This window comes from Lolium perenne, chromosome 6, assembly GCF_019359855.2.
Source record: "Lolium perenne isolate Kyuss_39 chromosome 6, Kyuss_2.0, whole genome shotgun sequence".
In the NCBI taxonomy this organism is placed as follows: Eukaryota; Viridiplantae; Streptophyta; class Magnoliopsida; order Poales; family Poaceae; genus Lolium; species Lolium perenne.
This window is the reverse complement of record NC_067249.2, coordinates 161,757,456-161,817,151: the sequence shown is the minus strand read 5'-3', so window position 1 is coordinate 161,817,151 and position 59,696 is coordinate 161,757,456. Positions and strand designations below refer to the sequence as shown.

The 59,696-nt window shown below is 45.0% G+C and overlaps 3 protein-coding genes and 1 pseudogene across 4 annotated transcripts; 1 reads left to right on the top strand and 3 right to left on the bottom strand.

Moving 5' to 3' along the window:
* The first annotated feature begins 14,249 nt into the window (after positions 1-14,249).
* Positions 14,250-31,733, top strand: LOC127307042 (senescence/dehydration-associated protein At4g35985, chloroplastic-like; annotated as a pseudogene).
* Positions 31,734-38,263: 6,530 nt separating this feature from the next.
* LOC127307043 (pentatricopeptide repeat-containing protein At5g15300-like) lies at positions 38,264-40,003 on the bottom strand. Its single transcript, XM_051337735.2, has one exon. The coding sequence runs from the start codon at positions 39,927-39,929 to the stop codon at positions 38,466-38,468; it is 1,464 nt and encodes a 487-aa protein (XP_051193695.1). The 5' UTR covers positions 39,930-40,003; the 3' UTR covers positions 38,264-38,465.
* Positions 40,004-40,299: 296 nt separating this feature from the next.
* On the bottom strand, positions 40,300-45,938 carry LOC127307044 (cryptochrome-1). 2 transcript variants are annotated; one of them, XM_051337737.2, is made up of 5 exons: positions 45,190-45,938; positions 44,210-44,431; positions 43,050-43,765; positions 41,649-42,285; positions 40,300-40,784 (listed from the first exon to the last, which is right to left on the bottom strand). In XM_051337737.2, exons 1-5 carry the CDS (start codon positions 45,503-45,505, stop codon positions 40,774-40,776), a joined length of 1,902 nt encoding a protein of 633 aa, XP_051193697.1. In that variant the 5' UTR covers positions 45,506-45,938; the 3' UTR covers positions 40,300-40,773. The 2 variants fall into 2 exon arrangements, with proteins under 2 accessions (XP_051193697.1, XP_051193696.1); XM_051337736.2 differs by having other exon boundaries at positions 41,644-42,285; positions 45,190-45,935.
* A 2,920-nt stretch (positions 45,939-48,858) lies between these two features.
* LOC139832546 (uncharacterized) lies at positions 48,859-49,386 on the bottom strand. The gene is made up of 2 exons (XM_071822328.1): positions 49,150-49,386; positions 48,859-49,107 (listed from the first exon to the last, which is right to left on the bottom strand). Exons 1-2 carry the CDS (start codon positions 49,384-49,386, stop codon positions 48,859-48,861), a joined length of 486 nt encoding a protein of 161 aa, XP_071678429.1.
* Positions 49,387-59,696: the final 10,310 nt, after the last annotated feature.

Below are 59,696 nucleotides of genomic sequence, written 5' to 3'. Positions count from 1 at the left end.
GTATTTCTGAAGGAGTGCAATCTGGTCTTCTCAATGTCATTGTCAAGTACTTCGTTAAACCTTCAACCATTGGGCTTGCACTTGAAGTTATCCCTACAGACTTTGAATTCAAGTATGCCATTGACCAGAATGGATCTTTTTACATGAAGTTCAAAAAGCCCGAGCAAGCTGAAGCTATTGCTAGGAGGCATTACTTCATTGGAGGCAAAATGATCAAGTTTTACTATGTGAAGACTGTCGAACAGTTGGATGAACAAGATGACACGGGCAAACTGTCTTTCCACAAGAAGCATCATACTGATGATTTCTATGTGCTTTTCTAGTCAATCTATGACTGTGTAGTCGTGCTTTTGTGTCGTTAGTCACCTGGTGCCTTTTGTTTTGTTTCTAAAAACTTGTCATGTAATAAGTAGGTAGTAAGGACTTTACATGTTTTTTACTCTTTCAGTGATGTATTTTGCTTTATCATATCTGCCAGTCAGTATGTTTTTTTTTTCTCTTGGACACTATGATGTAATAAGTCTGTAGCAAGATATGCTATGTTATTTTTTTAACCTTTTTTTTTCACTGTTTTTTTTGTCTCTCTTTTTTGTATGAGTGGTTTTATTGTTCTTCATTTGTATCCTTTTTCATCTGTCTTTTTTTTGTCATTTTTCCCCTGATTTGTATTCAAATCTTCTATTTTTTTTACTGGATGTCCAAAATATTGTCTAGCTTGCCGTCATTTTTTACAAGCAGTTATGAATATATTATAATTGTTCATGACGCCGGCATCTAGTCTATATTTTTTATTCTTTTAAAATTTTACAGTGGTTTTCTTTTAAATGGTTTTTCCATAGGTGGACACATAAAATGGTTCTCTTTTTTGTAATGCATCGGTACTCATACTCTTAGTTTGTAATAGCTACCGAGCGTGACTGTATGTAGTTACCAACGCTGGTCGAATGTATTTACCGACACTTGGCATTACAGACATTTCTTTTTTGCACGTCCTCTTTTTTATTTTTTATTAGATTATAAAATAAAAATGTTGGATATTTTTTCACTTTACTTATGCATAGCTCACTCCTTTTTATAGTGGTTGTTTATTCTCTTTTTTTTTCGGCTCAACTCAAGGAGCCCGTTAGACGCTTTTTTGTTCACTGCAAATTTTTTAATGCTACAGTTGGTGGAAGGTGAGACGACTACGCCTCAATAAATAGAGACCCCTTATCACTTCTGCATCTCTTCTCACCCTTGGCTATTCCATTCTCTCTCTTTCTAGGTCAACACATCCACATCGAGCCATTGCTCTTAGTGCTTCTTCTCCCTCAGTCCAGGCGGAAGGAATCCTCTTCTATCTATCTTTTTTTTTGTGGATCTTTTCCAAAGCTGCATCTGGACGGTAAGGCTTTTGTTTGCTCTCTTTTTTCTTTTTTTGATGTTTCTGAAACCCCGCACCTCCATGTGTTTATTTATTACGAACTCGTTTGATTCCCTTTTTTGCCCCCCGCGCCCCCCTCTGTCTGTTGACCTTTTTTGCTAAATCTAGAAAGTACCTGGACAACAACTTTTTAAATATATAACCAGATTCTGAAGATTTAACTCTATTTTTAGCAGATCTACAACAATATTCCTGTAGATCTAGTTTACTTTTTTGTAATCTATGAGAGCTCGTCTTCTATTTCCCTATAGTTTTACTCACAGATGTCCCTTTTTTTCATTGCACAGGGTTTTCCTTTTGCTCTTTTCAAGATGGTCTGCAATGTATGTGGTAATCCAGATGGACCATGCAGGGCCAAAACGAGGGATTGCTCTTTTTTCATATCAGAGTTATTGGTTACCTCTGAAGATTGGATGGTACATTTTAATTTTTTATTCTTCGTTTTTATACTTTGTTTTTGTGAGATTTATTTGCTGATTTCCTTTTTATCACTGCACCAATGTATTTTTTTTGTTCTACATATTTTTTGTTTTGCATGTTGTTCACTATACTTTTTTACTTTTTGGCAGAATGTTCCATGCTATGTTAGGAACCAGATAAACATGATATGTGCTGGCAGAACTGATATCCCTGTCTCTGATGAGTCTGGAACCACTCACACTTTCAATGTAGCTATGAATGAGTCGGTAACAAGTTTTTATGGTTGGGGGTGGAAGGAATTTCTGATCACGTCCAATTCCAAACCTGGTGATTTCCTTATGTTTCAAATGACCAATAACCCTGAGATACCAATTAAAGTAGGATGTTGCAAGTCAGCAACAATGTCTCAGTTCAGTAAGGTGCAATCTGGTACGTTGAATGATTCTGATAGTGAATCAAGTGATGAAGAACCAGATCAAAGTGATTCAAGTGATGGAGAACCAGATCAAGGTTGTACGATTTTTGTTTTACCTTTTTTTTGCACATTTCTTTTACAGATGATGCAAAATGCTTAGACCTTAAACAACATTAACTTATTCATTCCTTTCTTTTGTTTTTTGATTTTCTTTGTTATCAGTGTATGATCGACATAGTGTTGTTGTCATGACAAGGCCACTTGATTGGACTATGAATCTCTTGGGTAGCTGGAGAGCAATTGTTAACAGGAGAGGCATTGGTTTGGGACCATTGTTTCTGCACAAACTCACTGCCACAAACATTAACAATTCGCTGATGGTATGTATGTAATTTGTGTCTCTTTTTATATGTGTCCCTTTTTAAAATGTTTAATTTTTTTGCACTCAAGATCATGATATGAACATGCATGTTTATATATACTCAGGGTTGTTTCTTTTTTGTTGTTTGTACTGTGCAGAAAATCCCAAGCATGGTTGTCCAGGGTCTTAATCTCGAACCATCAGGTTCCGTGGTTCTATCAGCGGACAACACACCAGATGTCCTTGGACAGTTCCATCCCTCCACTGATGGTAGGATGATAATAAGTGTTCAAGCATGGGGAGAGTTTGCTGAAAAGAAGGGATTAGCAGCTGGTCAAGTGGTGATGTTTCTCTTCCATCAATATGGTGGTATCATCACACGCAGGCAGGGTGTTGTTATTACTGTCGATGTTATTTGAATATGTAACGAATCTGTGTATGTTGGAACATCGATCAAGTCCTTTTTGTATCGTTTTGAAACACCTTTGTTATCCATTTTCTATGTAACTGAACTATGTTTTGTAACTCAACTTTGTTTTGAGATCAATGTTTCTTATGTGTTTTTCAAGTGATCTGTATGTATGTGATCCACTTTTTTTATCACAAGCTATGATTGCAACATATTTTTTGCTATCTGCCAATACGAATCACTCATCGCATATCTTTTTTGCCATGTAATGTGTTTTTGTTACCACCTTTTTTTCTGTGTTTTTGTTACCTACCCCGATATTGAATTGTACTAATATTTTCCAAAATCCTAGATTGAAACTATTCAGCTTTGTAATTTGATTTCTTTTTTTCTTGTTTTGATGTTTTTTTGGAATTCAGGGGTCGAATAAATTTTTGGTCGCCTGAGGTGCTCGCCGAAGCAGTGTCGTCTGAGCGGGACTCGCTGATGCAGGGCCTTATGAGGTTCTCACCAGAGTTGGGCCGGACGAGGGGTGTGTATGGGAGAAAGGCACCGAGTCGAGTTGGCTAGGAGGTTGTGGGGGGTGTGCGCAAGGCATGCGGCGACGGGCGTAGGGGCGAGTCGGTGGTGGCCGAGAGAAGGGATACGGGAGAGTTCCGGAGTGCGAGGAGGACAGAAGGGAGCTGCAGGCCGCGAGAATGGAGACGGTGGCGGTTGTGAGAAGGACATGATGGAGGATGGGTGGGGGCAGTCGTGCAGCGAGGGAGATGTGCGGGGCAGACGCAAGTTTCCGAGTTTTTCTAAGGGTGAGACTATTTATCAACCCACTTATTTTTATCAACCCTCTTATTCAGTTTTCACCAATACGTTATTCAATGTTTTTTTGTCAACTTTGTTTTTCATGTCTAGCGTGTCTTACTCTCTTTTTTGGGCCGTCCCTTTGTTTTTTAGGCCCAGTCCAGTACAAACACTACAAAGCATGCGTCTTCTCGAATCGACGGAGACCCCACGCGTGCAGTTTCTCCCATTTACAGTTCTGGTCGCTTGAGAAGTGGGAGAGGCGGTTGAGACCAGGCGGATAGGACGTTGTTGCAGGTTAAATCTCAAATCTTTGCCCATCCAATCTCTTTTCGATCTTTATTTCCTTCTTAATCTCTTTTCGCATTTCCTGTTTTAGTTGATTTTCCTAGCGTTTTTGCAAGTTCTTAGGGCTTTTTGCTGGAGGAACTAATCTATGTCTCTCTGTTCCTTTTTCTGTCGAATCTGAGTTGCCACTCAAGTAATTTCTTTATCTCTTGTTGTTCGAATCTTATCCTAATCGACTATTCTCTTCTGCTCATCCATTTTTATACTATGAATCGACTTTTTTTCATGTCGGAGTGTTTTTACATTTTTGCAGGTGAACAGTAAGTACGAACAGAAGGGTTTTTTTTCTCTCTGTAGATTTTGTTGCTGTTCATCTTTTCTTTGTCGGGAGATCTGCTTCTGTCTCTAGGCGGTGAGTACTTATCCTTCTTTTTATGTATTTTTCATTAGCTTTTATCTAGATTTTAACTTTGCAATCTTCATGTTTTTTTAGTATGCATTGTTCTTATTTCTAGGGGTAAGCCAAGAAATGAAACCCAATACTTTTTTTTTGGTAATCTAATTGTCTCAAATCCATGTTATTTTTACCAAATAAAGAAATTACATATAATGATAATTATCAACATTCATTCATTGTATTCACCAAGGTACTTTTTCTTTAATAATCTGATCATTGATGTTCTTCCCCGTCAGTTATTTGGGGTTATTTTTTAGATAAACAACAGTTATACTTGGTTATGTATGACATTTTTTTTGCAGAGTAAATATCTTTTTATGTTCATGTTTTTTATTACACATTACTTTGCCTAGCAGCAAGCCAACAAAATGTGATCCTATATATTCTTTTTCTCCAGGGGCACTCCGCAGCAAGTTATCTCCCTTTTGCTGTTCCTTCTCATCTTTTTTTCTTTTTTCCAGTGACCTCTTCGTGTCCCTCTCATAATGGATGAGGAAGGCAAGTTTAGCAATCCCAGCAGTGACAAGGATCAGGAAGAAGAGGTTAGCAATCAAATCAGTGATACGGATGAGGAGGTGTATGTTAGGACTGACATCACTGAAACCCGTAAGATGTTTGCACACACGGCTGAGATTGATGTTGTCTATACTGATGACACCCATAAAGCAGCCGAGATTATCGACATGTATGAGCAATGGCTTATGAAGGAGAAAGACAAGTTCGTGGGTCTTGACTTTGAGTATTGTGACCCAGAATATAAAGATGACTATCGTATTGCGGTTGTTCAACTGTCGATGAACAATCATGTATTGGTATACCAATGGTCTAGGTATGATATTTCAACTTCCATTTATTTTTTGTTGTGTGTTTTAATCAGTGTTGAAAGCAGATTTTTTCATATCTTATATCCTTCTGTTTTTATGTTTTTGCAGTAGCCTGAAGTGGTGTCCGAAACTTATGGATTTCTTACGCAGCGGCGTACATTTTGCTAGTGTTGACATAAGGAATGACAAAATAGCAATCAAGCAAAGTTGGAATATTGAGATACCAGCTGAGTGCCACATTGATCTTCAAGACTTGTTCAAGCTCGATCGTGACAGGACTGGTATGGCTGACATGGCAGCCAGCCTCATAGACAGTAGCTACAAAGTAATGAAGAAGAAGTTCCCATCTATTCAGCACAAGTTCTGGGAGAAGAGTCCGCTTGATGATATTAATATTGAGTATGCAGCCAGAGATGGTTATGTTGCGTATCAACTGTATCGTACAATTCTTGCCTGCAACTATGGACAGCGGCACCTGCTACCTCCGCAAGCAACACCAACAGCATTGCAACCCAGTTCAACGGGTGGCACAGAGGCTTCTTCATCGAGCATCTCCAAAGTAAAAAAAAGTATTGGTTGGCACGAAGCGACCAAGTGGGGATGAAGGGTGGACACAAATTCGCATGACTGATGGGCATGAATATTGGAGTGCCGCGTCCTGGAAATTTCCCATGTATTATGAAACAAGCCCTCCTCATTATCTTGCGGGCCAGTGGGATGATTGGCCAGAGGACAAGAAGCCGAAGATAGATTGGAGTGATGATGCCCCCGCCGACACACCCGTGTTCTATGCTCCGTGAAGTGTGTATGTTCATACTAGGCTTTTGTAAATGGGTTGAACTACTTGTCTAAAATGCAAAGTGTGTGTTTTGCACTTGAAAACATCTTCAAGGAATTTGCTGTGTGTACGTCGAAAATTCAAATGTGTGAGTGTGTAGCTGAATAAGGGCTACTATGTTTTTGGCGTGTGATCCTTGTTACAAATGCAAAGCCTGTCTCTACACCTGAACAAATCTTAAACGAAATAATACCCGTGTTCATACTGTGTTTTTATGTATGTATCTGAGATGTTACTCTTCATCATGAAAACATGATCAACAAATATGTACCAACCCTCACATGTACTTTTTATCAACAATTGACTCAATGTTTTACCAACCCATCTACTTTTTTGTTACCTCCTTCTTTTATTTTCTCTTTTATTTTGTTGTAGACAAAAGGTGGTCCTTTTTGTTTTTTAAGGGACCAAGGGAAACAATAATTATCTACCCATACATTCAGTATTCATCAACACATGAGTCCACGTGTTACCGACACATTTCCATTATTTTTAGCTGCATCTTTTTTTCTTATATATGAACTTTTTGGTTTCTTTTTTGTTTCTTACGTGAATAGGGGGAACCTAGTAATCAACCCTCCCATGCACTCTTCATTAAGAGTTGACTCAATGTTTTACCAACCCATGTCATCTTTTGTTACCTCCTTCTTTTTATTTCTCTTTTTGTGTAGACAAAGGTGGTCCTTTTTGTTTTTTAAGGGAACAAGGGAACCTACTTATCAACCCTCCCATGCACTCTTCATCAACAGGTGACTCAATGTTTTACCAACCCATCTACTCTCTTGTTACCATCTTCTTTCTTTCTTTTTCTATAGACAAAGGTGGTCCTTTTTGGTTTTTTAAGGGAATAAGGGAACCTACTTATCAACCCTCCCATGCACTCTTCATCAATAGGTGGCTCAATGTTTTACCAACTCATCTACTCTTTTGTTACCTCCTTCTTTTTTTCTTTTTCTGTACACAAAGGTGGTCCTTTTTGTTTTTTAAGGGAACAAGGGAACCTACTTATCAACCCTCACATGCACTCTTCATCAACAGGGTGACTCAATGTTTTATCAACCCATCTACTCTCTTGTTACCATCTTCTTTTCTTTCTTTTTATGTAGACAAAGGTGGTCCTTTTTGTTTTTAAGGGAACAAGGGAACCTACTTATCAACCCTCCCATGCACTCTTCATCAACAGGTGACTCAATGTTTTATCAACCCATCTACTCTTTTGTTACCTCCTTCTTTTTATTTCTCTTTTTTTGTAGACAAAGGTGGTCCTTTTTGTTTTTTAAGGGAACAAGGGAACCTACTTATCAACCCTCCCATTCACTCTTCATCAACAGGTGACTCAATATTTTATCAACCAATCTACTCTCTTGTTACCATCTTCTTTCTTTCTTTTTCTGTAGACAAAGGTGGTCCTTTTTGTTTCTTAAGGGAACAAGGGAACCTACTTATCAACCATCTCATGCACTATTCATCAACAGGTGACTCAATGTTTTATCAACCCATTTACTCTCTTGTTACCATATTCTTTCTTTCTTTTTCTGTAGACAAAGGTGGTCCTTTTTGATTTTTTAAGGGAACAAGGGAACCTACTTATCAACCTCCCATGCACTCTTCATCAATAGATGACTCAATGTTTTTACCAACCCATCTACTCTTTTGTTACCTCCTTTTTTTTCTTTTTCTCTACACAAAGGTGGTCCTTTTTGTTTTTTAAGGGAACAAGGGAACCAACTTATCAACCCTCCCATGCACTCTTTCATCAACAGGTGACTCAATATTTTTTACCAAACCCATCTACTCTCTTGTTACCATCTTTCTTTCTTTTTTCTGTAGACAAACGTGGTCCTTTTTGTTTTTTAAGGCAACAAGGGAACCTACTTATCAACCCTCCCATTTACTCTTCATCAATAGGAGACTCAATGTTTTACCAACCCATCTACTCTCTTGTTACCATCTTCTTTCTTTCTTTTTCTGTAGACAAAGGTGGTCCTTTTTGGTTTTTTAAGGGAATAAGGGAACCTACTTATCAACCCTCCCATGCACTCTTCATCAATAGGTGGCTCAATGTTTTACCAACCCATCTACTCTTTTGTTACCTCCTTCTTTTTTTCTTTTTCTGTACACAAAGGTGGTCCTTTTTGTTTTTTAAGGGAACAAGGGAACCTACTTATCAACCATCCCATGCACTCTTCATCAATAGGTGGCTCAATGTTTTACCAACCCATCTACTCTTTTGTTACCTCCTTCTTTTTTTCTTTTTCTGTACACAAAGGTGGTCCTTTTTGTTTTTTAAGGCAACAAGGGAACCTACTTATCAACCCTCCCATGCACTCTTCATCAACAGGTGACTCAATGTTTTATCAACCCATCTACTCTCTTGTTACCATCTTCTTTTCTTTCTTTTGCTGTAGACAAAGGTGGTCCTTTTTGTTTTTAAGGGAACAAGGGAACCTACTTATCAACCCTCCCATGCACTCTTCATCAACAGGTGACTCAATGTTTTATCAACCCATCTACTCTTTTGTTACCTCCTTCTTTTTATTTCTCTTTTTTTGTAGACAAAGGTGGTCCTTTTTGTTTTTTAAGGGAACAAGGGAACCTACTTATCAACCCTCCCATGCACTCTTAATCAACAGGTGACTCAATGTTTTATCAACACATCTACTCTCTTGTTACCATCTTCTTTCTTTCTTTTTCTGTAGACAAAGGTGGTCCTTTTTGTTATTTCAGGGAACAAGGGAACCTACTTATCAACCCTCCCATGCACTCTTCATCAATAGGTGGCTCAATGTTTTACCAACCCATCTACTCTCTTGTTACCTCCTTCTTTTTATTTCTCTTTTTTTGTAGACAAAGGGGGTCCTTTTTGTTTTTTAAGGGAACAAGGGAACCTACTTATCAACCCTCCCATGCACTCTTCATCAACAGGTGACTCAATGTTTTATCAACCCATCTACTCTCTTGTTACCATCTTCTTTCTTTCTTTTTCTGTAGACAAAGGTGGTCCTTTTTGTTTCTTAAGGGAACAAGGGAACCTACTTATCAACCATCTCATGCACTATTCATCAACACGTGACTCAATGTTTTATCAACCCATTTACTCTCTTGTTACCATCTTCTTTCTTTCTTTTTCTGTAGACAAAGGTGGTCCTTTTTGGTTTTTTAAGGGAACAAGGGAACCTACTTATCAACCTCCCATGCACTCTTCATCAATAGATGACTCAATGTTTTTACCAACCCATCTACTCTTTTGTTACCTCCTTTTTTTTCTTTTTCTCTACACAAAGGTGGTTCTTTTTGTTTTTTAAGGGAACAAGGGAACCTACTTATCAACCCTCCCATGCACTCTTTCATCAACAGGTGACTCAATATTTTTTACCAAACCCATCTACTCTCTTGTTACCATCTTTCTTTCTTTTTTTTCTGTATACAAACATGGTCCTTTTTGCTTTTTAAGGCAACAAGGGAACCTACTTATCAACCCTCCCATGCACTCTTCATCAATAGGTGACTCAATGTTTTACCAACCCATCTACTCTCTTGTTACCATCTTCTTTCTTTCTTTTTCTGTAGACAAAGGTGGTCCTTTTTGGTATTTTAAGGGAATAAGGGAACCTACTTATCAACCCTCCCATGCACTCTTCATCAATAGGTGGCTCAATGTTTTACCAACCCATCTACTCTTTTGTTACCTCCTTCTTTTTTTCTTTTTTTGTACACAAAAGTGGTCCTTTTTGTTTTTTAAGGGAACAAGGGAACCTACTTATCAACCATCCCATGCACTCTTCATCAATAGGTGGCTCAATGTTTTACCAACCCATCTACTCTTTTGTTACCTCCTTCTTTTTTTCTTTTTCTGTACACAAAGGTGGTCCTTTTTGTTTTTTAAGGCAACAAGGGAACCTACTTATCAACCCTCCCATGCACTCTTCATCAACAGGTTACTCAATGTTTTATCAACCCATCTACTCTCTTGTTACCATCTTCTTTTCTTTCTTTTTCTGTAGACAAAGGTGGTCCTTTTTGTTTTTAAGGGAACAAGGGAACCTACTTATCAACCCTCCCATGCACTATTCATCAACAGGTGACTCAATGTTTTATCAACCCATCTACTCTCTTGTTACCATCTTCTTTCTTTCTTTTTCTGTAGACAAAGGTGGTCCTTTTTGTTTTTTAAGGCAACAAGGGAACCTACTTATCAACCCTCCCATGCACTCTTCATCAATAGGTGACTCAATGTTTTACCAACCCATCTACTCTCTTGTTACCATCTTCTTTCTTTCTTTTTCTGTAGACAAAGGTGGTCCTTTTTGGTATTTTAAGGGAATAAGGGAACCTACTTATCAACCCTCCCATGCACTCTTCATCAATAGGTGGCTCAATGTTTTACCAATCCATCTACTCTTTTGTTACCTCCTTCTTTTTTTCTTTTTCTGTACACAAAAGTGGTCCTTTTTGTTTTTAAGGGAACAAGGGAACCTACTTATCAACCCTCTCATGCACTCTTCATCAACAGGTGACTCAATGTTTTATCAACCCATCTACTCTCTTGTTACCATCTTCTTTCTTTCTTTTTCTGTAGACAAAGGTGGTCCTTTTTGTTTTTTTAAGGGAACAAGGGAACCTACTTATCAACCCTCCCATGCAGTCTTCATCAATAGGTGGCTCAATGTTTTACCAACCCATCTACTCTTTTGTTACCTCCTTCTTTTTATTTCTCTTTTTTTGTAGACAAAGGTGGTCCTTTTTGTTTTTTAAGGGAACAAGGGAACCTACTTATCAACCCTCCCATGCACTCTTCATCAACAGGTGACTCAATGTTTTATCAACCCATCTACTCTCTTGTTACCATCTTCTTTCTTTCTTTTTCTGTAGACAAAGGTGGTCCTTTTTGTTTCTTAAGGGAACAAGGGAACCTACTTATCAACCATCTCATGCACTCTTCATCAACAGGTGACTCAATGTTTTATCAACCCATCTACTCTCTTGTTACCATCTTCTTTTCTTTCTTTTTCTGTAGACAAAGATGGTCCTTTTTGATTTTTTAAGGGAACAAGGGAACCTACTTATCAACCTCCCATGCACTCTTCATCAATAGATGACTCAATGTTTTACCAACTCATCTACTCTTTTGTTACCTCCTTTTTTTTCTCTACACAAAGGTGGTCCTTTTTGTTTTTTAAGGGAACAAGGGAACCTACTTATCAACCCTCCCATGCACTCTTTCATCAACAGGTGACTCAATGTTTTATCAACCCATCTACTCTCTTGTTACCATCTTCTTTTCTTTCTTTTTTCTGTAGACAAAGGTGGTCCTTTTTGTTTTTAAGGGAACAAGGGAACCTACTTATCAACCCTCCCATGCACTCTTCATCAACAGGTGACTCAATGTTTTATCAACCCATCTACTCTCTTGTTATCATCTTCTTTCTTTCTTTTTCTGTAGACAAAGGTGGTCCTTTTTGTTTTTTAAGGGAACAAGGGAACCTTACCTATCAACCCTCCCATGCACTCTTCATCAATAGGTGACTCAATGTTTTTACCAACCCATCTACTCTTTTGTTACCTCCTTCTTTTTATTTCTCTTTTTCTGTAGACAAAGGTGGTCCTTTTTGTTTTTTAAGGGAACAAGGGAACCTACTTATCAACCCTCCCATGCACTCTTTCATCAATAGGTGATTCAATGTTTTATCAACCCATCTACTCTCTTGTTACCATCTTCTTTCTTTCTTTTTCTGTACACAAAGGTGGTCCTTTTTGTTTTTTAAGGGAACAAGGGAACCTACTTATCAACCCTCCCATGCACTCTTCATCAATAGGTGACTCAATATTTTTACCAACCCATCTACTCTTTTTTGTTTTTTTAAGGGAACAAGGGAACCTACTTATCAACCCTCCCATTCACTCTTTCATCAACAAATGACACAATGTTTTATCAACCCATATATTCTTTTGTTACCTCCTTTTTTTATTTCTCTTTTTGTGTGTAGACAAAGGTGGTTCTTTATATTTTTTAAGGGAACAAGGGAAACAATAATTATCAACCCTCATATTCACTATTCATCAACACATAAGTGCATGTGTTACCTACACATTTCCATTATTTTTCTATATGAAATTTCGTCCTTTTTGTTTTTTAAGGTAACAAGGGAACGGGCACCTACTTATCAACCCTCCCATGAACTCTTCATCAACACCTTAGTCCATATGTTACCAACACTCCCATTCAGTCTTTATCAACATGTATATGGAAGCTTAACCAACACCTACATTATTATGTTACCAAGAAGGGAATTGCGGAAGAAGGGAATTGTCATGTTGCAAGTCGTAGTTCATTTCATTTGCAAGTGGATTATGCTGCTCCCCTCCCTTTTTTTTAACCCTAAAATTTCACTAGCCCAAAAAGAGAATAAGGGAATAGTTAATATATTACTACGTGAACATGTAAAGGGAATTGCCCACGTGCAGCAAGCAAAATAACGTACGACAACCCAACTTGTGTCACGAGCGGAAAGGGAATTGTGGAAGAAGGCAAATCAATTAAGGCACATAACCTGTGTGGTCCACAATTACCACGAAAGGAAAACGCGGTTTTATTCCCAAATTGGGTTGTCCGAAACCGATCGCTCGATTTAATACTGGCGCGCGAGTCTCGCCAGCTAGGGCCGCCCCGATGGAACAGGTCTTGACAGACGTGGGAGCGGGATCCGGGCGTCGCGTGAGAGCGGTTATTCTGTTCGAGTGGTACAGATGGTTTTTTTTTCTGTTCCGGTGGTTGGTGAACAATTATTTGGGGATTTCCCTGGTCAGTGAGCTCAGAGATAGCATCTCCGCTAGGGGAGACCGCTTCTCTCGCCGGGAGCAGCGAAAGAGGCCATTTCGAGCTCGAGATGGCTCGATCGGCCAGGTCTAATTTGTGGTGACGAGGGCTCGTGTCTCAAGATTCATACGTAGTAGGTGAGCTCTCGCTCGCCGGAACCGGCAGCTTTTTGTTCGTTGGCGGTGCCGCGTCCAGTTTCGAGACGGCGCCGGACAGCGGGCAGGTGTTGGCCTCCTCACCAGCGACCCAAGACTCGATGCTGCGCTGAATGCGTGCGTGTAGTTGCATAACTCCGTGACCCGGTGCCCTCACACGTTCAGCTCCGACAAGAAAATCACGCAGGTCGCCTTGCTCCAGCCATGGTCTGCTGTCTGCCGCCGGTCTCGCCCATACCGTCATGAAGTTGACGAGTGCTCCTTCTTCTTCTTCTGTGGCAAGACGGGCTCCGAGAACTCTGCCTCCATTAGGCGCTCCATTGCCTGAGTGTGGAGTGTCCAGGAATGGCAGAGTAGCTGAGGCTGTGCGATTGCGCTTGCCGGCAGGAACTAATGGCCGTAGAGCCGCGGAGCACCGTGCTTGTTGCGTTGAGCTGTCGTACCCAACTAGGTCTGCAGGACATGTTCCGGGAGAAAGGCGGCCAGATTCCGGCGACCTGAGGCGAGTCCTGGCTGGGACTGGAAGTGTGACTTCTGTCTTACAGTCGTTGCAACCTGAAGAACTTGCATCCATAATAGGCGAGATTCATGTATGCTTATGAAAGATGTTTGAGCATCGTTCGATTGTAGCAGCTGGCACTACCTCACATGCCGGAATTGCCGGCACTTTTCTTGCCGGCACATTGCAAATATGCCACTAAAGCTACTGTTTAGGGGCACTTTTTGATCAGTGCCTCAAATTACCATCTAATTATTGGCATTTTTTAGATAGTGCCATTAATATTAGATTATTATTGGCATTTTACTAAAGTGCCGGTATATTTTTTCGTGGCAGTTTTAGAAAAGTGCCTGCAATGTTTCTTATTACTGGCATTTTACCAAAGTGCTGGTATTTTTCACGGCAGTTTTTTCGTGGAGTAGTTATTACTGGCAGTTGGAAAAAAGTGTCGGCATTTCCCCCACTCCCGCAGTTATTTTTTGAAGGGTCTAAATGCAAAAATTACTTACCCTGCCCTTCCTCCGCGGAACGAGCCGCCTCTCCCCATCCCTCTCCTTTCCTGATCGGTTAGCCCGATCTCGCCGCCCGCCATGGATTTTGCCCAAGCGAGTTCTCCCCCCTTCCTTAATCGCTCCGTCGCCACGCACGCGGCCGCGGCCGACCTCGCCGCCGCCGTCATCCTCCGCGCGGCTCTCCCCTCCCGGCCATAAATCTCTCCCCATGGCGTCCTACAACCCCAGCCCCAGCTACCCAGCCCCCTCAGCCCCGCCGCTCTACCCGACGCTCGCCATGGCGGACCTCGCGCCCGTCGAGATCCCCTCTCCCCGGACACGCCCACCGCTCCCCCGCCCTCTGAGGACATCCTCCTCCTCATCCCCGCCACCCAGCTCCACCTCATCGACCGGCACCGCAGCCACCCGCTCGCCGCGGGGGACCTCACTCTCCTCCGCATCCGGGCCGGCTCCACCTCCCTCGCCGCCATCGCGCAGCTCGGCCCAGTCCAATTCCCTCTGACCCGCGACGTGGCCGCCGTGAAGCTCGACCCCTGCCACTACTCCTTCTCCCTGACCGTCCCCGCCTCCCGACGACCCGGCGCCCGGCCCGCTCCACTACGGCCTCATGCTCCCGCGCCCCGACCCGCGCCTCGACGGCGTGCTCGCGGCCTGCACCAGATTCTCCGCCCACTCCGTGGCCGGCAGCGAGGGGCTCGCCGGCGGGGTGCATGGCGAGGTCGAGGCCGCCGCGTACTGGACCGCCGTCGCGCCCAACATCGACGAGTACGGCAGCGCAGTCGCCAGGGCCATCGCCTCGGGCGCCAATGGCCTCGCCAAGGGGATCATCTGGTGTGGGGTCATGACGGTGGAGAGGCTCCACTGGGGGAACGAGGTCCTCAGGAAGAGGATCCAGCCTGGGGACACTGACGCCGAGGTCACCCCCGAGATGCTGAAGCGAATCAAAAGGTATTGCTGACTTCCTCACTTCTTGTAGTGCCATTATGGGTATATCAGTGTTTTGTAGTGTCATTTCAGTTGAGTTAGTAAACCTTATGATGATTAGGGGCAATATCTGCAAATTATCCATGTAATCATGCTGGCAATTACATACTAGTCTTGTTGTCTGGCTTCCCTGTTCCTCGGTTTCATATTTATGTCATGTATAGGAAAAACTCCAAGCATTTGTGTAGAAATGCTCTGGGATTGTAGATAGTTTGCATTTTCTGAGCTTCTCGACTGGAGTAACTTAAACTGAGGGATATTTTTTGTAACCACGAAATTGTTCTTTTTGAGAACTTTATTATTTTACTAGGAAAATTGCCCATGCGTTGCAAGGGGAAACACATTGATATATAGTGATGCAGTTGTACATGATGTCAAAATATTAGGAGAAAACTATAGTAATAAGATACAAATCAACCAAATTTGATCTTAAGCAATCCTTGCATCCAAAAGCCCAAACCGCTTATATACTACATCACTAATAAAACATATAATAAGGTTTTTATATTTGTGCTTAGCGACATAGCAGCATGCTACTCTAGGCTTCGAGTTAAGTCACGATAATAGGCCCTGCTAATCTATTAACTGGACTAATATATTATCAAGAACTAACAAAACAGTATCATTGTCTCTGCCATGATGTTTTTTTCAGCTTTTTCATACTTAGATTCTTGTACATTGTATGTACTGACAGAAATTGTTCATAAATTTTGGGCCAAACATCGAGAACCCACCAACCTTCAGGGATAGCATAGCATCAACTGGCAGATACCTAAGTTTGCTTTGGCGAATTACCTTTTGGCATACTCTACAAACTCAGCTGACAGTACGTGGCATCCATGTACCAGCAAACCATGGCGACGCCGACTCTAAATCGTCTTGTAAGAGTTGAGCATGTGCACAACGCCACAACGTCGCCCTGTCACCCAGATTGCACTCCGACTTGCCACCGCGTGGCCGCTCCCGTTGTATTGGATTAACGCCATCGAGTATAGGTTGACGTTCCTGTTCCCGTTGGGTACTTGGTCGGGTGCTACTTGTTGTGGGTATACTTTATGGGTATATCAACGGCATGGCCTAGATCCGGCAAGTCCGGGTGGCCCATAGTTGGTGGTGAGGCATGTGGCCCATCGGGCGGCCCAGTTGCTGTAGATCATGAAGGATGAAGTCCAGCCCAGGAACAGGAAGCCGGATCTCAACCGACCTACGAAGGAGGCCGGATCCGTGACAGCCCATGAAATATCCGGATCCAGCACGTACTTGAAGGAAGGCGGATCCTTGACGTACACGGCAAGACATTGTACCGTAGTTAGGCAACTTGTATTCCGGCTAGGACTCTCCATGTAAACCCTAGATCCGTGCGCCTATATAAGCCGGATCCCGGGAGCCCTAGAGGCACAACCACAACTCATTGTAACAACGCGAAAGCGCCCAGATAATTCCAGACAAGCAGCAGTAGGCCCTGTCATCGTGGAGGTGTTCCGAAGCTGGGTAAATCGCGTACCACCGTCCCGAGGGCACTCCGCCCTATGGCCCCTACTTCTTCTCCCCCTCGTGAGGATCCCTCCTCCGAGGTACCGTCGATTAGGCAACGACAGTTGGCGCCCACCGTGGGGCCTGTGGCGTCTGGAGGCCGGAACCGGGAGGGTTCCACCATGGGAAGCTACGACGACACCATCGCTGTGGGGCGCGTCCTCTACGCCGGAAATCTGCCGATCGTCCCTCCGGATGAGTGTTGGATTCCGGTTAGGACAAACCCCGTCAAGCTCTCCATCGTCCCAGTTGGCGGCATACACATCTTCATCGGGGAAACCGTCGATTCCGACGGAAACCCACTGGTAAGTAACGCGGACGCGACCGCCGCAGAGCTGGACGCTGTCGCGAAGATCCGATCTGAGATGCAGGAGCTTCCCAAGGAAGATTCCGCCTCGGATCTGGAATTTTCAAAGCACCACAGAAGCCGGAGCCAGCACCGGGAAGGCCGAGGAGAATCGGAAGGCGGAAACAAGAAATCGGACCGACCACCTCGCAGGTCTCCCTCACCACCACCTAGCGGTGGCGGCGGAGGTGGAGGCGGAGGCGACGGCCGGAGATCTCGCTCACAATCTCCTCGCCACGGCTCGCGCGACGCGCGGGAACGCCTCAACGAATACAGAACCGACTACATTGGTCCGAAGTGCTTTGGCAGGATGATTCGAGAGGAACCAAAGCCAAGGATGAACCTCAAGCTACCCGGAAACCTGAAGCATTATGATGGCACCGAAAGGCCGGATACCTGGATTGAGGATTACTATAATGCAGTAACCTTTGCCGGAGGAACCCCTAACATCGCCTGCCGCATGCTCCAGTTGTACCTTGTAGGTCCAGCCCGGATCTGGCTCAGTGACCTCGAGAAGAACTCCATCTTTTGCTGGTTCGACCTGAAGACCGCTTTCGAGAAACACTTCAGAGGCACCTACAAAAGACCTGCCACGGCAAGCGACCTGCAAGCCTGCATCCAGAAGAAAGGAGAAACCTCAAGAAACTACCTCACGCGATGGTTGGCATGCAGGAACGAGTGCGAAAACATCGACCACACGACCGCCATGTACGCCTTCATTGGTGGACTGCAGAGGGGAGGATTGCTGAGGCATACGCTCACTCGTTTGGCTAACTCAAACAAGCTGACTTTGGATGAAATAATCTCCATTGCCAGTGATCATACTGCCGCCGATGATGACGCAGGCGGTGATCTTGCAGCTACAGCAATCCCCCTACATCAACAAAAGAAGAACCGTGATAACGACAACAGCAGCAGCCATAAGCGCAAGAACCCTGATGACCAGAAGAGTGGCGGATCCGAGATGGTCGCCATGGCGTTTCAACGCGGAGGTTCAGGAGGCGGAAGAGGACGTGGCCGTGGAGGCGGAGCCGGCAGGGGTCAGCAGCCACTACAAGAAAAACCTTCCATAGAGACATTTTACTAGAGACACTTCCTACTTTGCCTCTTTAAAAATCGCATTAAGACACTTTACATGTTGTAGTGGAACTTTTTGAGACACTTCAGAAATAGTCTCATATGTAGAGACGTTAGTTGAGACATTTCTGTAAGGGGTTGCAGTTTTCATTCTGTAGACAACTAATGAGACACTCCAAAGTGTCACAAATAAGTTATCAAGAGGCAACCCGTGAGACACTTCGTTCTATGTCTTTAATTTTTATCTAGAGACAATATTTGAGGCATTTTGCTTGTTCTCTAGAGACATTTGTTCTACGTTTGGGTCATGGTGGATAATACTAATTAGAAATTTGTTCGAAGTATCAACATATACTTATGAAAGGGTGAGATGGTTAATGGAATAAGTCTTAATCACTAAGGTCATGAGTTCAAGTATCACTTTTCACATGGTTTCTTTTCATTTATTTACTCTAGAGACACAATATAATGCCTCTTTTATGTCTTCTAAAATGTAGAGACATTATTACTATTGTACTTACCACGTAGAGACACCGCCCGTAGTGACAGTTTTGAGACAATATGGAAAGTGCCTCTATAACTATGTAGGAGCAATTTAAGTGTCTCTACGGGACCGAAATAGTGTCTCTACATGCCAATTCTCTTGTAGTGAGCATGCCACTGAGGTCACAGCTGGCGGATCCCGCGCCCCGCAAACCTACGAGGAGTACAGAGACATGCCCTGCCTGGCCCACCTGGATTCGGTTACAGGGAAGTCAACTCACACCAACCGCAACTTTAAGTGGGTCAATGATCTAAAGAACGACCCGGAGGTAGGATACAAGCGAGCCCGGAAGCACCGCCCACGCGGCAAGGGAGGCAAGGGCAAGAACAAGGACAAAGAGGAAGATAGTTCCGAGGCGATGGATGAGGATGATAACTCACCGGATCCCAAGGTAGGATCCGCAGGTAAATCCAACCCATTCGAGAAAAAGAGCGTGGGGGCTTACCACACTTTCCTCGGAACCCCAACAGTCCGCGCTACCAAGTCAGCTACCCGGATCCTGAACGCGACAGTTCCGGCTGTGCCGCAGTATGTCAGGTGGTCGGAAGTCCCGTGCACATTTGATAGGGAGGATCACCCTGCCATTGTGCCAAAAGAATGCTACGTCTTGGTTGTAAGTCCCCGCATAGACGGGTATGACTTCTCCAAGTGCCTCATGGATGGCGGAGCCAGCCTGAACATCATGTACCTGGAGACTCTAGAGCAGATGAACCTCACCAAGGAACAGCTCAAACACAGCAACACTGAGTTTCATGGCGTGGTTCCGGGTAAGAAGGCGAATTCCCTCGGCAGCATCACACTTCCCGTGGCTTTTGGCGATGTTCACAATTTCCGCGAAGAGAAGATCACGTTTGAAGTTGTGCCCTTCAAGAGCTCCTACCACGTCATCTTCGGCAGGCCCACCTACCACAAGTTCCACGCAAGAGCGTGCTACATCTACAACAAGCTCAAGATTCCGGGTCCTAAAGGTATGATTACCATATCCGGAGACTACAAAAAGGCTCATGAGTGCGAGTTAGGCGAAGCCGCCTTCGCAGAGTCTGTGATATCTGGAGAGGAGCTGCAGGGCTACAAAGCCGCGGTGGATCCGACTGAGATGCAGACCACCAAGAAGCAGATCTCCGAACAGAAGACCTCCTTCAAGGCCGCGATAGAAACCAAGAAGCACGACCTCATCAAAGGCGACCCTTCCAAGCAGGTTTCAGTCGGAGCCAACATGGACCCCAAATAGGAAGACGCGCTCGTCGAGTTCCTCCGCGCTAACATGGATATCTTCGCATGGCAACCTTCTGACATGTCCGGAGTACCTAGGGAACTCGCCGAGCACTACATCAACATAAATCCGGGGGCTAAACCGGTGAAGCAAGCTATGCGACGCTTTGGAGATAAGAAGCGCCGCGCCATAGGAATGGAACTAGCTAAGTTACTAGAGGCAGGTTTTGTAATAGAAGTTATCCACACCGATTGGGTCGCAAATCCCGTCCTTGTACCCAAAAAGAACACTGAAATACTAAGAATGTGCATCGATTACTCCGGCTTGAACAAGCATTGCCCGAAGGATCCGTTCCCCCTGCCGCGCATTGACCAAGTCATTGATTCGACGGCGGGGGCGGAACTTCTGTGTTTTCTTGATGCGTATTCCGGGTATCATCAGATCCGGATGAAGGAATCCGACCAAAAGGCGACTTCATTCATTACCCCGTTTGGTACTTACTGCTATGTTACTATGCCTTTTGGTTTGAAAAACGCAGGTGCCACCTACCAACGTACGATGCAGCGGTGCCTGAAGGACCAAATTGGCCGGAACGTGCACGCTTACGTCGACGACATCGCGGTCATGACCCGGAAAGGATCCGACTTGATCAGCGACCTCACAGAAACCTTCGACAACCTCCGCAGGTACAAGATGATGTTGAATCCGCTAAAGTGCGTCTTTGGCGTGCCAGCCGGAAAACTCCTTGGCTTCATAGTCTCTCACAGAGGCATTGAGGTTAACCCGGAAAAAATCAAGGCAATCCTGTGTATCAAACAGCCAACTTGTCTCAAAGATGTGCAACGACTAACTGGTTGCGTCGCAGCAATCAGTAGGTTTGTTAGCCGTCTTGGCGAGAAGGCGCTACCTTTGTACAAGCTGCTGAAGAAAACAGACAAATTCGTCTGGGACGACGCAGCCGACGCAGCTCTTCGGGGGTTGAAGGAAATACTCACCTCCCCACCTATCTTGGCACCCCCAGCAGAGTCAGAGCCAATGCTCCTTTATCTGGCAGCTACCAACAAAGTCATCAGCCTTGTCATCGTGGTGGAGCGAAAGGAAGAAGGTCATGAATATGACGTCCAAAGACCTGTCTATTACATTAGCGAGGTACTGACGGAGTCAAAGCAAAGATACCCTCACTTTCAGAAGCTAGCTTACGGAGTGTTCCTAGGCAGCCGGAAGCTGAGACACTACTTCCAAGAGCACCCAAGAATAGCTTGTGAGCAAGGCTCCGCTGTCAACAATTCTCAACAACGCTGACGCAACAGGACGTACGGCTAAATGGGGCATCGAATTATCCGCCTTCGACATCGCTTACAAGCCTAGGACTGCGGTTAAATCCCAAGTCTTGGCAGATTTCGTCGCAGATTGGACAGAAGCTCCGGATGCAAGTCTGGAGCCGGAACCAGAAACATGGGTCATGCACTTCGATGGATCCAAGCAGCATCAAGGCTCAGGAGCCGGAGTCACCCTGAAGTCCCCTACCGGAGAAGAACTGCAGTATGTTCTGCAGATCCACTTCGAAGCTACAAACAATATGGCGGAATACGAGGCTCTACTACACGGTCTGCGCATCGCTAAGGAAATCGGGATCAAGCACATTATATGCTGTGGAGATTCCGACCTGGTGGCACAACAAGTAGCCGGAACCTGGAACGCCAGAAACTCCGTCATGGCGGCCTACAGAGACGAAGTTGACGAGATCGCCAAGTGCTTCCTCGGATACGAAGTCAAGTACGTCAGGAGAGACGATAACACAGCGGCAGACATGCTATCCAAGCTCGGATCCGGCAGGAAGCAAATTCCGCCTGGTATTTTCCTGGAGCACCTACGGATACCCTCAGTTAAGGGCGCTAACCCGGAAAACCCAGAAGTGGCAGTATCTCCGGCTAGGGAAGTGATGGCTATCATTCCGGCTTGGACACAGCCTTTCCTGGACTACCTCATCGATCAGAAGTTGCCAGAGGACGAGGTCTTTGCGCGACAGATCGTCAGACGAGCAAGATCCTACACAATTGTTGATGGACAGCTCTACAAACGAAGTGCAACAGGGGTATTTCTCAAATGCGTCTCCAATCAAGATGGCATTGAAATCCTCAGAGAGATCCATGCAGAGGACTGCGGGCATCATGCTGCCCCCAGGTCACTCGTTGCAAAAGCCTTTCGGCTAGGTTTTTACTGGCTCACAGCCAAAGAAGATGCTGACAAAATAGTCAAGACCTGCCGAGGTTGTCAGTACTACGCTACTCAACCAAACGCTCCAGCCCAAGAGCTGAAGACCATACCTATCACCTGGCCATTTGCGGTCTGGGGGCTCGATATGGTCGGTAAGTTAAAAAGATCATCTCCTGGCGGTTTTGAATACCTCCTGGTCGCTATTGACAAATTCAGCAAGTGGATCGAGGCAAAGCCAGTGAGGAAAGCCGATGGTGCTACGGCACTAAAATTTGTCTGCAGCCTCGTGATGAGATTCGGCATCCCACACAGCATAATCACAAATAATGGCACAAACTTCGCTCAAGGAGAGTTGAGGGATTATTGTGAGACAGTAGGGATTCGGCTAGACCTTGCCTCTGTGGCTCACCCACAATCCAATGGTCAGGTTGAAAGGGCTAACGGCCTAATATTATCAGGAATTAAACCGCGCCTTGAAGAACCGCTGCGATGAGCAGCTGGAGCTTGGGCTGATGAGTTGGAAGCTGTTTTGTGGAGTTTACGAACTACCCCTAACAGATCAACAGGGTTTACCCTATTTTTCCTGGTATACGGATCCGAAGCCGTGCTTCCCTCCGATATCATCCACGATTCACCGCGAGTTTCCGCCTACAATGAAGAAACAGCTGACGAGGCCAGACAGCTATCTGTGGACCTGATTGAGGAAACTCGGAACTTAGCCGACCAGCGCTCCGCCATCTACCAGCAGAAGCTCCGACGCTATCACAGTCGTCGAGTTCGGAATCGCTCCTTCATGGCAGGAGACCTGGTCCTCCGCCTTCGACAGGTGAAAGACCATAAGCTGCAATCTCCATGGGAAGGATCCTTCGTCGTTAGCAAAGTGCTTCATAACGGGTCGTACTACCTTGTTGATTTCCGCGAGCTGAAGGATAGACCTGCTAATTGGCACCGGAAACGCAAGCGTGAGGATCCGGATGATATCTACGACGAGACAGACCGCCCTTGGAACATCGCACAGCTACGTCCTTTCTACACTTAGCATATTTTTCCGAGTTACAAACTCTGTAATAGTTATACATGATCAATGAAATAAAGCTTATGGTTCACTCTTTGAGTCTTTTACCTCCTTTACTTGTTCATTTTAGATCGTGTATGTTTTTCCGACTAAAACCGCAGAGCTGGATGTTTCCGCCTAGGCGTGTATGAAAGTTGTGATTTTCAAAATCGTCCTTTAGGACGTAAGCTTAAGTTTTCTGGTGGAAATTTTTTTCGTTGCGAACTCGTGGATTCCTGGTAGCGACTTCCGGCACCTAGGCTGGGGGCTTGTTTCCGCGGTTATGGACGGACGCCATTGGGCTTCGTCACCGCAGGCGAGCGTTTCCGGCCAAAGGTTTTCCGGCTCGTGGAAGGTCAAATGAGTAAGCCGGAAAATTAACAAACCAGCACTTGCTTTAAACAAACGAAACATGCAAATAATTCTAACGGGTAGCAGGATAAGTTTTCCGCCCACGCATAATTGTTTCGTCCCTAGATACTTAAGAATTAAAGTTATATTACAAACCCTCGCTGGGGCCAAAATGATGCATTGTTTCTCCCGCAGGAATAAAAGTTTTCACTCCCCCTTAGCCGGAGAAGTCTTGTCCTCTGGATCTTTTTCCTTGGCGTCTTCGGCCGGAGATGACACGTCTTCATCACTTTCTTCCTCTTCTTCAGAAGCTGCAGCGCTGGTCTTGGGTTCCTCTCGGGGAGCGTCCTTGGAGCTGGTCCAGGTAAATCGGGTTCCGGATTCCGCAGGTCGCGCCTCCGCGTCGCGCTCCTTTTGAAGTTCGGCTTCCAAGGGCTCGTCCGCAGGAAGAACGACCTTGTCGTAGAATTCATCATGCCGGAGCCTGCGCGCGATACGGGTGTCGTAGCCGCTCACTGCATCTAGGAGCGCGTTAACATCCGCATCCGGAGGAACGTCCGTGGTTACCTGCTCAAGATCAAGCTCCGGGTTATGTGCTAAGCACATAGTTAAGGTCATTGCAGCGGCGCCTCGGGCTGATGATGCTTGTAGATCCGTCACCAGCTCCGGAAGAACGTCCACTTTTCTAACAAGTTTGCGAACGTTGCAAGTGCGACTCCTCTTGATGGATAAGTTGTAGCATATCTTGCGGGAGGCGGAGATGAGATCTTTGCAATCATCGCCTGCAAGTTGAAGAAGGTCGTCTCGTGGGAACAAATTCCGACGCTTTTCCGGATACCCAAGCGGCTCTGCATAAGATAATCAGGATATAAGCATGCAATTTGAGCACAAAGAAAAAGGTCGGAGCAAACATCTAGACAAGGTTTCAGCATAGTACCCAAGATGTTCTCGTTGAGCAAGTCTCAGTGATGTTTCGCGGTCTCCATATATTTCTGGAACCCATAGAGCTCTTTCTGCTGCCTCTTGATGGTCTCGCTGTCAGCATTTCTTTTCAATATAAATTCGCCCTTTTCCCTGATGTGCTCGGAGTTTTTCTCCGCCAGCTGTTTCTCGGCCTGCTCCCTCTTTAGTTCCGCCTCCTTTAGTTTCGTTTCCAATTCTTGGTACGAGGAGCGCAGGTTCTCAAGTTCCGACGAGGCTGTAGCAAGGGAAGAGGATGCGCCTATAATAACATAAGTCAAAAGCAAGTTCAAAGTCGGAATATGAACTAATGACGAAAAAGACGGAAACCAACCTTGGGCGTCCGCCAGTTGTTTGTTCAGTTCCGCATTCGCATCTTTCAGAGTCCGGATATTTTCCGCCTGATTCAGAGTAACGCGGCGCTGAAGGGCAATGTTCTTGTGCAGCTCGTAATGCAGCGCCTGCTGTTCCTGTAAAACATAGACAGGGCAGGAGTAAAAATTCGGCCTGTAACAGTGGTTTCCTTCAAAGCATTATTGCCGGAACCTTTCCGCCATAATGCTTGGGGGCTACTGATCCAATTTAAGAACTTTCCCGGAAGTAATCTTTCTCTAAGCATCTAAGCGCTAACTATTCTTTGAGTTTCCGCCTACATGCTTGGGGGCTACTGGGGAGTACCTTTTGCTTGCAGATGAGTTTGTCGAAGAACTGGCCGACATCCTTCTTAAAGTCCTGGATTTCCGATGTCGCGACGTCAGGCTTCCCCCAGGCGTTGTTCAGCATGGTGTTGAGCAAGTCTTGTTCAAGCTCCCATTTCTCCGCCTCGGTTAACTTGTTGAAAAACTAGGTAGCATATGCCTTGGGGGTGGAAGTGGTGTCAGCCGGATCTCCAAAGTTTTTCGGAAAAATGACGATGTCGCCAGCGCCGTTTCCGGCCTTCTCAGAAGAAGTGACTTCAGCCTCTCCTTGGCCTTGTTCTCCTGCGTCTTCTTGGGCAGGGCCTTTGGCCTTAGGATCTTCTCCGTCCACTTTCTCGCTGCTAACCGGAATTATTTCCGGTGGAGTGTTTGCGGCAGGAGGGGGAGATTGATCAGCCTGAGGGGGAGACGGCCGAGGAGTAGGGTGGGAGGTACTTGGCGGAGCTGGAGTAGTAGGACCAACTGCCGGAGACTTTTTCATGTATTTAGTAATAGGCTCTTGGCTGATGGTCCGCGTGGCAGTGGTACTCAGATTCCTGCAAACAAGTGAAAGGGATCGAATAAGAAATAATTTCGCCAAAATAGAGGTGCACCATATTCGGAAACTTACGGAGCGCCGGGGATGATGGGGCGCGAGCGTTTGCCAGCTGTTGAAAGCATCTTCAGGCGTGCACGTTCCGCTTTCCTCGAGTCTAGCGGAGGTGGCCTTACGGTCTTGGACTTCTTGGCGGAGGCCTCGTCGCTAGCTCCGGCTTCTGAGCCGGAAGCTTTGGCGCGGGGACGCTTCGAAGGTCGAGGGGCTGCCTTGCGGGGTGCCTGTTCCCCCTTCCTCCTCTTCGTCTTCCGGAACCTCCTCCGCCGCGTCGCCGCTGACAGGGACACGAAGAATGGTGCGGAAGTTTTCCTCCGCCAAAGTGTTGAGCTGGGAGGAATATGAATAAAAGTCAAAGTTAAACACTTAGAAAGTTGTGAAAGGATAAAGGAATGCGAAGGATTAAGCGCTTACCGGAGGACAGTTGTCGTGTGTGCTAATATCCTTGATCAGTTCCGGGACCTGTTGGCCCCTAGGAATCTTCACCAACGTCTTGAACCTTCTCTTGAGGGAGTCGGCCGGAAGATCGTGGCGAGTGACTCGGAGGGGATCGTCCGCCCCAGTATAAGCGCACATCAGGCGTGCGTTGTAGCGCAGGGGCTGGATTCTCCGGGAAAACCAGCTAAGGGTAAGTTGAGCTCCGGTTAGCCCGTCATGGAGTAGCCAGGAGATTCTCCGCACTGCCTTCTCCAAGATAGGGGTTTGGGCGAGCGAAGGAACAAAGCTCCAGCTTGCGAGCTCTTCCGGAGGCTCGTTGATGAACTTGGGCAAGCCATCGTGGATGTCCGGAACTGAGGCGTTCTTTTCATAGAACCATCCGGCGTTCCAGTACCGGACGGATTCGTGCGAATCGTGAGGAGGATACATGCGGCCGGGTCGGAGCATGAACGTCATACTCCCACAGTTCACCATTGCTTTGTCTTTCGTTTCCTTCTTCACCCGGAAGAAGAACTGCCATAATTTGACATCTGGTCGGATCCCAAGGTGCCCTTCGCAAAGAGTTACGAAGTTGGAGAGGAGGAGGTATGAGTTTGGGCAGATGTTGTGGGGCTGGAGCCCGTATGTGTTGAGGATGGAGAGGAAAAACTCCGAGCAAGGGAGTGATAGTCCGCGTTCCACCCAAGCCTTAGTCATGACAATTTCTCCGGCTTTGGGCTTGGGGACGTCGGAATCACGTACGAAGCTCCAGTGGGCGGAGATCATACCCTCGTTCTGGAGCTCTCTAAGCTCCACATCAGTAGTTTCGCAGGGCCACCACTGACCCCGCTCACCTTCACGGATCCGGGCCTTGGATGCCCTCTTGTTTTCCGCCTCCTGTACTTTGGCTGCCATCCTAGCTTGTCCCTCGATTTCTTCTTGAAGCTCTTTGAGGGAGGGGATCCGGCCTGGAGCGGTGCTGGAAGATGCGGAAAACGGTTGAGCTAACCTAATGTCGGAAACATATGGTGGCAGGTATGCTATGGGGTCCAGACATATTGGTTCTAATGGATTGGGATCCGGGCTACTCGGAGAGCTACCAGTACAGTGCGATGAATCAAGTGGCATGCTTCCGGCTGCGCCCATGCAAATTATTTGAGTATCCGGATCTACACTAAGTTTGTCTTCTACGAGGCCGGCGCACGTACCGTTAATGGCGCGGTGGCTCGACGGAGCTCCGGTGAAGTCGAGGTCGCCGGACTTGCAGGAAATCACCTCGCGTGACCACGAATCGGCGGCGGGAAGGATTTCCCGTTCAACCGAAGGGTTCTTGGCGCGAGGAGAGGCTTGGACTGGCGGCGCGCGGAGTTCACCGTGGCGAGGTTCACCGGAGGTGAGATCCGTCGGGCGGCGCGGCGCGAGGAAGAAGATGATGAGGGTGAGAAGGTAAAAGAATGAGAAGTTACCGCGGGCGAGGGTTATATATAGACCCCGCGCGGAGATTCGTGTTTCGGATCTAACGGCGGAAACTGAACAGTCACGCGGTTGGATGATCGACACGTGTCTTAGGTCAAATAATGGTAAAATGACGTGGAGGTAACTTAACTGTGTGCTCCCGAAATTTCCGGCTAAAAGATTCGCATCTCCGAAGATTTAGCACGGGAAAAAAAGAAGTTGTGCGCGGAAAAAGTGGGATTTCCGTTTCATTATCGATCTAGAAGAAAGGAAGATTTCCGAATAGATGATACCGGAAGCCAGAGAAAGTTTTGAAGCTCTTCAAGATTCTCTTCGGATCCGAGCTGAATGAAGTCGGAGGAATGATGAATCTCGGAGAACTTCGGGGGGCTACTGTTGTGGGTATACTTTATGGGTATATCAACGGCATGGCCTAGATCCGGCAAGCCCGGGTGGCCCATAGTTGGTGGTGAGGCATGTGGCCTATCGGGCGGCCCAGTTGCTGTAGATCATGAAGGATGAAGTCCAGCCCAGGAACAGGAAGCCGGATCTCAACCGACCTACGAAGGAGGCCGGATCCGTGACAGCCCATGAAGTATCCGGATCCAGCACGTACTTGAAGGAAGGCGGATCCTTGACGTACACGGCAAGACATTGTACCGTAGTTAGGCAACTTGTATTCCAGCTAGGACTCTCCATGTAAACCCTAGATCCGTGCGCCTATATAAGCCGGATCCCGGGAGCCCTAGAGGCACAACCACAACTCATTGTAACAACGCGAAAGCGCCCAGATAATTCCAGACAAGCAGCAGTAGGCCCTGTCATCGTGCAGGTGTTCCGAAGCTGGGTAAATCGCGTACCACCGTCCCGTGGGCATTCCGCCCTATGGCCCCTACTTCTTCTTCCCCTCGTGAGGATCCCTCCTCCGAGGTACCGTCGATTAGGCAACGATACTACTGTAGCGTACGGCGGCGTGTGTTACGTCGTGGGGGTTTGGAGGAGCGGATAAGAAATCGATTGAAGGGCAGTAGCAAGCGTCTACGTGATCGACTGAGAGATTGATCAATTTCTCCCTGGCCTGTAGCTCTCCTGGCCTTCTTTGCAACATCAGAGATTGCTCGATCCTGATGGGGGTTTATATGTAGAAGACCTGTGACCTGCAGCCCACCGACGTGCTCCCGCGGCCGTGGAAGCACGAGGAAGTCTGGACAGCAGCGGTCTCCATGGCCGAGGAGGCACGCGCGGAGGCCGTCTCGTCCGCCATCGAGAGATCGTTGTGGTTCACTGCCCGTCCGCAATCGAGAGGTCGTTGCCCTTCACCTCCCCATCGTAAGTTGCTCGTTGCTCCGATCAACAGACCGTATTTTTTGCGTCCATGATGGTTTGGTGTATGCACGCGTACACGCTGGTAGTTAGTGCTCGCCAGTGCGTGCAGATCCATAACGCTAGCTGCTTGGTGTAAGGTTCCGGCCATCGCCACGGAACGCTTCCGCACAATGTCTTCGAGTATATTTAAGGATTAGGAAGGCTATAGAGTTGTTTATATGCATCAGGAAACAACACGCTGCCGTGACCGACGCGGAAACAATCGGTCTAGCGACAATGCACGAAGCAGCGACTTACGAAGACGTATAGGTGGACGGACGAAAACCTATTTAAACGGACGAAACCAAGGAAACATTAGCTCCTTTATTATTAGGTATAGATTACGAAGTACATTATGCTTAACATAATCGTAAGCAGGTAATATTCACTCTAGCATAAGGATGCTATATATTGTACAAGGAGTTTGACTCTGTGCCGGTACAGTCACACTTGTTGATTAGTGATCTCACCGGATGTTTTAGGTAACTTGTGCTTCCTTGCTTAAACTGATTGTGTTGTCTCATTTTGGTATTTCTTATATTTGCTTGCAGGGCTAAGAAGGTCACAAAAATGTCTGAGAAAGTGGCAACCGGAATACTGTCCGGAGTCGTGAAGGTTACTGGCCATTTTACAAGCTCAATAGCTTACTCAAAAGCTGGAAAGAAGTTTTTCAGCCTACTGCCTGGAGAGATTGTTCCGCGCCTCTGCTCCCCCGAGCCCTCCCACGACTCCCACCAACCCATCCCGTGCGGGGGGCCTGCGCTGCACCCCGTCGTGGCCGCCCTATCGTGGACAACTAGCGGTTCGCATCGAGCAGACGAGCACCGAGAAAGGTCTGGAGCTAACGCAACTCTCACCCAAAGCCCCAGCCCTTCTCGTGGATCCCCATTCTCTCTGCCCGCGCCCCCGCGCCGCCAGACCCGCCGGGGCTGCTGTGCTCAGAAGCTCTACTCATTTTTTTGCTTGCAGGCTACACGATGTGTTCCACAGCGAGAAGCGCATATGGCTCGTCTTTGAGTACCTGGATCTGGACCTCAAGAAGTTCATGGATTCTTCTCCAAAGTTTGCCAAGAGCCCTGCTTTGATGAAGGTGAGCAAGTAGTAATGTGCGCCACTGTGACTTGCTTCTACTGCTTTCCATGTATAGTTAGACCTTACACTCGCTTGACCCTATCTTGATCAATTATTCCATATGGGCTGTACAACTCAACTCTGTAGTGTTGGGAAGAGCTTGTGACAGAACACTGATGAGTGTTCAGCAGGATAAGTAATAATATAAATAAAGAATAGGTTCTTGGTTGTAGACTTGTAGTACAGTCCATTGCCTTCTCATTTCATGCAAAAGAATTTTTAGCTCTCACATTCTGTACAATGATTGATTAAAAACAAGACTGAAGCGGAACCCACGTTACGTCTCATGCGCTCCATATATGGTGTATTTACCCGTCTTCTTCTGTCATTGTGGTTTATATGGTAGAACACTGCCCATTTTGTTGTTCACTAGGGCCACACTTAGCGTAAACCAGTATGCACAGTTAGGGAAAAGTACCCATGTATGTATTGCCCTGTGCTGTTCACTGTTGAACTTGACAACTTGTTGCACCTGAATGCCACTGATATTTATGATATTTATGATATATGAACTTGACAACTTGTTGCATCTGAGTATCTTCACTGTTATAAACTGGGCCGCCGAAATAGCCGCCGAAATAAATCCGCCATCTCTCCCCTGCCCCCGGCCTCCTCCAAGCCGCCACTGAGTATCTTGACAACTTGTTGCATCTGAGTATCTTGTGTTTTCTTATCTTTTGAAAGCTCCTCTATTTTATAATGTTAATTGTCCAAGATCAATCCCGCCAAAATCTTGCATAGTTTTCTCTTCACGTGTGTTTCTTAATTTCCGTGCGAAAAACTATACACCTTATATCTAGAAACGGAGGGAGTATTGATTGTGCCTTCACGAAACACATATAATACAAGCCATTCTAACTAGAATTTCATTAGTTCTGTAAAAAAATTATGGCCACTTTTCCTTTGTATAAAACCTCCATTTGTTGAGAAGTCTCGTACAAAATGTTTCCTTAGGTTGTAAGGTGGACACACGGCATTATTTTTTGCAAAGCATACCAGCTCACAAATTTTTGCCTTTAGAGTGTTTCACTAATCACTGATGCCTTTAGAGTGTTTCACTATAGTATGGTATGCTTTCTTAATGGTGAAACACAGCATCCGATGTTTCGCTAGTGTGGCATTTTTCCTTAATGGTGGTAAGCTCACCAGCTATGATGACCTTTCAGGCACTCTTATGTACTTTCCGAACTTCTATGCAGAATCCACTTACCTGTGTATCTCTTCTTTCTGTAGATTGTTGTCACACGAATTGTTGAGCTCTGTTGTTTTAGTTTTAGGTATGGACTGTTTGGCATCCAGTAGTTATTAGTAGATAATAGATAACTTAGAGATCATATGTTCTTAATACACAGTAATACTTCAGTTGATCATCTGAGCAAGTATGAAGAGGAAGAAAAAAATCAAGGAAGCAAATGCTGACAGTGAGAAGAGGAAGAGGAACACCAAATCAGATAAGCCGGTACAGGATAGCCAAGTAGAGGATAGTCAATATTTGTCGAAGATCAATGTAACTTAGATGCATGACATTGTGTTTTGCAACGTTGGTTGCAGAACATGTTAAGGTTAAACATTACAGTGTATTGATGGATCATGTTTGATCATGTTTGTTGAATAATATTATATTGTCCTGATTGTTATATTTTTTTGGAGAATCTGGTGCCTCAATTTTCATTTGGAGTCACTATGAATGTGCCTTGAATTTAATTTGCTGGCACTGTGACGAATGCCTTGATTCATATTCCTAGCACTTTTGAACATGCCTGCAAATTAAATCGTTGGCATTATTCAACTGTGCCTCCAAAAGTAACTTGTGGCACTGCTGAAAAATGCCTGCAAAAATATTTACAGGTATATTTGAAAAGTGCCAGCAATTTCATATGCTGGCACTTTTTAATGTGCCTGTAAATATTTTTGCCGGCACTTTGCCTGAAATGTCAGCAATAGTTTTTAACGACTGCAGTAAATGCAGCATTTTTTTTGTGCCTTGAAATTTTTTTTCCGGCACTTTTGGTGGTTTTGCCGGCACTTTTTGGTGCCTCCAGTCTGGATACCTGACGTAGTGTGGACTCGTACGTATTGAATGTTTGGGACTTCCAGGGGTGGTTCGTATAGAATGTTTCACTACCCGGTCCACTCCGTCGAAGTATTTTGCACCGGCGATGCTCATCCATCAGGATCGACATAAATACGTGCGCAGGTGTGGGCCTGTGGCACTGTAGACTGCACACTAGGAAACAGATATACAACAGGAAATACAACCCAAACTACCCAGTACCACCAATCAGAAAACGGGTCTATATGAGCCCGAGATCAAAACACCATTTTCGCCTATTGTATATCTAAAAAAATCTCTACGAAAAAGTCAGCTCCACATACTGTCTATGATGTTAGAACATATAATCTTATCTGCAGTGGTGAGTTTAGCTATGTCCTTGGTCTCTCTCCAATACAAGACCTTGCTGCACAAAATTCCGTGATAACTAATTTTTTCGTTTTACTATGACTTGTTATTTGACAAACTAACATGAGAAGTTGAGTACACCAAATCAACCAAAAGCACTGCGATGAGTCTCAGGTCAAATCATGTGCATGAGAAACTTGTAGAATCCATAATATTTTATGATAGCTGGTGAGTAGTATGAGTGATGATATTTGCCTTGTGAGGCTATGACTATGTAACTTGTAACACACATTTGACCATGAGAAAAATCTATAGAGTCAAGCTAATAGTTCACTTTATACTCTAGAATCTTCTATAAATTTGATAACATTCACATCACACTAAAAATCACTTTTAAAATATTTATTAGAATGAATCATAGATATGTGTACCTAAATATTAAAGGTATTTAAAATTAATAAAAATGCAAACAAGGAGGCATACATTTTTATTATTTTTAGCCAATGTCTATAAAATAAGAAGCTAACATTCTTTTAGTTACAAAATACGTTTGTTTACTACACAATGAGTGTATTTTTAATGTATATTACAATAAAGTAATGCTAACACTATTATTAATAACATTTCATATTTGGCTACTTGTTCTCACTATGTAATCGGAAAGATACACTCATTCAGATTATAGTATAATGAAAGTAATTTATTAGAAAAGTACAAAACTTTATTATAAATTGTAGTTAGTTGACTCGCCACGGATCCAAATTGTTTGCACCGGCTCTGCCAGACATACTATGAAGTATAATTTGTTCTCGTGCAATGCAACATTTACACATCCTTAGCACTTAGCACTGGAGTCAACAACCAAATTTTTAAAGATACTACGTCCAAAACCATCACCACCACTCCTGTTACGACATCAATACAGTGGGGTTCAACATTATTTCATTAGCTATGTAGTGGTATACAGCGCGTAGTAGTAATAGTATATATAAGGTATAAATGTAGTCAATGTAAATGACATTATTTGAATATAATTGAGATGTATATTGAGCAATTGCTAGAACCTTTTTTCTGCATGTACTATTTTTGGAAATTATGAAAAAAGTTTACAAATGTCAACTCCACATTTTTTTTTCATTTTATGTACTTGTTCACATGGCTTTATATTTTGTAAAAAAATCTATAGATAAATAGTGCTCTTCCGGTTCCATATCCCTTCAAACCTACTCTCACCACTTTTGTGTCACCAAAATATAACATCATGCCCACTTTGACATTTCTTTTCTGAAGTTGGACAGTAATTTTATTGAAACTTTGAATATGTGTAGAATTAAAGATCTAAAAACAACAAAAAAAATTACAAAGCTATATCCCTACGAAACCAGTTGCGCAGCAGGAAACTTTGCCCATCATATTATACTAAAAACCAACAAACATAGCTTTGATAGGTTGACATAAGTGAGAAACTTATATTGTCTGTAATAAACTATGATTCCTTTCGGAACCTCTGAAGGTGCATGATACCCATTCAGAATATATAGTCCGACTGACTGCTCACTACACAACAAAATACTGAAGATACAAAATACTAAAGATACACAAGCATTTTAGTCCACCAAGAACCACTATTTTCATTATTCTTGCCTGGTTCATCCCTCCAGATCTTAAAAGGGATTACATAGATAGGTGTTCATGTGGTGCACTTAAACCTTCAAGAGGTAGCAGAGAGTAAAACCTCATCACTTCATCAGCATCAATATCAAGCCAAACTGCTGAATCAGAGAGTCCACCCAGGAACTTAGATGCGACAAATGAGTGAGAAGTTAGACTTTGCTTATGAAAATAGTTCAACAAAATCCATAAGAGGCAAGTTTGCTATGAACCCTGTATCTTACATCTTTTGGGTCCTCGCAAATGGTTATTGTTTGGGCCCTACATTTCCTTCAGCTGTACCTCATTATTCATGCCATTGGTGCACCGCATCATTTGATGAAAACAAAAGGTAATTCCTCCTCAGAAACAATATTTGAGTCGTCAGAATTCTCAATATTCTTCAGAGTCCAGATTATCACCTGAAGCTTAGCATTCAAAAAATTTAGGGTCCGCTGCAGTATCTGTCAACTGCAAAGTCACCCCTATTCTCTGCTTCAGGCTAAGAGAGACGAAGGTTCAGTTATCCAACCATCACGGGTCCTGCTTACCGTTTTGTAGGGAATCCAACGTTCTGCTTGTAATAGCAACTTAAGCATGTTTAGAGCTTTAATTGGACAATCATTGTATTCGACATTAAACCTTAAACTCAGTGAGAGGGAGGATGGGTAGCACGAGAATAAACCCTAACTCTTGTCTGCCGCTGCTATTTTCCTAGTCTAGCTAACACCTGTTCTCATCTTCCTATATCTAGTCAGTTAATGTTGATGTTATCTCAATTTCAGCAACTCTGAATCTCGCATACACGTGAGTACCCAGACAATAGCACTGTCTAAACTCTCAGGTTCATTTAAGGGGATATGATATTTAATCCCACATCAATTCAAGCCTCTTATAGTACAGAGGTTGGTGCATCCTATGGATGATGCATCCATGATGTTGGAACATCTTGTGTTTCAGAAATTCAACTTCACTAATGCTATAACTTCGGACTGTAACTGAAAAATAAATATCTCCTTCGAGAAAAAGAAGCAAACAAACAGTATATATACTAAGAATTAAGCATTAACTTCTGTCATGACAGCCTCTCTTTGAGTCACGTGATTGCAAGAACATATGAATGGGAGAAACACAGGATTAAATATCATGTACACGTTTCTTTGATTGTACTATGAAAAAAAAACCAGCGAGTCCTTCCAATATGTTTAAGTGAATGGAAAATTCCGTAGGCAATCCTAGGGAGAACTTTCCCATAGGATTCTAATCCTCCAAATTTCCTAGGAAAATCCCTATGAATCAAAGAGGTCCCAAGATGCAAGACAAAATAAGGACAACAATGCAAAGTCTAATGGAGGATATGCAACAGCTGAACTTCACGCTATGTAGATAAGGTCAAAAACTTTGATAAACACATGTAATGGTAGAATCTTTATCTTTACTATTAATTACTATTAAATTACAATCGGTCTGGTACTTGTAAGGCCAGGAAGACAAAAACTGGCGATACAAAAGAGAAAGGCGATCAGAAAACCCCGCTTCCGGCAAGCCCGATGGGAGCGGCACAAAACAAATTGGCCCGTCCAACTGAACCAGACGATGCCAGAAAACTGTGGCCAAGAAACCGATTTCTCATCCCCACCCATGACAGCAATGGAATAGAAGGAGAAAATAATCCCCCTAATCCCATACAACGCCTCTCCCATCTCGCTTCGCCACCGATCCCAGCAACCGTCGTGCTGCGCCGCCCACCCCACCCGCCTAAAGTCTTGTTTACTTCTAGTGTATTTACTGAAATCAGAGGGGACTATCCCGAATCCCGAAAAATCCCCAATATTCCGTTTACTTCTCTGGGTTTAGACAGGTTAATCCCGAGATATCCCCACAAATCCCCACTTTTTTGGCCTAGTTTAAAAACTCTTCATCATACTAGTCTATTTCTGAGGAAGAGCCCAGAGTCTTTGGGGGTGAAAATACGAGAGAAGTAAACAGGGGCTAAAGCAGCAACCAGGTGTGGCCAGGAGAAGCAGCAGCGACCGAGCCCGGTAGGGCAGGAGTCGAGTGCGGCCTGTGGGCAGCCGCTGAGCTCCTCCAGTCTCCTCCACCTTTCATCCGACACCCCGTGGGTTCAATTTCTTTGTGCCTGCTTGTCGTCACATTGTACCGATCTGTGCCTAACTGCCAGCCCATGTTTGGCGATGATGGCTAAGACACTGCAACTGTGCGACAAAGGTGGATCTCTCTGCTGGTCTACATCGTTATGATATCGGCTGCTGACTACTCGAGGTGATGCTGTAGCGCTTCTCTGTTCTTTTGATGTGCCTCACTATCCAGTTCTTAGCCTTCATGTGGCTTGATTAAACAGTTCAACAAATATCAGCATAGATGACTATGAATTCAGATAGATAGGATCCCAATAGGACCATCAGTACTACAGGAATTGTACACAGAAAAGTATATCAGGTATGTCAGAATTGTGTTTCGAACTAGTTTATAGCTAAGCCTACCAGGACATTATGTAGAGGAAAGATGCATATGCGAAGTTAGTTGTTTCCATGTCCTTGACGATATTTTAGATGGCACTTCGTCCTAATACTTCTGATTTTAAATCCTGTCTTGAACTACTTTATCTACTGGACTCATATTTTCTATTTCCTGGCTGTGTGAGCTTTTCTGACGCATTTTAGATCTGGATGTGAATGAAAGTTGGAAGAATTCGATGTCCTGCATGCCATGCGCATTAACACATTGCAGGTTTGTAGGGAGTGGAATATCAAGCTGTTGGTGTTTGTATGAAGTCGCTCTAACAAGTATGCTTGTTCAACATAGTTTCCCAACTAGAAATATAGTTGTCTGATTTTTGTATCCACCCTTTGTGATGTGTGAGTTGTAAATCTTGATATTTGATACTCGTGTTGCAATAAATAAATAAAAAGCCGTGTGCATCATTTCGATGCAGAGGCTGGGGCATTGCTCCCATTTCAAAAAAAAAAAATTTTGAAAATATAGTTACGTAGTTTCTCTGAAACTATAGCTAAGTGCAAGACATCTTGTGAAATGTCTCATAAAGTTCCTTTATTTTACCTACACATTCATAACCCTACTGTCATTGTAAAACTGGAGGACTTAATCTGAGGTAACTGAGCATATTGCCGATGGTCTACAACAGAAACTGTTTAGCTAATATGATGCTTAAGTTGTAAAACTATATTTTAAAACTTTAAATTTATGCACATGTAATAATTTCTTTTGGACCCGTTGCAACGCACATGCACTGTACTAATATAAACATATACATGTTTCTTTGATTGCACCATATGAAAAGAAAACCACTGAATTTTCCCAATAGGTTTAAGTGAATTGAAAATTTCGTAAGCAATCCTTGGGACTTGGGAGAATTTTCCCATAGGATTGAGTCCCTTAAATCAAACAGCACACTCAGGAAAAATTCCTAAGGATTCTAATCCTCCAAATTTCCTATGAAAATTCCTTATGAATTAAAGAGGCCCCAAGATGCAAGACAAAATCAGAACAACGCAAAGTCTAATTGGAGATATGCATCAGCTGAACAACTGAACTTCACGGCTTCATAAGGTCAGAAACTTTGATAAACGCATGTAATGGCAAAATATAACTAATATAAAAAGCATGTATCTAAGACACTACTCAATGGGTTGGATATATCTGATTCAATGGAAGTCAGATCTTCGCATACGGTAAAACAAAGAAGGTACACAAAATGTTGGGAGAAATTATTCAATGAACCTGAGTTTACCTGATGGCCTTTTAACCTTGTGCCTCTCTCCGTTAGAATTGAAGTACAAAGATGCATCTAGTAGTCCTTAGGCGCATATATTCTGAGCTTCTACATCTCCGGGTCTGTATTCAAGTACAAAGCATTCTTGGTTTCTTGACAGGATTTTGCAGCTCTGCACCATATTGATGGCAGTCTGCGGTATACTAAGCAATTAGGCATATATTCTGAGCTCTGCGCCATATTGACTGCAGTCTGCGGTATACTAAGCAATTAGGCATATATTGTGAACTCTGCACCAAGTTGACTGCGGTCTGCGGTATACTGAGGAATTAGGCATATAATAAATAAATCAAACATTTCTCCCCTTTGGAGGCTTGTTCCAGTAGAAGGATGTCTCCGAGGTGAACGGAGGGTAATCAACATTATGCTGCCCGACATGTGCAGTTGCTGAAATATCACTGTCTAAAGGAATACTAATCGAGCATGGATTTCAGCATAGACTGTGCATCATTGAATTCCAACCACGGCATTGCCAGTACCCTTGGGGACCTTGCGCTCCTTGAGGACACTGCGCACAGTGGCCATGTCATCCCATCTGTTTGATGCTCCGTATATATTTGACAGGAGGATGTACCGGCTGCCATGACGAGGCTCCAGCTGAATGAGCTTCTTGGCAATCTCCTCGCCAAGCTCCACCTCGCCATGGGTCTTGCAGGCGCCAGCAAGCGCGCCCCACAAGGCCGGGTGCGGCTCGACTGGCATGCTGCATACAAAATCCAGCGCCTCCCTAACATAACCCGCACGCCCGAGCAAATCGACCATCAGGCCATAGTGCTCCTGGACCGGCTCGATTCCAAAGCCATTGACCATCCTATTGAACAGCCAGCGGCCCTCGTCGACGAGACCCGAGTGGCTACAGGCGCCCAGCAGCCCGATGAAGGTTATGTCGTTCGGCCGAACACCAGCCATCTGCATCTTCCAGAAGAGCGACAGGGCCTGCCTCTCACAGCCGTTCATGGCGAGCCCGGTGATCATCGAGTTCCAGGAATATATGTTCTTCACTGGCATTGCGGTGAACACCCTGACGGCGTTGTGGATACTCCCGCATTTACCGTACATGTCAACGATCGCCGTCGCGAGGATGACGCTCATCGCCTTCCCGCGCAGCTCCCGCTCGGCGTACGCATGCACCCAGGCGCCGTGCTCCACGGACCGCAGCCGCCCGCACGCCGTGACGGCGCTCACTAGCGCGGACTCGTTCGGCATGACGTCCTTCCCAACCATTTCGCCGAACACCCTCAGGGCCTCCTCGCAGTGGTCGGCCTGCACGAGCCCGGTGACCATGGAGCTCCACGAGGCGGCGTTCCGGGCGGGCATTGCGTCGAACAGCTTGCGCGCCCTGGAGAGCTTCCCGGCGCCAGCGTACGCGCCCAGCATGGCGTTCCAGGAGACCACGTTCTTCTCGGGCATGGCGTCGAAGAACCACCGCGCGCGCTCCACGTCACCGGCGTTGGCGTGGCCGGTGACCATGGTGGTCCAGGTGACGACGTCGGCGATATTCTTTGAATCGGAGAAGAGGCGCTCCGCGGAGGCGACGTGGGCGGCCCGGAAGTAGGCGGAGACGGCGGCGTTGACGATGTAGACGTCGCGGTCGTGGCCGAGCCTGACGGCGAGCGAGTGGAGGAGGGTGGCGATGGGGAGGCTGGGGGAGCGGGTGCAGGAGTGGAGGGAGAAGGAGAGGGAGAGGTGGTCGGGCGGGAGGCGGTGGAGGAGGAGGAAGCGGAGGAGAAGGGTGCAGGCGGTGGGGATGGAAGAGGCGCGGAGGAGAGAGTTGACGGAGGTGCGGGAGGAGAGGTGTCCAGAGGTGAGGAGGGCGGCGTGCGCGCGGCGGAGGATGCCCGGTCCGGCGGCGGCATTGGCCGCTGCGGCGGCAAGCCAGGAAGTGGGCTGGGCAACGATGCCGCTCGCCATGGGAAAGAATCCTGTGAATCCCCCTCGCCTACACAGTTGTTCAAGCACCGGAAGTTGGATTTTATTTGTTGCTCAAGTGTATGAAATAGAAGAGAGACGGTAGATTTATTTCGGTAGTAGTACTCGTATAACAAATATGCCAATACCAGTATCCGTAGTCAAATATGGCTTAACTTGGACTGGCACTACTGTATTTATGATTATGGCATACACCCTCAGCAGCATAATCCTCATACATACTCCTCCTATATGCTCCAGGCTGATACGACCAAAAAATCCTGCTAAACATTGTTGGTTGCTGAATACAAAAAAATGCACACACATTGAACAATATGCTATTAGTAAGCTTTCAAAACAAAACAAGAAAACGTTAATAACCCAGAAAAGTTACTCCAGGCCTACGGCGGTGCTGGCCGCAAAGACACCATTTTTTTTAAGGATCACACACAACACATTGCACTATGTACATGGCAGTATCGGTGAACATATATGATCATCCAAGTCACCAAAACAGTATGCAAGAACTCTAGCAGAAAACGAGGAAGAAGCTAAAACTTAGGGTAAACAGTTCCCTCCTATTGCAACAAAGGTAGATGACTCCCACCCCAGAAACGAAGCCGTTTTGTCTCTGTACTACTTATAGATTACATAATAGCTTATACAAAAAAAAGGCAGACAACAAAATGCACAGAACTTTTCTTATCAGAGTGGGATACAGGAAGATCTCTTGTGTTGCGCTTCTCCAGTTCCATTGTTCATTAGGACAACAACCCTTGCTGAGCGGCATGGCTAAGAAGGTCTCTTGGATGGTCTTGACATGCTTGTACCAGTATCAGCATTGTCGTCATCTTCTGCCTGCAAATATGCATTACTTTGGATGTCAGGGGAAGAATCAAAACACCGCTCTATTAAAGAAGACTATAAAGGCCATGCATATTGTTAGGATAGGATGTATGGCTTCGTCATCAAACTTTGTGCTAATGGTTGATGATAAGAAAATATCTTGAGATATTCCCAACAAATATGTAGCAGGCTTTCCTTGAGCAATATCTATTAAATAATTTAGACCTCCAACACTTCATTCTACAAAAGTACAAAGTCTCACACAGTTTCACTTAGAAATGGAAATGATACTGAACATATGAAAAGTAGACCATGTCCAGAATTGATATAGAAGTGGGCAAGTAGCAAATGTGTGAGGTGCATTTTTAACTACCCATGACTACAACCTAGATAATTTTGCTTAAGCTGTTTTTGCTTACTTGCAGCAAAATACTATAATCTGTCTTGTAAGATAAGACAAGCTGTCTTTAGATTTAAGGCTAACACAGACCAAAGCGGTAAGTGCTCCACACAGTGCAGTAAACAAAGGAGCTAGGCAGCGACCAGGAAGAAATAGGCACTCAAATCTGAGCCAAAGAGGATTCGAAACTGGGTTGTGGAATTTTACACACACACCTCCCAGGCTCTCACGGTCTCACCATGCCTTGTGCAGTGCACCAAGGGACAACAGAGTAAAAATTTGGGTGGCATGTATGTGATATTGCATGCTCAGAAACCAATTGAACCTTAGTTCCCTATAGTCTGACTGCCATTTTTAAGGTACAAAGGTATTATCATGGTGTGTTTCCTTAACTAATATAATACCCAAAAAAATGGAAAATTCATATGATCTTCTGCAAAATTGCCTTCCAAGTATGATGACTAAACTTACCTTACCAGCACAGCTCCTCTCTGCTTTCTGCAAGATGTATCTTGACGACCCAACGAAAGGACCACCAGGATGATGATTCTGTGAGTGCACTTCAACTGAAGATGAACAAGATGGGACATCAAATGCACTACCACTGGCAGATCTTTTCCTTGATATTGGAGAGTTTGCTACGGAACTCGTGTCTTCCATCTTTGAATCCTTGATCACATCAACACAAGTAGTCTGTTTATTTGCACCATTCAGTTCCTTAGGCTGTAACTCATGATTCCTGCCATCAGCAGTGGGCACTTTTTGATCGCACTGCAGAGCACTTGGAGGAAGTTCCTTCAAAATAACTTTTGGAATATCAAAGCTCTTGATATGGCTCAAGTTGTCTTCAACAACCTCACCTTCAAATTCTGCAAGTTTTTCAGCTGTATCCAATTGCCACATTGTGGAGATGGCATCATCTAAGCACTCCCGAGCTGTGTTTAGTTCTACAATGGGCATAGGATAATTAAAACCTAGTTCAACTCCAGCAACTTCTAGTATAGAGCTCGGTGCATCCCATGGATGATGAATCCACTCCGCTGGCATTCTAGCTAATTCTGGAATCCAAGTTCTCACATATTCACCATCCGGATCATACTTTTGACCTTGTACCTAGTTTTGGGTGCAAGGGAAGCGAAGGACAAATAGATAAATCTCTCATGAAACAAAAATAAATTATTTGGTGCTCAGGCACATATAATTAGATGCATCTACAATGACATAGCTCGTAAGGTAAACAAACACATATAAATAAGTACTCCCTCCATCCCAAAATATAAGGCATGCTTTTTTTGCATGGTCTTTGATGCATAACTTTGACCACTAATATATACAAAACTATATGGTTTCAGAATATATAAATGGCATCGTTGCATTCTTCTTGCAAATCTATTTCATTTTTTATATATTTACACAAATTTGTGGACATTTTATAAGTATAAATGATAGTCAAAATTATAAGTTTTTGACCAGTGCAATTTAAGGGCCCTTATATTTTGGGACGGAGGGAGTATGAACTATATCACAATACAGGTTAAACAGCTGCAAGATGGTAATAGCACAAATACTATGTTCTTCAGAATATATTATAGGTAATTTGAGAATATAAAATCATACTAAGCAAAAAACTAAAGCCATGAAATTCCATCCTACACTGTGTATACTCCATAGCTTCACCAACTTTCAGTCAACATAATAATACATTCTTGGCATGCTATCTTCTATTTTTATGGGACGCAGGATTAGCTCATCATATATGAACCACCACATGAACAAAAGCACCTAAAGTTCAGTTATGGATTCAGTCCACAGACTTATTTTCGTTTTTTTAAGGATTACAATATAGCTCAAATATGATGTGGTGTTACAATGCTTACCTCTGGATTATCAAGACGACCAAGCTCATGGCCATCAGGCAAACTCCCAGATATGTATTGCCAGCCAAGAATATCACTTTCTATATCAGCATCCAACAGAACATCCCAAAAGTACTTCATCCCCCAAGTCCATGGAATGAGTAGAAATTTAACAGCAAAGCTTGAAACTATTACTCTTATTCGATTATGTGTCCAGCCAGTAGCCCAAAGCTCCCTCATGCCAGCATCTACTAATGGGTATCCTGTCATTCCCTGTCTCCAGGACTTGAACCTATCCTCATCTACTCGCCAGGGGTAGTGTTTCAAGTTCCCCAGCAACGACCTTTCATGTGTAAAGGGGAAGCTGAAACACATATAACGTGAATATTCTCGAAGACCAATTGACCGCAAGAACAAGTTAACACTCTCCCCGCCTTCAGATTTCCCCTCATTTTCCCACTTGATTTGTTGCATTCTGACAAGTTGGTAAACTTTCCTTATACTCACCTCACCATAATGAAAATATGGCGATAGTAACGAGGTTGTAGTCCCTGCAACCTTCATTCTGTCTTTTGAATAATCAAGGAGACCATGGCACACAAAATCCTCAAGCGTCTTCTCCGCATTGCGCCAGCCAGGAGACCAGGCCCTGCTTAGCAAAGCATTGCTTGATTCCTCATCCTTACTTGATTCAAGACCTAGGTCATCAACTGAACTACTATGAAGGTTTTCTATACCTGAATGTGAAACCGAAAAATGTTAAGCATTAAAGCAGCAACATCTTATCAAACTATAAATTAAATATACAAGATCAGATCACAAATAACTAAACATGTGTATGTGAACAAAGCAATGCTTTCAATAAACAACTTAACCTCAATACTGTATTTTCTTTAATTTTAAGTTTTTAACATGCCATTATGTTTCATTACGCTTAATTTTGGCTTCTAACTTTTGTCTTATAAGCCACTAAAGCACCTTTGGCTTTTGGCTAATATCCAGTCACAAACCAAAGGTGCTTTCGTGGCTTATAAGCCAAAGTCTAAGAAGCCAGAAAAGGCCCAACTCCATAATATTGGTAAGGAAGCTACATCACATGAAATGGACCTCCATACGTACAGGCAAATGGCAAATGCTCAGGAGCTTAAAATGATAATGCTAGGCGAGTAGCCACAAGCTACCTGGAACAGGCACCAACCTCCAAGGTGCAAGCGATGGTGATATTTCAATAGGTAATCCCATGCACTTTTCCCAATACATATTGAACGTTGTAAATGCATGCCCATTGTCATCGTAAACTTCCCATGGCTCATATAGCAGATCACCATTGAAACTCTGCATAGAAATTCCAAGGCCCAAAAGCTCATTCTTGATTTTGTCATCCCGGACAAGTGAAATAGGGTCTAGAGCATAGAAAGGAGCATAAATAAGATCAAAATAGCATACTAAATGGACAAAAAGAATCTAGAGTAAATCGACTGGTACCAGAATAGAGCAATGGGTAACTCATAGTTTATACCCACTATAGCAGGGATGGGATTTGAACCTGAAAACATTAATTTTATTTTCCATAGCATTCATGTACTATATATCAAATGGAAAATATATCGCTCTGTGTGATCTCACGCCATGAGGGTAAGATTTACCAGGTGCGTAGTTCAGTATCACCGAAAAAGGTGTAATTTTAAAGAGCTCAGTTGTGTTAATTGTCAGATAAAACCATAGAATAAGTTTAACCATTCAGCCCTTGCTTCATTTGATCTAACACTTTTATCTTCAGCTAAACTTGATCTGTGTGCAGTGTACATTCAATGGCCTAATTGATTTAAGAATTATCTACTCTATGTTCAGAGATAATATTAAAAAAACTGTCATGGTGAGTTTTACGGAGTTGAAAAGCTTGGTATTTCTGCGGAGAATACCTTACACATCATGGTATTAGTGAGATCGGTCAGACAGGTTGAGGAAATATACTGTACTTCCTTGCCAATTTAACACGAAATAAATGATATTGACTGTGTTGTTCCAAACTTGTTTGGAGCAAAAATTGCATATGTGATGTGACTGGCTAAACATTTGAAAAGAAGAATCTGTACTGAGATGCTATCAAATAGCATGGGCATGTAGCCGCAAAAAAGTAAGCATGGGCATGAAACCGTACCATATAGATGATTATAGACGACTCTAGTGGCGCCGACGGAATCAACGCACCGCAGAAGCGCGGCCAGGGTGCCCTCCTCGGCCCGGATCAGCAGGAGCGGGCACCCGAGCGCCTCCAGCGACCTGCCAAGGTGGGCAAGCGACTCCTTGAGCCACCAGCGGGAGCAGCGGCCGGGGTAGAACCGGCCTTCCTCGGCCGGGCACCATATGAAGACAGGGAGCACGGAGCCGTCCCTGGCGGCGGCGGCCAAGGCCGGGTTGTCGTCGATCCTGAGGTCCCTCCTGAACCACACAACGGTCCTCTCAGAGCCGCCCATGCCTGCTCAGCTCAGAGACGAAGCGAGCCGCCGGCCCCTCAATCCACCATGACCTTCCTTCAGCACCGACAGGTCACCGCACGCGGAAGCCTCTCGCGGGCATTAAGTCGAACGAGATGTATGCCTGCTCTCAATAAACCACCGGAGAAGCCTCTCGCGGGCTTGCAAGTTGCAGCGAGTCCAAATCACAAAGAAATGCTGGATCTTGATGGCTGCCCCCCTGCAGCAAGAGGATGGGGAGGCAGTCACGCACGTAGACGACAAGATTCAGAGATCAGGACGGGTGCAGGTGGCGCAAGAGTCCAAGACTCGCCGGGAGGGCACGAGGCACCAACCGAATCGCAAGCTATGGCGAGGAGCGAGCTCGACAGCAATCTGTGCGCAGCATGGGTGTTCGCATCCAGGATCCCACCGTGTTTTTATCGACGCCGAAGTGGGAAGGAAGGAGGAAGAGCAGCGAGCGCAAGAGTCCAAGAATTACCGGGAGGAGTGCTGACGCGCCCATCCACCACCAGCGATCTCACCGCCGGGGACCGGTTTGAGAAGTTGCTAGAAGGGACCCAAGTGTGTGCCCATCCCTAATTTACAAGAAACTAGTTGAATGTCTGTGCTTCGCCACGGCTATTTATCTTGGGTTTAGTGTTATATATGTGAACAATACATGTAAAAATTAAGTACAAAGAAAAAACAAATTCACGTGAATATTGTCTTCACTTTATAAGCATGTTAGCGTCAAACATGTTGTGTATACAATAAAATAAAAATTAAGGCAGAGACCGGAGAAAAGATATGGACTGCAACTGCAGTCTACACACGTGTGCTGGCTTGGACCTCCCTGAGTGCCTCCATGATCGCTTATGCTGATTCTTGGAAGAGTCTTCATGGGTGATAAAGGAGAGCATGGGAGAAAGGCAGGCTCAGTTTAATAGATCAGATTGAATTTGTACATCTGATCTTGTAAGGGAAGCGCCACCACGTGAATGCGTGATGGCACCTGGCAAAGGGCCATCGCGATGGGAAGGTGGTCGCGTGCATCGCGAGAAACTCACTCTAGTGTCACTGCTACCCTCCTTGTATTTGTGCGCTAGCCATGCCGTTCCTCTGCTGCTTCTCGTGGGCAACAACTGACTTGATTTCCCGAGTCCGGTTCAGGCGCGCGCAACAACTAATCCAAAGTGAAGCAGTTATTTGAGAGAAATACACGAGAAGGGGGTCGTCAAATTATGTTATTGTCTTAGATATAAAAAAGAGTCACGTAATATTCCAAAATAGTAACATTTTATTTCACTTAAAATTAAAGTGCAATTCAACTAAAATCTAAAATTCGAGATCATTTGCATAGAGAGTAATACCCAAAATTATCTCATCTTTACTGTTCACTAAGGTTCCACTTTTCTCATATCAAGCACATGTAATGCACCTCGTTATCAAACTGAGCATATTAACCCCATTTGACCTTCTAGAGGAACATATCTCACAATAAAACTATATGTATATATTTATTCAACATCATGCAAAAGTGGTAAACCTTTCAATAGCAGATTAATTCCACCAAAGTCGCTCCATTCTTTCAATATACATTTAAAATCCATAGCCAAACATAATAGTTCGTGTTGTAGCTTCCACATATATGTAGCAAACAGAAAAGTGGTAAACTTTCACTTAATATCGCATGTAATCTACTAAAAAAGTTCAATAGTAAGAACTCTCATTGTACACTATAATCGTAGAGTGAAACAATTCTATAGACAAAAATAACTTCTCCACAAACAAAGTGATAATCCTCAAAGTACGGCAATCAAATATCTCTTGGTTTCACCAAAATTACTCGAAAATATCAAGCCTATTAGGGAAAAATAGCAAGCGTATATCCTCAAAGAATGAACATATAAATTCTGCACCTTCACGAATTATGATCGGGACAAGAAAAAACAAAGTAAATCCGCATTTTGCTACATTTTCCATACGTGAAACTACGCTCATATATCTTATAGCATGCTGATAGGAATACAACACTAAAGAACTTAAAATTGTATGGAATAGTCTAATACATAAAATTAAAGAGCATTTACCTTGCCAATGAGACAGTTGTTTAGCATCGAGTCATGAGGAATGTGGAACTCATTATGCAAATGTGATCTCTTGCAAATGTTCCACTGACTAAGCATACTAAGATGAGATTGGGACTTAACTTATGTCTTCTCATTACTTCTTTTGTCAATATTCATTGTCCTTGAATGTCATTCACATAAGTCAGAAAATAATTGCATGGATATAGAAAATGAAGTAATTTGCCTACAACAGAGCATTAATTCAAATAGAAAATAATGCTACAATGGTCTGACAATTCTATGTTGCTGAAGTGTGAAGGATACAAAAAGATTATTTAAGTTTGTTACGTTTAGATCAAAAGCTTAAACGAACCAAAAGGACAATGTACAATTTACTTACATTTGGATTGTCCTCCGATATTGTAGACATCATGTACTGCAACACCAGAAAAAATCGATTTGGTTTATCTTAACAAAGCAAAATGTGTGACAAAATGTCATCTACTACCTATCGTTTTTGTTGAGTTATCACAAAATCCCAGCTTCTATGGTCATGTCAACACACCGTGTTCACTGCATTTCCCTATAAATTGAGCGCATATGGATGCATACGTGAAAGATAAAATGGTATGCTTGAAATATTCATTTCTTTGCCATTTCTAATTGATGGGGATATCGGAAGTAGACATCGTACAACTTTGCTGCAGTTGCAAATAAACAAATGCGTGCTGCATTCCGTCGGCCATGCATCACCCAGACAACCAGACAATCTCTTTCTCGTTCCTATATTTATTACTTACTAATATGAAGGACTAAAAACCAGATAAAACCCAGTCGGTTGGCCTGGCTTTAAATCCATGCAGTAAGCCAAACAACAAAACTTTTGGTTCCTTAGGTATATGGTTTTTCTTCAGGTATACGACTGCTACTCAAAAACGTACTAAGAGCATCTTCAACAGATGCGCCCTAGTTCGGCGCGCTAAATTTTTTATACAGCCCTCCGCCTTTGTGGGCGTGGGCGTGTCTGAAGACACGTGAAAAAATACAGCGCGAAAACAACGCTTTACCAAACACGCTGAAATACAGCATGCAAAACAAGTTTTGCATACATATTCTTGAAAATAAGATCAAACATACTACTAAAATAGGTTTTAAAACGAAGACAAGAACGATAATACAATACAAACATTGAAAAATCGGAGAAATCGAAATCCGATCCCGACGACTCCGACGGCTCGGTCAAGACCAAATCTGCCAACGTTCGTCGTTGTCGTCGATGCTCGACGGGTCGGCTTCCTGCGCCTAGATGAAGCGCTTACGCGTGTGAATGTCCTCCTTCTCCACCCTGCGCTCCACCTTCTTCTGGGCGTAGAAGGCGCGCTCGTCGATGACGTCCTGCGGGAAGGCGGCAACCCACGCCTCCATGGCGCGTTCATCCGCCTGCGCAATGGCGAGGCGGCGTTGAAGCTGCTTGCAGCGGCAGCGCTGCTCAGCGATGACGAGGCCGTCGTAGCCGGCCAAGAACTCTGCCTCCACGAGCGACTCGCAGTCCTTGAGGTTGAGTTGCTAGCGGAGGCGCCCGAGGTGTCATGCCGCTGCATCGTAGGTGCGCGCCGCCTGCTCGACAGTGTCCAAGGTGCCGAGGGTGAGGCGAGCACCGCCGGCACAGATCTCCGCATAGAAGGTGTCGCTCGAGCGGGCGCGCACGCCGATGAAACCGGAGGAGTTGCCGGGGGCATGGCGGCGGCGCGGTATCGGCGGCGGTGGTGCGGGTGGCAGGCGAGAGGGCGTGTGGAGGGAGGGAGGTTTCAGCGGTGGTTGACGACGCATCGCGCGCGCTTTTTATACCGCGCACGGAAGAGCGCGCGCCCATTCTCCGTGCGCGCGGCTGCTTGATCACGCGCGGGGCAAAAAAAAATTAGGCGCGCGGTATTTTCGTCTATGAAAGGAAGGTGAAATTGGCAAGAAAATGCGTCAAAATTTTCAGGAAGCGAAACTAAAAATAAACTGTCATGAAACCGCATTGACAGCCACTACCATATACAAATTAAAACAATCATCCTGATTCGTTTTGCTGCAAGGGATGTCGTTTGGAGTACTCTAGGCTGCGGACTGACCATGGACAAACAAAAATCTCAGATTAATCAAAGAGAACAACATGCAATGTGTCCTCACCTTGGTCATTGGAGCAGCGATAGATAGAAAGTGTAGACTTGGAGGAGCTGGCTCGTGGAAGAGTCTGGCGGCTGAGTCCTCCTAATGACTGCTGGTTCTGAGTGGGGTCCATCCACGTCTCCTACTCCATGCTAATCCACCCACAGTTAATCTGTTGTAACACCAAAAAATCAGCTAGAGAGATAGATATGAGTCTAAATAGTAGAGAGCAGATGGAAGAAGGATCGAGGGCATGTGAGAAGCGTCGCGGCTTGGCCACCGACCTCAGGCAGCGGCCGCCCGCTATGGTGACATCGCCCCACCTACGGCCATCGTGTGCTCCCCCGCAGAGGAGCGGGAGCACTCGTGTAGGCAGGAAGGTGTGCGGGGATCAAACAGTGGTCATGGCAGATAAGTATTAGCCCGTGGAGCTTCCGTTTCTCCCATAATGCTCCCGATCTAGTAGGAGCCATCAATTCATGCATAGAACTTAGGAGAGGAGTGGAAGAGAAAAGGTAGATGCAGGAAAAAAGGACGATCAGTTTTCTACGGTTGTTATTTTAGGAGAAAAGGAGGGGAAGGATGTTGGCGCAGATCCTTCGGATCGATCTCCACGTTTTTAGGAGGGATGAGGATTACTGAGTGCGGTATCGGTATCAGGACGCGGGGTATTATTGTTGCTTTTTCTTTGTTCCGCGCGCAGGTTTTTTTTTCAAGATTGCGTTGAGATAAATCATCTGGATAAAAACGTGGGGGGTATTATTATCCATCCTGAAAATGTATAGTAGAGATAAGCATACGCATCAAAGATCTAAAAAAACAGCATACGCGATTAATTGTCATGATTTGCCTATAGCAATTCATGTGTTCGAATGTTTTCTTATGTAAGTACAGTACTCTTAATGAGAAGAAATGGTCAGATATTCAAAAATATAATTTACAAATATTTGACACTTCCAAATATTTTTTTTTGATGGAGGGAGTATATGCACCCAGTAGCCGATTTGAATATCCTTTTTACATAGACCACGGAAAATATTTTTTTTTTCACGAAACTTGGCGAACTCACATATATTATGGAGATGTAAATGTAGAATTTTTGTAATTTTTTTTGACACTTTCAAATAGAATTTTTTTGATGGAGGGAGCATATGCAGCCGAAAGAGCACAGCCCCTTGTCCGTGGAAAGTTTTCATTATTTTTATTGGTCGCGTTTTCGGTGTCCTTTTCGGGAGGGTGAGACAGCGGCTACATCAAGAAGCTAGAATAAGTTCTTCCGTGTCCTATCCTCGTTCGGCTGGTGCGTGTACCGCTGGTGAAGGGCGCATGAAGTCATGTGTCTGATGGATCTCTTGGGATCGGTCGATTTTTATGTCTGTTCGTGTGGTTTTGTGCCTCTCATTCAATATACGGTTCTCATTATATGCGATGGTTGTTGCTCAGGTACTTTGATCCTTTGGGGTTTTAGCATGTGGACTTTCCGCCAGTCTACTACAATAAATTCTGATACAATAATCTCGGTTTGTCTCAAGCGATGGATGGGTGGGGACGGTGTTTTTTTTAAACGGAGGCAAAAGCTTTGCCCTAATCTATTAATTAAGAAGGAGTTCAAATAGTTTTACAAGACCTCGAAGGATCAAAAGGATCAAAATACAAGAATCACTCTCCCGGCATTAAATCCCCCAAACGTTTTGCGCCCGCTAAAACCCAAAGCTTAGCCTATTTTTTAATCCTCTTGAAGACGACATGGATAGGGGCATGCTTATTGCGGAAGACCCTCGTATTCCACTCGCTCCATATTTCCCAAGGAACTAACAACGTGACCGACGCCATGGCCTTGCGGTTAGGAAGGTTGCCCGCAGCCATCGATATCCACCATTCCTTTATGTCGAACTCGGCCCAAGACGTGGTGTTGATGCAATAACCCCAAGCCAATTCTTGATGAGGCCCCATAGATGGGTGGTGAAGTGGCAATGGATGAAATGTTGGTCTACGGACTCCACACATTGCTTGCATAGAGGGCAATGGCCGTGATTGGGCCAACCATGCTTCGCCAACCCCTCGACCGTCCAAATCCTATTTTGTGTAGCAAGCCAAGCGAAAAACTTTGCCTTAGGCGTCACCCAAGCCTTCCACACCATGTTGTACATTGGAGACTTGATCAAACCAAGAAATTGCACTTCATATAACGACTTAGCCGAATATTTCCCATTCGGGGTTAACCTCCACGTGATATCATCCTCCAGAAGATTGTTGAGATTTGTTCTAGCAGCCGAGTTTGCTCTGCATTTATTTTTTTGGTTTCGTTCAGATGTGTCTTTTTTAGCAATCATTTCTGCTTGGATCACCCTCTTTTGCTCTGCAAGATATTCTATTTTTGATGAGTTTCCATTGATATGGGTTTGACTGTCCAGGAGATCTGAATACACAAGCAGACGCCTTGATGAAGTAGCAAAGCTTCACTTGTTTTCCCTTGAAACTTTTGGACACTAACCAACTAGATATGTCACCGGTGGGTGTTTTAATCACAACACTGAGGAATATACTTTTTTCCATATGACTTGTGTTTATGATTGTGTGTTCATGATTGGTCTACATGTTGCAGCCTTTTGTGATACCTAGAACCACAGTCTTCGATGCTAGTCAATGTTGCCAGGTTCATGGCATGGCATATCGCTTCTCAGCTTCAGCACGTAGGGCGGCTATGGCGCCGTCGAAGCATCAGATCGCCACTGAGGCATGGCAGATCAGGAATACCGTGGAGGTCTTCACTATTGTCTATTGCGTACGTATAAAGCGGGACCCTTTATCAAAGAGGAACTAAGAGGATATATAATGTTTGCTTTGTCCTTGTTTTGTAAACTAACATTTTAGAAGTACCGTTGCTTAGAGATTAGAATAGCAACGTAAGCTCAAGTCGTGATGTGAGCCCTGATGAGCATAATGTAGTATATTTGAAGAAGTTCTGAAGTGGCTTAACCATTCATTGACACTTAGTGTTAGGATGACCATCTATATTCTTCATCTAATATTAATTTGAGCAATGCCTCTGTTAAAATGTTATTTTGTGTATAGGCTAGCAAGAACATGATCTTGAGAGGTGGGAGAATCATTTGGTTGAGTGAAGAAAAAGAGAACTGTGTAACCCCTTGCCCTTTGGTCTGAATGGAAGATAGTATCGGTGGGCTCATGGCTAGAAACAAACCCCTTGGACTGAATGTGAAATTTAGGTTGCTAATAGAGCTGTCTGCTTATACATTTATGTTTTTTTGTCACTGTAATGGGGTATTCCTAAATCTATTTCATACTTCTGCCTACAAGCGATATCACCAAGCTAAGCATTGCTATGAAACTGTGAATTCTACTGCTCTCAGTTGAGTTCCACTTGCAGCCTGAATCATGTTCCGATGAATGATGCAGCGAAGTAGGATCTCCAGTAGTTGTTATGGAGAATCGAGTTGTGAAGCAGATGATGACAACAATGGCCTGAGAGCTATCTTTGAGGGTTCATTTTGGCACTTGATCAATTTTCTATATCTTGGAAGTGCAGAGTAATGTGTCAATGTGATAAGTCTGATTTAGGGCATTTATACCTACACCGGCATATATTCTGGTTGTTGCGTAGAAAGGGTTATAATTGCCTGTGTGAATTTTTTTTGTTTGTTTTTCAGTTCCATGAGCATGTTTGTACTCCAAACTATCTTGTAAGATTATTGTTCTCAATCAAATGAAAGTCCGTTCCTTCTGTAAGGCTTTGTGCACCATCATAACAATGTATTTGATAAAGTGGTGTTTAGTCATATAGGTAATATTTATTTCACGTCTGAACTAAGTTTGTTTTCTAATATCACCATGGCTGATGTATCGATAAATATATGTTAAATATATGTTCTGATTTGGAGGCCGCTTATTAGATAAGGATTGATCAATTGCTCCTGGCATAAGGAAACTAATTTCGGCATTTACATTCATACTCCCTCCGTTCGGATTACTTTCGGCATTTACATTCATACTCCCTGCGTTCGGATTAAATTGACGCAAAAGTGGATGTCGTTATCAGCTAGCATCCTTCAGAAAAACAGTTCAGATCGTGTCCATTAAGAACGTCCAGAAGTAGTACTTTGTAGGCCGTCCATTGGAAAAAAAAACATCAAAATAAATCTTAGTTAGGTGCGGGGCAAGAGCCCTGCATGCCGCTCAGCGCCAGTAGTAAGCCGAAGACACTTCCAGTCATATTGGAGAGAGGTTCTCCAAGGCAGGATCTCCTAGCAATTTGCCTTTCGGCAAGTAATTCGCGGTGCGGGGCAAGAGCCCTGCATGCCGCTCAGCGCCAGTAGTAAGCCGAAGACACTTCCAGTCATACTGGAGAGAGGTTCTCCAAGGCAGGATCTCCTAGCAATTTGCCTTTCGGCAAGTAATTCGCGGTAATTTTATGTTCTATATGTTGTATGTACGGCATGCATTTCAGATTATTTTTCAAAGTAGTTTCATGTACACTACTTATATAATGCTTTTTATTAAATAATGTTTTTAGTGCATAAAAAAGGGGAAACTGTACAATATTTCGTTCTCACTGTTTTGCGTTTCATATTATTTAAGATCATTGCATTTTTTGGGAATCGATTTAGCATCAACAAAACCTTTCTTGTTATTGATGCACGTACACAATAAAAGTGGTACTAATTGTCTTATGTAGTACAGCTAAAATGGTGTGAAATTGGTAGACCGTACGCTAGAGAAGGAGATACGTACATGTCTAGCTGAAAAGGTTAAAAGGGAAAGAAAGAAGAGATGTTGGTCCTTGGATGGTTTGGAAGAGGGAGCAAATGTCAGTGTATACTGTAAAGGGTGAAATATTCCATACAGTGTAAAATATTTAAAAACAATATATATACCATCATATAATATGGAGTATTTCAAGAATATAAATTGAAAACTTTAAGTCGACGTACTATTATTAAAGACCTAAAAAATTAAACCATCCTTTTCTATGTCTTGTTTTTCCGTGGCAACGCACGGGCACTCAACTAGTAAGTATAGTGGAGTACTAATTTAATTGTTTCTGTGCAGCGTGAATTTATTTCTGAAGCAGCAACGCGACAATTGCTACGCAGCTAGCTACTTGGGGCATCTTCGGTAGACTGCATGCCCCCTTAGCTCAGCAATTTTCGATCTGTTTGGTTGTCTGGGCCGACTCGGTTTCTTGCTCGAATCGGTTCTTAAAGCACCCTCGGGCCAGACCCTGAAGTAACGTCCGGTTTGGCAGTTTTCAGCAGTGCAGGCAAATCTCCACGGCGGCTGATGCAAAAGGGAATTTTCGACGTACGCACGAACACTAGAATGCAGATGGCGAGAGCTGCGACGCGCTTCGGCGAAGAGCGAAAAGGGGGGCAGGAAGGATTATGTCACCTCCCGCCGCGCCCATGGCCTATTTCTACCCCTCCTTCTCTCGCATCTTCGGTCGGCGACGTTTGCAGTGGCGACAGTGGCGAGTACATCTGGGCTGCTTCATCTACTTCCTAGTGCAACGCATCTTCACCTATGGTGATGACTGTAAGGCATCCCTTATCCCGGTACCGCGGTAATGTTTAGTTCTAGGTTAGGAGTTATCAGATCTTGTGTAGGGTTTGGTCTTGTAGCAGGGGTTGGTTCGGATTGTGGTGAGCTATCATGATCTTGCTAGGGTTCGACATTTCCGGTTACTTGTTTATCCCAAATGTGTTCACCTACCATGATCTTGCAAGAGTTTGTGCTATTCACAGTTGTAATGAACTGCTTGTCTGATTTAGGATGATTGTTGGTATGATTTGTGCTATTCACATATCTTTGCTTCCAAGTAGATTCACGTTATATGTACTACGATGTGTTTAGGACTCCTTCTGTGATGACTTCAGCCAGGCGCTTGTCTGCGTTCGGACTCTCAGATCCCTTCACAAGTTCCCAATTCACAGCCCACCTATGACTCCAAGGTGGCGGTCACCCCTATGCATGTGTCTGACCTGGTGGCTTAGGTAGCGGCAGAGGTCGCAGCTAGGTTAGCCACCACAAAGAAGAACAAGAACCACAGGGAGGTAGACATGGCCTTGAAGTTCGGACAGAAAGGGACTGGCACCATGAAATGGCTTCCATTCATGTACAGCTTCGTGTTGGAGAAGATGTGCGGCTTGATCAAGACCGTAGTGAGAACTGACAAAGGACTCAAGGAAGTACATCTGACTGTTGTGGCGAAGGTCCTTTTTACCACTGTTGTGTCTCCGTGTGGTCCACTCAGGTGTACAACCACCTGAGGAAGTGGAGGCATAGGTGGCTCACCATTAGCAGGCTCCGCGATCTAAGCGGGGCTCAGTGGTGCGAGGATACCAAATGCATCATCCTTGAGTGTGACCACTACTCCGAGCACGTCGCGGTGAGCACGCTCAGTCCACCTCACTAATTCTTTTGAGCAGCCACTAGCAGAACTAAAAATCATTGCCCCTTCGTATCGTAGGATCACCCAAAGAACGTGGAGTTCCTGAATGTGCCCATTGCCAACTACAATGAGAGGCATACCTTCTTCTCTTTTAGCCTCGCTACCGGCAAGTATGCAATGGGATCCAGTGAACCCCTAGGCTCGGCTGCAGCAATTCCTTCACCCGAGGATGCTAAAGCCCAGGAGTCCGACACGGTCAACCTCGATGGGCCAACTGAGAAGGCTGGCAACGCGCCTGAGAAGGTGACCGTCGGCAAGAGGAAGAGAGGTGCCTTCGCCAACGACGAGCTGGTGGCCTTCACCAACATGACTGTTGCTGTGAAGGACGTCACACAGACCATCAGGGACAACAAGCCCATGGACATGCACCCTGACATCACTACAGGAATGGCCGGAGACGCCGACGGCCAAACCCTACGCCGAGGGCTTTTTATCGGGGCCGTCGGCGTACGGCCTCGCCGGGGCAGCGCCGGAAGCCGGCCGTCGGCGTCTAGGTACCGTCGGCGTACAGGTTCCTACGCCGAGGGCGGCCGTCGGCGTCTACCTGGCCCTCGGCGTAGGTACCAGCATAGCTGCTGCCCCAGCGGCGACGCGACGGCGCGCTCACGGCGTCAGGTAAGACGCCGAGGGCTACCCTCGGCATATGGCATGGCCCCCCTATGCCGACGGCCACCCTCGGCATATAGATTTTTTTATTTTTTTCTTTTTTCTCTCTCTCATATTACTTTATATTATGTTTCTATTATTTATTTACTAGTATGAATTATGTAAAAAATGGTTCTATTTTTTAAGAATTCCCTAACTCTAACCCTAACCCTAACTCTAGCCCTAACCCTAACCCTAGGGTTTCCACATACATTGCTAACGCTAACTCTAACCCTACCTCTAACCCTAACCCAAACTCTAACCCTAACCCTAGGGTTTCCACATACATTGCTAACCCTAACTATAACCCTAACCCTAACCCTAACCCTAGGGGTAGATCTGCGGGGTCCCGCCCTAGGGTTTCCCAAGAAACAGATCACCGGAGCGTCAGAATTGTTGGAAAACTTGCTTCTGCCCCTAACATATATGTACAAGTGTGATGTAAGGTTTGGCTAACCTTGGATGTACCCGACGTTGACGATTTCCGCATAATGGGCTACCACTTGGTAAAATCCAGGATCTGTATGTGGAAACCCCCGCCATGGCTCAAACGGAGCCTATTTTATGGTAAAGTATGCCCAACCTATGGTTTCCATGTACATATGTCCTAAACAAAGCAAAATAAATAAAAAAAAGTCCACTGGTAAACCCTCGCACGGAGAAAGCTGTAGGGGTAGATCTGTGGGGTCCCCTTCCCAGGGTTTTCCAAGTTACAGACCACCGGAGCGTCGGAATCGCTGGAAAACTTGTGTGTGCCCACATGGCATGCACAAAAGTGATTTGAGATGGTTTGATATCCAAGGATACCCCCCAAGGTGTGTCCGGCTTCTCGGACAGGGGGTTCCTACACTTAGGCAGATTCTGGATGTATAGGGGGAACTCCCTCGGAGGTGAACTGGAGAGAAAAGTGATACATTTAAGAACTTAAGACCCACACACGATACAAAACACTTAAATAACTAGACCCACACACATACCAAAGCGCTTAAAGTACTAGACCCACACACGAACCGAAACACTTAAAGAACAACACCCACACACAGGAACCAAAACACTTAAAGAAACTACACCCACACAGGAACCAAAACACTTAAAGACACACGGACTCGACACACATATCAATCAGAGAAGTCGAAATCTTCATCCTCGCTGGGGGTGTCCTCTGAAGCGGTGGTTGTGAGGTTCCACGACCACCGTTCATCATTCTCCCCCCATGTCGACGCCTCTCCTTTGGCGTACTCTGCTTCAACCTCGGCCTTCCTCTGCCGCTTTCCCGCCCTCCTCTCTCTCCTGTACGCCTGCTTGTCCTTCCAGAATGCGCGCATTGCCTCGACGTCTCCGGGATGGTCTCTGCGCCACTGTGCCATGAACTGCTTGTCCGCCTCGGTGGTATCAATCCACCGCTGGCCAGCCCTGTACCGCCGCGCTTCACCCTGTGAGCGAAGTAGCGGCTCAGTAGAGAGACTCTGAGCTTCCGTCAGAGACCTGACCTCCGGGAAGTTCATTTCGTGGCGCGACCGGCCAAACCTCCAAGCCGCAACGTCGTATGCGCGGGCAGCAGCCTCCTTCGTGTAGAAGGTGCCGAGCCACACACGCGTTCCACCGGCGGTGATTTCAGCCGCGAAATGCCCCGCAGGCCGCCGGCGAACGCCGATGAAGCCCGTGTTGCTACGGCGACGAGGAGCCATCTCAGCGGCAGCTCAACTCAGAGGATTTTGTGGTGCTGTTGGATGAGAGAAGTGATGAGGGGAGAAATGTTGCTGGTGCTGTTAGTGGAGAAGACATGGCTATATATAGGCCGACGAGGGGCTGAAACGGCGGGAAAACTTGGCGGGAGAAAATGGGCGGGAAAGGGTGGGCGGGAAAACTTGGCGGGAGAGAATGAGCGGGAAAGGGTGGGCGGGAAAACTTGGCGGGAAATCATGGCGGGAAAAAAGGGCGGGAGAGAAGCAGCGGGAAAGTGTGGGCGGGAAAAAAGGGCGGGATTCCTACACTTAGGCAGATTCTGCATGTATAGGGGGGAACTCCCTCGTACGTGAACCGGAGATAAACTTGATATCATATTGGATGATCCTTGTTTCCACATGTACCTATGACCTAACCAAGCTAAAATGGAGGAATATGCCCACCGGGGGACCCCCGATGGGATGCAGTCAAAGGGGTAGACTGCGCGGTCAACAGAACTAGGGTTTCGTCGGAAATCGAGCATCGGATGTAGGGAAATGGCCCCAAAACTTGTGTGTGTCCACATGGAATGCACAAAAGTGATTTGAGATGGTTTTATATCCAAGGCTACCCCCCAGGTGTGTCCGGCTTCTCGGACAGGGGGTTCCTACACTTAGGCAGATTCTGCATGTATAGGGGGGAACTCCCTCGTACGTGAACCGGAGAGAAAATTGAGATCATATGGGATGATCCTTGTTTCCACATGTACCTATGACCTAACCAAGCTCAAATGGAGGCATATGCCCACCGGGGGACCCCCGATGGGATGCAGTCAAAGGGGTAGACCGCGCGGTCAACAGAACTAGGGTTTCGTCGGAAATCGAGCATCGGATCTAGGGAATGGCCCCAAAACTTGTGTGTGTCCACATGGAATGCACAAAAGTGATTTGAGATGGTTTTATATCCAAGGCTACCCCCCAGGTGTGTCCGTCTTCTCGGACAGGGGGTTCCTACACTTAGGCAGATTCTGCATGTATAGGGGGGAACTCCCTCGGAGTTGAACCGGAGATAAACTTGATATCATATGGGATGATCCTTGTTTCCACATATACCTATGACCTAACCAAGCTCAAATGGAGGCATATGCCCACCGGGGGACCCCCGATGGGATGCAGTCAAAGGGGTAGACCGCGCGGTCAACAGAACT

What these genes read in the sequence shown, in the direction of transcription:
- LOC127307043 (XM_051337735.2), bottom strand. Translation starts at nt 39,929, where the DNA reads ATGGCGAGCGGCATCGTTGCCCAGCCCACTTCCTGGCTTGCCGCCGCA.
- LOC127307044 (XM_051337736.2), bottom strand. Translation starts at nt 45,505, where the DNA reads ATGGGCGGCTCTGAGAGGACCGTTGTGTGGTTCAGGAGGGACCTCAGG. An exon ending in CGTCTATAATCATCTATATG is followed by an intron (nt 44,432 to 45,189) that starts GTACGGTTTCAT and finishes TCTATGCTCTAG; the next exon opens with ACCCTATTTCACTTGTCCGG. An exon ending in GTCGTCTTGATAATCCAGAG is followed by an intron (nt 42,286 to 43,049) that starts GTAAGCATTGTA and finishes ACCCAAAACTAG; the next exon opens with GTACAAGGTCAAAAGTATGA.
- LOC139832546 (XM_071822328.1), bottom strand. Translation starts at nt 49,386, where the DNA reads ATGCGTCGTCAACCACCGCTGAAACCTCCCTCCCTCCACACGCCCTCT. An exon ending in CGCGCACCTACGATGCAGCG is followed by an intron (nt 49,108 to 49,149) that starts GCATGACACCTC and finishes CTCAACCTCAAG; the next exon opens with GACTGCGAGTCGCTCGTGGA.